At 51.2% G+C, this 71,578-nt stretch overlaps 1 protein-coding gene across 3 annotated transcripts; it reads right to left on the reverse strand.

Annotated features, from left to right (window-relative positions):
- Nucleotides 1-497: 497 nt before the first annotated feature.
- Nucleotides 498-43,387, reverse strand: LOC144141319 (guanine nucleotide exchange factor for Rab-3A-like). Of its 3 annotated transcripts, none has more exons than XM_077672892.1 (11): nucleotides 43,237-43,387; nucleotides 41,957-42,595; nucleotides 24,933-25,061; nucleotides 23,192-23,288; nucleotides 21,068-21,163; nucleotides 14,613-14,690; nucleotides 13,319-13,564; nucleotides 10,297-10,511; nucleotides 6,734-6,836; nucleotides 4,425-4,491; nucleotides 498-1,616 (listed from the first exon to the last, which is right to left on the reverse strand). In XM_077672892.1, the coding sequence occupies exons 1-11, from the start codon at nucleotides 43,350-43,352 to the stop codon at nucleotides 1,543-1,545; spliced, it is 1,860 nt and encodes a 619-aa protein (XP_077529018.1). In that variant the 5' UTR covers nucleotides 43,353-43,387; the 3' UTR covers nucleotides 498-1,542. The 3 variants fall into 3 exon arrangements, 2 of the variants coding, with proteins under 2 accessions (XP_077529018.1, XP_077529017.1); XM_077672891.1 differs by having other exon boundaries at nucleotides 24,933-25,073; XR_013316525.1 differs by lacking the exon at nucleotides 6,734-6,836 and having other exon boundaries at nucleotides 1,566-1,616; nucleotides 24,933-25,073.
- Nucleotides 43,388-71,578: the final 28,191 nt, after the last annotated feature.

Genomic DNA, 71,578 nt, shown 5'->3' on the forward strand with positions numbered 1-71,578 from the left:
TGTTGTATCACGATGAAATTTTGCACAGATGTTCATTATAACACGCAAGTGCACAAATCTTGTTCATTATGCAATTTGTATCCTTAGATATTTCTGACGGTCATAAAACAAAAATATACAGAACAAGAAAAGGCGCCAGTCATTTATTTTTTCGTGGTGAGGAAAATGAATATGAGGCTTTTTCAGGTAGATTTGTGCACTCTGCAGTTCATAAGGAACCACCTAGGCTATTTTAAAAGTTTCAGGAAAGATTTTTACTATAAAAAAAGTGTGCACAAAAAAGACATTTTTCTGCAAGTCCTGCTGCGTAACATTTTATTCGGAGCAGCTATTCGAAATCTGATTGCATATATGACCAGAGGAGCTCAATCTTTACAAGCTGTGAAAATTTCAGCCTCCTAACTTCATTATTAAAAAAAAAATTGTTTCGAGGAGCACGTGCAGTACATTTCTGTACAAGAGGTTCTTACGACGACAAATTCAGCAAAACAACCAAATCACTCGAATAATTTATTACACATTTACACAGTGCGCTAGATGATGTCACGCCATTGTTTGAAAGGTTGCAGCATGGGAGCGCTTAATCCTGGCTGCATGCTCATGATCGTGCACATTCAAAGGCGCACTCATTTGCGTCGCTGCCTCCACCGACAGCTGTGCGAGGCTCACAAATTGTACATTATTCTAACACGGCAGTAAAGCCTGGCGGCAGAATTAACATAAAGTGTTGTAAGTGTAAATATTTGTAACATCTACAGTCGAGTCCACTCATAACTATACCGTTTATAACAATATATAGGTTATAACGATGAACAGCTATGGCACCGTCAAGTTTTGTATTCTTTCTACGGTAAAATAAATTGCTTATTACAATGCTTCAGTGCCACGATATCGGATATAACGACTGAATCCGGTGATATTGTACACCAAAAGTGCAACCGTGACGACTCTAATGACGCGGTTGCGCAGTCTACTCGGGTGGTGTAGGAGGCCCAATGCGTGACACAGTCCCTCGCGTAGTAGTAATACGACTTTGCTGGCATGCGAATAAAATGTTTCGAGCTCTGTTCCATCTTTTTATTTCGCAACCCTCTTATAACAGTCATCGGTTATAACGATGCGATTTCCTTGGCACTTGGATATTGTTATAAGTGGACTAGACTGTACACGGTCGGGCGTAAAGCATTTGGTGGGAAATAAATAAAACCACGCCAGGGCCAGAGCACGACGACAACCACATTGTGGACACAGCCGGTTCCACTCCACTCACTAGTCGACACTAAGAATAGGAAGTCCGCACCACCGAGCTCCGGGACAGGGTGGCCCCAAACACGGTACGTATGCACACACGCTGGCGTCATCAAATACATGCTTCCACATTAAGACGCTAAACAGACACTGTCCTAGCGCACGCACCGAGGCGTGCGCACATGTACACGTCAACTAATACAGGTGAATGCGGCCTCTTGCAAGCTGCCTCCAGGGTCCGTCGAGCGACGGGTGCACACGTGGGGTGGTCCTATGTACAGCGCTGGGGGCCCCTCAGCCAGGCAGGCCCAATCGCGCCAGGGCAATGGAGCGCCGTCGGCGCATCACCTCCCAGTACATCTCCTGCACTGCAGGGCCAGGGCGTTGACTGACGCAGTGCTCCCTCCCCTGGGCCAGCTTGCAGCCAGCAAGACGCACTAGAGTCTGCTTCGCCAAGTACACTGCCTCGTTGCAACACCAAAGATACCCACTTCATTACCGCAAACTTCAAGCAAATGGTCACGGTGCAGAGGGAAAGAGGTGAAACCGCAGCTACACCTTCCGGCAACCTCTCCGTGGCCTCGCAGGAGATTGGCCGCCGCCCACCAAAGCCACCGCCACGTAACAGGAATGGGCAATTGTGTAGCAGGCTTGGTTCCGTTCAATGGCCCCAATTTATTGCTAACATGCGACAGCAATTACGGTTCCAGTGCTGGCCCATACTGGGCCACTCGAGCATGGAGTCTGGAATGTTCTCACACTTTCTTGGGTTTTCTCTTTTCAGTTGCGGACTGTCTTTCATGGCTTTAAAACTGAACCAAGTTGCATTTTGTCTTCATGGGCCCTTCAAAGGAATGCTGGACACAATACTTCTCAGCTGAGGTCCTTTGTACAGTAAAAGCTCGTTAATTCCAACTCGAAGGGAGCCTTAAAATTGCTCGAATTAGTGGGAGGGCCCTAGAACGAGTGGCGCCACAGTGAGCGGGCAGAGCACAAAGAAGCCACCTCTGGACTTGTTATCGTGAACTAGGCACGTTTGTGGCAGGCAATTTCGTAAATAATGTCCATGGAGGTTGAACAGCAAACGAAATTAATGGATCAGTCAGTTATACACCCGAAACAGGCACTGGTGTTGCATTCATGAAAGCAGTGAGTGGTAATGTTGAAATCTAACGCGGTTTATGCGCGGAAACAAGTGTGTTTACTAGGCCGGGTCGCGGCAATCAAAGCTAACCGGTAATATGCATTTGCTTGTGTTTCTTCTGTCACGACTCTATGAGAATCGCTAGTAACTTGCCTCGGAAGAGCTCCAGTGCAGCGTCAGAATTCTCACCTGGTGAGAAATAACAGGCTGCAACATCCAGCCTCCACGCTGCTTTGCATGCATCTCTAGTAAATCTGGTTTGGTTGGGATTTGAAACACATCGCAGTCACTCTGGGCCGACTTCTTCTGCGAGGAGCTATGGAAACCAGGGGATCATAGTTCGAATTAACCGTTCTGGATTCTGACGCATTCGAATTATCGGAAGTTTTCCCCCATTTAAATATACAGGGCTGTGCTGGGACCAGGGCGTCCGTTCAATTTACGAGCTTTTACTGTATATGGAGATAACGGCTACAAATTTTCAACTGTAACCATACAGTATAAGCTATTTGAAACCCACTTCAATCTTTGCATGCCCCTGGAGCCGTGTACCACTTCTCGCTCCAAACTCCCGTGACGCAGCCGAAGTGGTGGAGTCAACATACTAAGCATCTGTTTCGTGTACCGGCTCATATGACGCCATTGTTCACATCACGCAATGTACGATTTAGCGGGAGATTTAAAAGTTTGGCTTAAATTGCCTTATTTCTCAGTGAATAAAGCATCGTTTGCTTCCGGGAAAGCGCTTGGGGTACTATGAAACACCTAATATTTCGAATAAAACAAGCTTTTGTTTTGTCTTAATGGCTCCTTTAAGTGCCATGCAGTATTTACGTCCAGAAACCACCATTGCAGATTTCAGCCCCTCCCTACACTTGAAAATTTCTCCCGTCATTCCTAAGGAACGGGTATTAAAGGAGCCATGAAGAGAAAACACAAGTTTGGTTCATTCAAAAGATTATCTCGTTAGAATCATATTGACACCACTTTTAACGTAAGCTTCGCTCAAATAAGCTACATAATTACGAAAAAAGGGAATGGCCATGCCACCCACAAGTTCATTTCCCGCAACAGAACCTATGATGTCACATGTGACAGCTCTGGGATTGGCCGAGGGCAGCAAAAGCAAACGCAAATTAGGCAGAGCTTATAAGCTTGCCGAACGAGCCATTTGCACTTAAATGTAGGGCACATTCTTTTCGAAGTCGTAAGAATGGTGGGACAAACAGTGGAACTTACGAAAGCACACGAAAGCAGAAGTGCCAATGCGTACTGCTGCTGGTACTGCGTGCACTATGCTTGGTTTAGCTGCACAGGACTGCAGGGCTTTGGGGTTGTCTCAGACTACACTTGCCAATTTACGCGACCACATTTGTCAAGCGAGCACTATGTTTCATGAAACTATTATTCTCTCAATGAACAAAAACAAGCCAGGTTTAAATACGGTCAAAAACAAACCAAAGGCCACAGAGAAAGAAATTCTTGCTCCGTGCCAAAGCCAGAAAACGGCTTGCTATGGTATGGTGGCGCCATCTAGGTTCACTAACGGCAAACAAGGCATCCCAATCGGCTGCAGAGCTATGGTCCCTAGAAATATCTTTCTAGACCAAAGCAGACCAGTCAGTTCCTGTGATGTCATTGCGGACCACGAAAACGCACGAGTTAGCGGGAAAATGAAAATTTTAACTTAAAGTAACTAATTTCTTTGAGAACAAAGCATCGTTTGCATTTGGACAAGCGCTGCGGGCACTATAAAAGAAGAAATCTTTCGAACAACACAAACTTGTATTTTGTCTTCGTGGCTCCTTTAATTAAGCTATTAACTGCCTCGCAGTTAATCTGCAGTTAACTCGGGTGTAGAAACAGTTTGGCTTCAGGGGCACTGTTGGTGAAAGCTCAGCTCGAAAATGGACACCTTGGAAGTTTCCGCAAGTAACCGACATTGTGCCGGGAGAGCACAGATACTATGCTGGGCTGCAAGGCACGCAGCAGCCACTAGCGTGACGCGAAGCAGAGGGGCGGCCCTACTCACAGCTGCTCCGCACCAGTCCCTGCTGGATGTAGCGCAGGTAGCAGAAGAGGTCGCACACCGACGTTATCTGCAGCACGCAAAGGGAAAGGGGCACGCATTCAGAGAACTCGTGCGTAGCATTCTCCCACCGCTTGTCTTGGCTGCGCACTATTTACAGCCAGGTTTGGCTACAAGTAGCCAAACACGTCATTGTTTTGTTGCACTTTTCCTTTACTTCTTTCCAGCAATGAAGTACATTTACACCATTATCTCAATTCAGCGCATTCACTTTGCCAACTATGCATTTTTCCGCCATCGACGGTTGGTCCGTTTTCACTATTTTTTTTATCATGTTTCCATGTTCTTTTTCCAGGCTTCCTTATGAAAGGCAGTGTATAAGACGCATATTTCTGATTTCGTTAGTTCACTTTTGTAACTGCTTTATATTTTTTGTATTTTTTTCTCCTTTCAACGCTTTGTTCGACCAATCATCTCCACTTGTGCTATTATAACGATCAAATGTATCATATATAACGATCAAATACTACCACCAGTAATGCATTTTTGTGGACATGCCCGGGAGGCGCGCCCACTCACCACCGCCTATCAATCCACAGAGGAATGCTGTTCGAAGGCCCTCAGAGATGATGAGACTTCTCAGTCACGACATGCACGTGCTGGTGCCACACAAGCGAAAACTCCTCGGGCCACTCAAGTCTGCTCCCGCACTGTACACGCAAAAGCCTGGCGACAGTTCACTGTAGGCAAACCTGTCGACGTCCGTAGAAGGGCTCGAGCTAACAGAATCCCTCCCTGGACGAAAGACCATCCAATGGGCTGGACTCGACCCACCATGTGTCAGGCCATCCCAAACCTCACGTCCGTTCCCCGAAACATGCAGCCAGCCTCCAACTGGGCCAGACGACCAGCCCGGGCCACACAGCACAACACACCCCACCCACCGTCGGAGCACCCTGCCAAGCAAGCCTTCACTTCCACAGTGGCAGTGCTCACCTCACTTGCGCAAGCACCCCACCTGACAGCCCTCACTCCAGCCCGCACGGAAATCCTCGCACGGCACACCTTGCACAAGCAGCCCCCCACCCGCATGGGCAGCACGGCCCTCCTCCTTTCCACCCAGCCATGGTGTCCCAAGGGCTTCTCGGGATGCGCTTGTGGCACACTGCCACGGCCAGACAGACCCAGCGGCCCACACTCAACACTGGAAGTGAGCAGCCGCTGAGGCAAGACCAAGAGGGAGCAGTGTTCCGGACCAAGCAGCCGACGGTGACAGCGGAATTACGGGCACAAGTTCGCCCTCTAAAAAAACAGTGCTTTTCCCATTGCTATGGACCGCAGCGCTTACTTTCACCATTACAGTGCTATCAAGAAGCTGCTCATCAGCACTACCCCCACAGAGCCCCACTCACACACATGCACCCATTTCTTCTCCCCACCACTGGGAACAGGCCTCGCGTTCAGGAAACTAACTGCCGCACAGACAGTTAGTTTCCGCCCCCGCCCCCCTAAACCCCAGTTGCAAAAATTAAGGGCTTCTCTCTCTCAACAGGTCCTTTGCTGCTCCATCACATTTGCTCCTCTGTCTTCGCCTTGTGGCCCAAATCAGTCGGACCCTGGAACAGGCCCCTTCTTTGCTACACCGTGTCTGCGTGTGCTTTCATCTCTTCGCCTTGCAGTGTAAATTACCCCACCAGGCCTCGCCAGAATCGGGCTTCTGCGTGGCTGGTGTACTACTCGCGTGGCATCACATTCGGGTGTCTCGTGACATGCACTATTCTGAGCCCACTACGTTTCCAATTCACAGTTTTGAAAACTTTGCCAAGTGGACACATTTGCCAATCACATCTCTGCATTGCCGGCAGGGGCTACGAGGAAAAGGACAGCCACGCCTTCTGTCCCACCGCTCACAGCAGAGCACTGATTGGGCTGCTACTGCACAGACCCCGGTGCAAATCCCACCGGACCACAACGGCGCTTTCCCACCTGCGGCCTTGCAAAAAAACAGTGCTGGGCACCCCTCGCAGGCCAGGGAGACCACCCAGCTCCCAGCCATGCCTGCAGTGCACAAGGCACGGAAACGGGGCCCCAGACGGAGGGCACGCACCTCTGGTCTCCCCGTCCCGGCCGACAGAAACACCTCAGCGTGGCGGCACCCGCCGGGCGCTCGTCTACTGCTGCATCGCGTCTGCGTCTCCTTTGTCCCACACACCCTGCATCGTGCTTTCGCCTCTCCGTTGTTTGGCGCAAACCGCTCGGAGAGACGGAACGGTTCCCCAGAACCAGATCGGCCCTGGGGAGGAGGAGCGTACCCGGTTGCGGCAGAGCTGCGAGATGTGGTGCCAGGGGGCGCCCGAGTCCCCCAGCCGCATGCGGTACTGGCAGATGCGGGGAACCTCCAGCAGGGAGCACCTCCTGCGAGAGAAGCTCTGCTGCAGGGGGGCCAACACGGGCTTGCTAAGGCATCGCTCGCACTCCTCGGGAGAAGGGGCCGCACTTTCCCCAGAATCCATGGGGGGAAGGAAACGGCTCCCCCTCCCTTCCCCCTTGCACCTGGCCAGGGACAACAGCTTCCGTCAGGGGCCCATTCACCGACACCCACACTACTCTGCACAGCTTTGATTTTTCCCAATCAGGCCTCGGGAAGGGTGAACAGGTGAACGTTCCCGGTGCACGACAGTCCTCCGGAAGGCATCATCTCTCCTAGTGTGGAGAGAGAACCGACGGAGGCTGGCCTGATGATGGCGTAAGGCCAACCACGGGCAAAGGGCCGCAAGGGGAGTCACTCGACGGCACTGGTGCAAATGCTCTCGGCAAGGGTGACGTGAATTCAGAGGCCACAAACACGGCTGGTGCCGAAGGCCAGGCTGTGACTGTGCACAGGCAAGAAACAAAGGTACAGCTTAATGTCTGTGAACTTATGAGAAGCACTTGTGCTGTGCTGCATCTAGTGCATTGCAGTTATTAATTGGTGCATGACAGCTCCTCTCCACACCTGCTACACAGGGCATGGAGTTTGACGCCAACAGACACCAGAGGGAAATCTGGCACGTGAGCTGCACTTCATACTTCAGCGAGCCTTCCACCGTGTACCAGTTGGGACTGTTCCTTGGCACGGCTCATAAACGGGCTGAAAATTTTATCCGTGGATGCAAAGACAAGAATGTCATTGTAAAACATTCTCTAGGCTGTGTTCCATACACGGACAGCTTGGTAGACAGCTTACAAAGCAGTCTAATTAGACAAGAATTGGAACGCTGCAGTGGTCACCAATGCAGGCAAAAACCTCGTAGCAGACATGTTGACAAGGTTAAGCCATATTTTCGTAAAGAATGGTAGCATTTTTGTTATGCACACTGTTATGTGATTCAAAAAATTACCCCACCTTCCCGCGAGGGGAACCCTGTGGAGATGCGACGCATCTTGGGGGTTCACTTGGTGTTTCCGTTGGGTTGATTCTCTAATTGCGTGAAACGTGTGAGGAATGCGTATGATGTATTCTTTATTTCTTTGGCCGGTGCTGGAACGACCGCGGCTATGACGCAACGTGGCACGGCTATGACGCAACACAATCCAACACAATCCACTTTAACCCAATCCAAATCCAATCCAAGCCAAGCCAATCCAATCAAATCCAATGCCCCTCGCGAGAGAGTGTTCGCTATCGGAGAGGAGAGGGGGTGAGCGGCGGAGAGCGCAGCTCGCGCAGCGAGGAGAATGGGGGAGGGGTGTGGACGGACCACAACAATGCCGTATGGAGGGACAAGGCGAGTGAATGAGATGCAGTCGCATCTAAAAGTGAGCAGCAGCACCTTTGGCAGTAGTAATTAAATGAAAGAACAAGTTTGTGTGTCGCAACATTAATGAGTGAAAGGGTGGGGCGCTGCTACTGTTTTCCAATTTGGACAGGAAGCTGCTGGCTTGGATGCTGTGGCAGCGAAGCAGTCTCCGTTGCTGGCTTCGTTCGAACTGGAATGGGGCTTTTAACAAGGCGGGCTGTCTGCGAGGGCAGCAACGAAGCCGTCCAAAGGATACATTGGCACACGCCTAATGTTGCTCTACCAATAGAAAAGTGGTGCTCCAAGAGATGTATACGTCGAGGATTTGTTAGAGGCGTTGTGCGAGAAGGGCAAGAAGGAGAAGGCTGATGATTCTGGCCTCACGGGTGATGTGGCTAGTGCGGCCAAGTAGAATAGGAACGCTGCCAGTGCTGTAGCAGTTGTTTCCCTAGTATGGAAGTTGAACCTCGATATAATGAACCTCGATTTAACGAAATTAGTGATATAACAAATTTTTTACAAATTTTCTATCAAAATTTTGCTAAATGCATGTATTTTTATCTCGATTTTATGAAGTAATTTTGTGCAGCGCTTTCGATTTAACGAAGTCAAGGCAAGAAAGGAACAACGAAATTCCGGTCGAGGCATGTTTTATTTTGCCTCTCAGAGCCTACATTGAAAACATTCAGTACTCGCATTGACTCTTAAAAGGCTAAAATGAAAGAAAAGAGGTGAAATCTGCGGTTGACAACAATTAAAAGCGATGAAAGAAGCTGCTCAAACCGCTAGCGGTCATGGACGGTTTAATAGTGCAGCCACCATTTTGACGTCTTCATCGTTGCCTATGCCAGCTTAGGCTGCCGAAGCCTACTTCAAGCTTTTTTTCTAAGCGTTCTTGCTCACGGTGCTGCTGCTCTAGGTTGTGCTCGCTGATAACCACATTAATATTTTGTTCGTGCATCATTAGGTGAGCCTTGTAAGCAGAACGAGCACTCCAAAGGAAAGAAAAGTGTACCGAACAAGAGCCTGAGGAAGTGTCGGTGAAACCGACGGAAGTGATGGATGCCATGGACGTTCTGCGGGGGCAGGCAGGCGCACACGAATGTTTAAGAGCAAGCCTTGTCAGCGCTGTGAGCATACGAGTGTCACGTAAAGCCCACCCTAGTCAAGAAACGCCAAGCACTGCTTATGGACTTCTTCACTACGACTTGAACATCGAGTGCTGGTGGCAATAAATTGCTCTCTTTGAACTTCGTTTCACCATCTTCGTTTCACCAGCGTTCATCAGACAGCTGTGGTGCTGAGAAATTGGTTTTCTTTAGGGCTCAGTGGGCATAAAAGTAATTGCTTAATCGAATTTGGCCGGAAGACATTTAATGTAAGCTTTCCGCTTTAGCGGGAGCACATAAGCGCTGCTCCACACAGTGAAGCAGTCTGTGTGTACTCCGCTCAACTCACAATCATGGCTTTATCTCGAGTGTCATGGTTGCATCACGCACCCATACTGCAGAGCCTTTGTGCATGAAAAAAGTATTTCGAAAGTTTCATAGCAGCCTTCCGCTGTAGGCCCGTCGCACCCCTCAAGCTGTGCCTAAGTTTACCACTGAACGGACGAAAAGAGGCATAACTTCGAACGAGCACCTCGCCGAGGTGAAGTTCATGGGGCATGGACGCGGATTCAATTGACTAACGGTGGCGTTTAGTAGTGACCGAAATGAAAAGAAAAAAAACTGAAAACCTAGACTGCTATCATATTTGATGAGGCATTGCGGAAAAAGCACCGGTTTTACAACGACACATGAACTACCGCCGGCTATCTGAATTCCATTGCCCAAGTGTTGATTAATTCACACAATTTCCGCGGCCAGTTTCAGTACAGCAGTTGTTTCCCGGCGACTGGCAAGGTTCTGAAACCTCAATAACTGGTTAAATAAACTGTAAAATCGAAACGTCGATTTTACGAAATGCTCGATTTAACGACATTTGCAGCCCCAAGTACGACTTGGTTATATTGAGGTTCAACTGCACTGGTGTGAGCATGTGTGGCTCGAAGATGTCCGGGGCCCGTTGGAAGCGGCGCACAGAGCCGCACCCACCTGGGGAAGGGATTGGCCGAGTGGACGGCCTCGATGGTGATGCAGTTGTCCTCGATGGCGCGCAGCACCTGGGCGGCCAGCTGGGCGGCCGGGAAGTGCAGGCAGGGCAGCACGTCCTCCCGGTACAGCCGCGCCACGAAGGGCTCCCCCCGGTCGGCCACTGCCCGGCTCCCCTCCTGCCATTGGCCAAACTCCCGCTGGCACACGGGGTCCGCCTGGGGGGAAGGAGAGCAGCCACGACATCACACCACTGGGGCCACTGCAGGGGGACTGTGCCACTGCGGTGGCCAGGGTGGAGCTGCCAAGGGCTAGCTCTTCCAGACTGAGCCCAGAGGCAGGAATGGCTGCTCCCACAGGTGGATGAACACGTGCCGTGTGCCACCAAGAGCACAAAGAGTCCCTTTCCCAGTCCACAGGAGAATTGCAGATCCCCTGTTGAATGGGAAACAACCTGCCCAAGGGAGGGCTCTTTTCACCATTGTGCATGTTTAGGGAACACGTGCGACTTCGTCCCGGAGCCCGACTGAACCCCGCCAGTGAACTGGGCCACCTTTCACCCCTGCACCACGATGGCGCTCCACAGATCCACATGATGCTCAAGCATTAACGACACATCACGCGACCTCAACTGACCCACAAGAGGTAGCAGTGAGAGATGATCTGAATGCCACGAGCCCAGGAGTAAACATAAGGAGTCCCGTGCCATGTCACCGATCACAGGTTCTACAGTTGACACTGCTCCTTTACGTGCTTACTGCTGTGAACAGTGGAGCCCATGTGATGTGACTGGCCACAAGATAACATGGCTAGAGCCTACACATCGGTCGTGACATCATCCGCAGTGACAAGAGGTGGTCCTTTCTTGAGCTCAAGCACGTTGTCGGAAATGCTTTCCCACTCGACCACCAACAGTGGCAGCAGTGGCCCAACTGTGTCCACTGCAGCACAAAGGAGTCTCCCACGTTCCGTTCCTGCCTTGTGATGCCCCAGTCTCAGGCTCCCAATGTCCTGCTTGCCCGCCCTCACTGAGTTGTGGTCTCGCTCCACTTCTATTCCCCTCTCTCGACAGCCGCTCTGCTACCCCAGGGATAGTCCGGCTGCAACAGCTCCGCACCACACACCCAAGGCCACTTCTCCCCCCTAACCTGAGCCATGATGTCCTCCCACTGAGCTTGTTTCCGGTCCCCAAGCGTTGCTCCTGCCATCCTTCATTCCACTGCTTGGTGGCACACGCAAGAGAGAACCCCGAGCAGTGGCTTCTGACAGCCACTGATTGGACAGCGAGTGCTTGGCCCAGCCGCCACCACCCTGTCTGGTCTGTGCGCTGGGCGGGCCTGAAGCAGCGGTCAGCTCCCGTCCCCTGACCTCTGCTTGGCACGGCACTCTGGACAAGCGCAATCTGCAACCAGCCAGCCTTCACTGCCTGACACTGCCGAGACCAGTGCATACCTGCCAGGTTTGCTGAGATGGCATTAGGCAGATCTGACCGGAGGTGGGGAGAGAGAGGGGGGGGGGGGGGGGGGGGGGTTGTAGCAACAACAGAATAGGTAACTTTACACACATTTTCTTTAATTACTTACAACATAGCAGGAAATGAACTGGTTCTTCGTCCAAACTACCAACAAGCTACACCACGTAAATGTTAGAAGTGGCTCACGCCTCCCTTTTCAGAAAGTCCTGGACATAGTACTGCAAAGCGCAATACAGAACAGCAGGAACTGAACTGTTTTGTTTCGTCTAAACTAACAACAAGCTACACCACTGGAGACTTGCTAAATCTTCAGAACGGCCGTGCTCGTGCGTAAATGAAAGCGGTGGCGGCGTTGCATTTCTATAAACAGTAAACTAACAATGGGACGAACAGGTTCACCGTCTGCACATTTTTAAGCACTTTACTGATAACGATGCCAATTGGTGTCGGGTAAGATTGTCAGGTATACCTCCGACGCATTGTGGCCAGCCTGGGAAAAAGATTTGGCCAAAGACGGGTGCGTTTTTGGGAGATTTTTGTTTCGGTCGTGCAATCGTACAAAACCATGCGAATTCGGGAGTCTCCCGGAAAATTCGGGAAACCTGGCAGGTGTGCCAGTGGCACTGACCGTGAAGGCACCTGAATAACTGACATGAATGCTTCTGACAAAGACGCATGAATGAGTTCCTTCCCTTTTCTCAGAGGGAAGACAAAACTAGCCTCACAAAACAGTAATGCAGTCACTGGCCAAGTCAAAGAAGTCCCAAGACGCACTGGTTGCAAAACGTCTTAGTAGCCACTGGTGGCGCTGCAGCGCTCATAAAAAGTTGGACGTCAAGAGCCCGTTAGGAATTAAGCAGGATTGACTAAAGCCTCTCAGGGACGTCACAAATGAGAGTAGAATGATCACCTCTCGCTTGGGTCACATTCTTTCCCCACACCCAGGGAACCAACCATTGGAGAAAGGTACCACATGAAGCCTCTTAAGAGAGGAGCTGTGGTGTTGGGCCAAGGAAGAGGACGGACCATAAGGGCTGCCATAAGCAGAGACGCATTTTGTTGGGATTTGATGTCCACTCGTAGAAGAGGACTCGTGCGAACTCCCCATCTTGCGGCTTCGCACTCGCCGCTTGAACACGAGGGCAGAAAGTGTGCCGAGGGCCCCACAGGGGCCTATCCAGTGGCTTCTCACACCAGAGGAAAACCTGCCGCTGCAATCGCTCGCCCTCGTGGGTGCCACCACGGCAGCTGGCAGACATGGATGCTTTTTGCTCTCCAAAAGGGGGCAGCATTCCTCCCCGCCTGTCGTGCATGGAGCGTTCAAGTAATTCCCGACAGGCACATCTTTTGGAGCAGACATTTCTCTTGGCAAAACAACTGCAGTTCACCTCTGGACAAGCGCAATTACTGCCTCGCTGCAGCCTGTCCATGAGCCCTGCGAAGGAGCCACGGAATCTTCCTGCCCAGTACACGGCAGCACGCCCGCTGCATGGCACCAGATTTCCCTCCCGTGTGCACTGGCATGAAACTCTGCCGCTCGGCACAACTGACCTCCGAGAGGTCGTGGCTGTCGGTGCTGGCGGTGGCCGGCTGCCCCCCGACCCCCAGGGGGCCCCCCAGCGGCTGGGAGCTGGGCGGGGGCGAAGGCGGCCGGCAGGTGGCCAGCTCGTAGTTGGACGGCGAGCGGCGGTGCCGGTGGCGCCCCAGCTGCGGGTGCAGGTGGGCGTTGGGCCGGCTCGGGGTCGAGGTCAGCACCAGGGCCTTGAGGGCGCTCACCTCCGCCTGCAGGACCTCCACCTGGGCACACACACAGGGCGACGGGGCTGCTTCCACAGCCACCCGCTGCTGTCGCACAGAGCACCGAGCGCGCTGCCCCCCCTCCTCCGCCGACCCAAGTAGGGTTCGTACAGGCTTCAAAAGCAAAAATTCAAGGGTTTTCAAAAACTTTCAAGGAGCAGAAAACACATTTTCAAGGTCCACATCTAATGTTTTATATAGTATTATTTATAACTTTTCCAACACAATGCAAAATTTTTTATTGCACAATACCTAAGCACATTAGTGCACATTTAGATAGTTGCTAACGGGTTTGTAAATGCTTCCCCAGCTTTATTTTTTATTTCATGGCTGGTATGTAGAGGTTTTTCTTTTTCCTTTGTGTTTGCTGAGGCTGTTTCATTTCAAAACTTAGTTAATGTTGCCTGCATCTCCTGCTTTGTCAGCAAGAGTATCAGCTGAAATCAACTCAGCAAGTGTTGCTCCAAGGCAGGGCGAACTATGTACACGTCCACCATTTGCACGTAAAAGCAAACGCAGATGGAACGTATGAGGCATAGCAAACATGCAAGAAGCGAGCGTCCACAGACTAGATGGAAGATGCAAGATAGTGAACAGAAGCTGGCTTTCACTGATTGTATCGTGACATGGATTGGATTGACAAGTGCCTGCTCCCAATGTTGCCTTGTAATAATGAAAATCCACCAAACTTGTAATTTCACGCAATACACTGAAACTTGATTGTTACAATGTTTCTTTACATTTGTTAACACCTAAAATCCACGACAAGCACTTCAAATTCTTGTGGAAAGACAGGGCCATTGATTCTCTCCAGAAAAATCAAGGGTTTTCAAGGACCATTTAAAATTCCAGGACTTTCCAGGCCTTGAAATTGATACTTATAAATTCAAGGGTTTTCAAGGTTTTCAAGGACCTGTGCGAACCCTGCCAAGGACGGCTCCCGATCCTCTGGAGGACGGGACTATCACGCCTTCCGTGCTGCCACCGTGTCTTTCGAGGGGGCACACGGAAGGCAGGAAACGGCGCAGCCAGACGAGAGGGGGCCTACCTGGAGGGTGGCCTCCTGGAGCCTCTTCTCGGCCGCTGCCTGCTTCATGTTGGCCTCGCGCACCATGTTGTTCGCCTCCTGCCGGCCGGGGGGGGGGGGGGGGGGGGGGGGGAGCAAGCAGCAGCCATCAATGCCTTGGCTACGCTGCCTCAACAACCACACTCCCAAGCACTGGGCAGCTTGGCCCCAGTGCCTGAGAACAAGCAAATGCAGCCCCAGGGAAGGCTTTCTGCAGACGAGTGAGACACTGCGCTCCGCAATGGGCACACCAGCATTGCTTACTCAATGCTGTCGGCACAGAGATGAGTAGAGCTAAACAGCAGCGGCAGTGATCTAACCTTGTGCAGCCCTACTGCCTATTCTCTGCTGCTTCTTTACTTCTTCGCTTGTTCAGAAGGCTGCTCGCTACAGTTAAATTGCCATCTCTCATTTGTCCCTTGTCTCGAGGCCCAAACAATGTGGATGCTCCTTTTGCAATGCATTTGTGCCACCTCTCACACGAATGGACACAAAACGTATGTGTTGAGTCTGTGGCACAAAGTTTATTCGAACTACATTTCTGCCCCTCACACTGGCATGAAATGCGTGTGCTGAAACCAGTTCCACCCATTTCCTTGAGCAGCTAAGAAATTATGGCAAAGAAACTGAACGGAAGACGAGAAAGAGACAAACACGGGTGCTGACTAACAAGTGAATGAGTTTTGTTGCGTGCATGCAATGTAAGGAAATGCAGAAAGAGCACAAAAAGAAGATGCAGTTGAGATTGTAGGAATGCCATCTCCTTCGACTGACGGTTTGCTGACGCATGTGCCCGTACGCTCGTTCATCGAAAAAGCTTCAACAATCTCGCGTGTTCTCTGGTCACCGTAGCGCTTGAGGATATGACATTCTCAAACAAGGGCTCGCACGAGGGCTCGTTTGTCCGTGACGCAACATGTGTGGCAAGGTTACTATTGGTAGCGGATTTGATGGCATGAGTGTGCTCGCCAAGACGGTCCTTGACACATTGTCCCGTTTGTCCTGAATACGAGCCACCACAGGACAAACAGGACAGGGGGACCTCGTACACTGCTCTGGTTGCGCACTCAGTGTCCCTTGATGCAAACGTTGCGCCCTGGTTCCTCCGAGTTCATCACCTTGCTGCAAAGGCTGCTCAACTTCCTGGGAGCAGAAAACACAGCGCGCACCCCTGAACGTTCCACAATCCTTTTCAGTTTGTGCGAGATTTCGTGAACATATGGGTGGTGAACTCGGAGGAACCAGGGCGCAACGTTTGCAGCAAGGGACACTGAGTGCGCGACCAGAGCAGTGTGCGAGGTCCCCCTGTCCTGTGGTGGCTCGTATGCAGGACAAACGGGACGATGTGTGAACGACCTGTTAAATCTCCTGCTGGGCATGCGTCATTAGTGACAATGATCATCATCGTTAAGACCCCTGTCAGTAAAGTAATGAGCCCCACTAAGGGCAGCCATGGCCCAGGTCTGCCTTGCGTCGTTCTTCCGCTATAGTAGAACCGTCTTGGCGAGCATGCTCGTGCCATCAAATCTGCTACCAGTAGTAACCTTGCCACATATGTTGCGTCATGCGCAAACGAGCCCTAGAGCGAGCCCTTGTTTGAGCAATGTCATATTCTCAAGCGCTACGGTGACCAGAGAACACGTGAGATCTTTGAAGCTTTATCGATAAACGAGCGTACGGGCGCATGCGTCAACAAACTGTCAGTTGAAGGAGATGGCATTCCTACAATCTCAACTGCATCTTCTTGTTGTGTTCTTTCTGCATTTCCTTACATTACCTGCATGCAACAAAACTCATTCCCTTGTTAGTCAGCACCCGTGTTTGTCTCATTCTCGTCTTCCGTTCACTTTTTTTGCGCTGTTTTTTGCCATCAGTATGAACCAACTGCCCGTCTTTGCAGGCTAAGAAGTGTGGCGAGTGACCTACTCTCTAAGCCATGAAAACATTCTGCCACAGAAAAACACCTAAAGCAATTACGGCACTCTTTGTTCGGAGTCAACTAAAAGCATCAAGAGCGACTAACAATGAACTGGCTAAATTTTAAGTGGTTGATGGGGTCACCAACTTTACCGATCATCAAATAAATGGCAGTGGTGGTTATCTTTAATTCACAAGCTATGCACATATCTTACAAGACTCCAATGACTCCCCTCACCCCGACAATCAGCAATTCCGCAATGCCCCACAAGAAAACGGAAAAAAAAAAATCCTGATGACTGTGCTCGAGGCATTTCTCAGTCCCGGTTGCCGTACTTACACAACTGCAGGTCGACCCTTGTTTTGAAATTTGACAATCCAATGTTGGGGGGTCGACTTTGAATCGAAATCGAACCGTTTACCGCCAGTAACGGCAACAGAAACGAGAAATCAGGGGTGCTACGAGGTGGGGACAGCTTTGCACCCTCGTTCCCATGGTTATGCTCTAAGTGTGAACCACACGGGGCCTTATCTGCTCGCAAACACCGCACTGATGCTGCCGTGAATACCACCCGCATGCTGCGCACTACGCGATCGGCGGTGGCAACATGGCGGCGTCACCAGCCGCGAAGAGGTGCGCGTAGCTCCAGCGACCGCTTCTAACCGCTCTTTGAGATATCACTGAAGGCACAAACGAAGACGTTTGTGCAGGAAAGGAGCTGATAATGTGGTCGAAAACGACACTATCAAGCATCATCCGCGCCGCTAGGGAAAGCGCCAATCAAATATCTGCCACCGTGGTAAGCCTAAACATCTTTGGCAGCGTCAGCCGGCTGTCCCGAGCGCTTTCAAACTGCCGCCATGAAGAGCGCGCCTCTCCACTGGGGCAAGTCGCCAGGCTCCTCTCTCCGCCGCGCTCGTCACGCGTCATTCCGAGGTAGAACTTAAAACGCTTAAAAGCATAGAAGCAAAAGTCGCCCGCACAACGCCGACGCGCACAAGTCGCGTGCAAAAACGCGTCAACAAGCGTTCTATTAGTCTCTAATAAACAAAATGAGTATTAGCGAATCCCTTGATTCAATGCGCGGTGCTAACGTAGCCAAAATCATATCACATTGTTCAGTACCCTTCCGAACGCGATGGTGGGAGGTTAGTCGCTCAAAAGTAAATCGCGCGTGGCCGCTTCTGTCACCCGTCATGTTGTTTGTATTGGTATCGTGGGGCAGTGGCCTCTGCCGGTTGCTTCAATGGTTGTCATCTCACAGCGAATAGAGAATTTTAGTATAGCGGAAAGCACCACTTTAGCGGGCACGCTAACCGTCGCGTAACGAGGCGCTATTCGTTTGGGATTGCGGCGCGCAAACGTTAACGCCACAGCTAAAACGCTATACTAAAACTCCCTAATGTGTTCTTCCCGCTCAACCCACGGTGCATGGTTATTCCGGATGCTTATAGAAAAACTTTCTTTTTTAACATCTACCGCGCATACCGCGAGTGCACGGCTCTTGTGGGAGCATTGATCATTAGAGAGTTATAGCAGATCAGAAAAACGGTTCCAGTACGGTAACGTCTACCGTCTGGACGCCACCGCGCATGCGCAAAACCCTATTGTAAACCGGAGCGACTTAGCTGGATGGTACCGAGACGTACCATGTCCATCGTTCCAAAATGGACGGCCGCTTTGGAAGAGTTTGGTAAATGTACGCTTCGCTCACGCCTAGTCGAACGGATTGTAAATATGAGATCGTTTAAAAAAAAATGAGGCTGCAACAAGTGAAATCCGCACGATTCTGACAGCTCAAGCAGCAAGCGAAACACGGTTCTGACCCAACTGCCGTGGCTTGTGCCGTCAAGCGACGCATGTACGATAGCTTCTTTTAGGCTAAATAAAGGCTACATAACTAGTATTAACAGCAACGTGGGGCCCGTCTACAAATCGGCGAGTGAGGAACAGGCGGTATCAAAAACAAAGAAAAACTAGAAGCAGCCAGCTGCATGTACTGAGAGCCCAGCTTGACCTGCTGGAGCCATCTGTTGAGGTGGAGTAGAGGTAAAATGCCCGCTTCATGTTCACGCAGTCGCTAGTTCGAATCTCCGTAGGGGCGTTGGATACGCAATTTTTTAATACTGCCTTTGGCGCTTTTGAGAACTGAAAACTACATTTCAGCACAGGAAATGCCCCGGACTCACGAAGAATTGCCAAACGATGTACAACCCAAGTCGCTCCCAGTCACAGTAGCATGTCCGGTAGTTATGGTCTGCTACAACTCTTAAAACGAGCCTTCCTGGTACAGTCCGGTAACAGGTACCACGTCCCGTACCGGAACCGTTTTTCCGATCTGCTATAACTCTCTATTGATGGTAGAGCCGCCGTGTGGCTTGACGGAAGCGCTTCTCTTAGTGATACGATTTTCTAGGTGGCGCTTGCATATTTTTAATTTTTTTTTTGAGAGAGATGCAATTTTTGGGGGTCGACCCACATTCGAGTCGACTTACAATCGTGTAAATACGGTAGTTCCTTCTTTGCCAGCTGTCTTGCACTGGGTTATGAGCAGGAATCTCTCTCCAGGGTAGCTGTCCGTTTAATGCGGGCACCCTGGGAACAATCGTACTGCAATCGGCCACAACAAAGACCACCATTAGGCCGAGTGTCATTCACTCGCCACAATCAACCGGTCCACAGTGAAGTGGCCAGCGTCGCAGCATTCCCATCTGCTGTCAATACGTGGCTAGAGAAAATCTCGAAAGGAATCATACGGAAAAAAAAAGAATGCGCCGTACTCCCTCGTGGGAAATCTGTGTGCAGCGTGAACAGCAGTCTTCTCGGCCATGCCACACATCTGCTGATCAGCAAACCCACAGCAGCGCGCGCTGCTGCGCCGTTATCGGCAAGTGTGTTGTTGCAAACGGTGTTTGAGCCTCTAGCAAAACGTCACGCTCCTTGGAGAGAGTGTGGGGGGCAGGCCGTGAGAGCGATGGCCTCCGCTGTTTCCTTTTGCCTTCGCTCGCTCCGTTACAACACCAAGGCCACTGCCATCGCCAAACCACAGTAGCGGCCGCCAGAGTGCTTGCGCACCAAAATGTAGAGTCAATTCTAAAGAACTCATGTACATGCAAGGCTGAAACACGGGCTAGTTGGTGTTGACCTAGAACCGCACTGGGACCAAAAAAGAAGCAACGGAAGAATCGCCTGCTTCTTTCTTGGCTCCTGTCTCTCTATTTGCTGTCAATATGGTTTTATGTACATGCGTTCTTCTTTGATCAGTACGGTAAGTCCTTATACATAACAATCCACCAACAAAATCCGACCACTACACACGAGACACCAAACTGCCTGCTTGGCTTTTCTAAAATATCTCACTAGCTGCATTATCACCCTCACGTTAGACACGAGGAAAACAACATACACACAGCCATATTTTATCCCCATACTTTTCCCGAACTGATACTTTTCATACTTTCCACGTGCAATACGACTGGAACAATTAACAGAATGCATTTTTAGTGGAACCTTACCGGAACATTTTAGTAACTTTCAGTGACTGAGCATTACGATTTTCACGATGCTTCTCTATGTTTTACCGCGCCTTTTTTTGCGGCGGATCGGAAACCCTGTTATGCGTGCATTTAAATGTGAATTTAACCTTGGCTCGTTTATTGAGTATGTCCCCCCCAGTGAATTGTGAGTTGATGTTGCTACTGTCTCCATTCCACGGTGTGTTGTATATTGCGTGTGCATGTATATTTTTTACATGTTTTGCCCGTCCTGCTTGGACCATCCACTTGGTCTGCAGTAATAGGTATGCAAACAAAAGCTTTTGCCATCTTCACAGTAGTGGAACTGGCCTTCGACTTTGCTCCCCCTTTCCATGCTCTTTGCACATGCACTGCACTGCGCGGTGATGCACAGCCCCAGTCAAGATGCACTGAGTGACTTCTGGGCCATTTCAAAGTTTTAACTAAAGTTTGGTTTTGGGCTAGTTGGTTCATAATTAAACTGTGAAATAGCGCTTTAAACGAGGACAGCGAGAGAAGAAGACACGGACACTAGCGCTGTCTGTCTGTGTCTTCTTCTCTCGCTGTCCTCATTTAAAGCACTGTTTCACAGTTTAATTTCAAAGTTTACTATTCCATTTGAATTGCAAGCATCCATGCACACTTCAGTTTCTTTCCTCTGTCACAGAATGGGACCCCTCAACAAAGCGCAATCTTTGTTCAGCCCTGCGCTCACTTTCACCACATTCTCCAATGCGGAAGTGCTGCTTGCTGGGTAGGTGCATTCACACAGAAGCTCGGGGGGAAGGACAACCGATCAAAACTGGGGCACAAAGCCCGAGGACAGGAGAGATAAAAACACTGCTCCTCTGCTTCGCCCCATCTTCCTCTCTCTCCAAGCGCAGTCGCCCTTTCCCCCTCGGAGGCGGCCGTCAGAGCGGTGGGAAGAAGGGTCCCCGCTTATCCTCGTGGCACCTGGTCGTCCGCTGAAAAGTCAACACGGACGGTCCCGTGACCAGACCCACCTCGAAGAGGCTGGCCGTGAGCTCCTCCAGCTCAGCACCGACCTGGTCCCGGATCTGGCTCAGCCGCGCCACCTCTTCGTCACGCAGCCGCAGCTCCTGGGGAGGGGGAGAGGCACAAGCAGCGGGTCACAAGCCGAACCAGGGCTAATACGCCTCCCCGGCCAGGCCAAGGCTCAGCCGGGAACATCGCATCTGTCGCAGAGTTTCATGCGAACACACGTTACAGGGAAATCAGGTGCCAGTGTCTAAGTGAGCTGTGCTTCAATCAGCAAGTGAGCTGCCATGTGCTACAGGAAAGCGTTCCATCGTTACTCGGCTTGGATCGTTAACAATCCCAAGAGTTGCCAGTGGCTGCAAAAAAGCAACGCGATTGTTAAAAGATTACTATAAGTTGTTTTGTCAATGGGAAAGTGGAGATCCAAAAGATGTATTCGGCAGGGGTTATTTAGAAGCTTCACGAGAGACAAAAAAGTAAAAAGAAATGCTACCCTGTTTCTTTGGTTTTGGCTTATTAAAGAGTGAAAGCAAGCCATATAGCTAGCCAAGCCAAGTTGGAGAGGAACACTTTTGCTTGCTATGGCAGAGCCCACGATGGCACATGATTGAGTGACAGACCCCCCTCTCGTATATATTGGTATGGTATCGCTATGCCCTAACAGTAGGTTTTAAAAAAGATCTCTAGCTTGAACCAGTATGCTGATTCAAATGAAAGTCGTAGCATTAAAAAACAATACAAAATCTTGTGAATGGTCGTCATAGGACTTCCAAGTTAGGCCACCACAAAATCCAAGTATGAAATAAAAGCCACAAAATGTGGAAGAAAACTTTAGTTTTACAACACTGCAGCTCATCAACTACACCATTTGTTGCGCTCAAACCTTATGATGAATGAATTTACTGGTGTGCACTCAAACCGAAGGCCCTACTGTATGCAAAAGGGGGAGAAACTGTACCAACCTGCTGATGGAACGCCGACATTTTTACAGTGGCTGCTATTCTACCAGGACATATTTCCCTTCATTGTCCTAAAGAAATTGCACAGCTTTCTTTTGATAGTTTGTGGGAATCGTGGAGAACCGCAGCCCGCGATCCAGAGCTGGTGCGTGCTGCGAGAGACATGATGCACTGAAGCTGGTCCGCCGCTCCGCTGGTTCGTCGCCGCCCCGAGAGATGGCACCCCCGGTCGGTGCGTGGGATAGGCGCACACTGGTTGCGTGGACTTGGGCACGCGGAAGACAGAGAGAGAGTCTGGCCGATCACCGGAGGTCCAATCCAGGTAGAACAGCGTGGCGGTGGCAGCGACCATGCATCTCAGGTGGGAACTGTTGTTTGTCGTGTGCCGTGAGTGCCTGCCTCCGGTTCGTGATCACGACAAGGACGGCGTGATTCGTGAATGCCGTCGAGCTTTGTGCTCGCATGCTTTGGGAGTCCCCAAATAAACGGCTGTGCTTCAGCACTACCGTGTTCTCGTAGCAGGGCCGCCGTTGGTGCGGGAGCCCCTGTGGTTGGCACGCCGGGAGCTGGCGTGGGGGCCTCGGCCAGGTCGCCCCCAAGAACCCCACGATGCTGCAGGTGGGCGGCACACTTTCCCTTGCAGAGGCACGGGGTATTTTCCCGGTCCCGCTGTCTCAAGTGAAGCAGTAGGATGCTGCCCATGCATCTTGTCAACAGTGCAAACACGCAAGGACTGAAAAAAGGGCCTCCCTGCCTCTGCTCAGTTCTCGCGTGTGCGCAAGATGCGGCTCCACCTACCGCCATGCTGGCACCGTCGCTGGAATGCAGGCTGCCCCTGCTCTGCTGGCAGTTGACACGGAGGCCAGCACACCACACTGGGAAGGGCTCGGCAAAAATCACCAGTCTGGCCACCGACACAGCGGAATAAGCGTGCCGACGCCGAGAGGGGCGGCCTCTATCGGCAGGGGGGGGGGGGGCAGTGCTCACAGTGGGGAAGACCCGTCACGAGTCAAGCGGCAAAGAAAGGTGGAGGCGAGCTCGCCGAGAGCTGAGCGCAGAGTTGCAACGCGCAATCTAAATAAATGCGCCTGTTTTCCGTCATCGACCACCACCGACAGCAGGCACGTTGCACCCACTTGGTGCGTGCAGGAAGAACCGACGAGAACTGACCTGCTGGGCACGGGACAGCTCCGCCTGGAGCCGCGCATAGGCCAGCTCCTTGACCTCGGACACACTGCGGCCACCACCGCTCCACCGAACACCAGAGCTGCAAGGGGGCCACCCAAGCACTGCTTCAGGAAAGCCCCTGGTTTGCACACTTTACATTGACGTATTGCGCGCAAACACTCCGATCCGTTGCAAATAACGTCTGCTTTTGCAGTGTGGGTTTGCTGTTTGCTGTTCACAGCGTTTGAAGACAGAGTTTAGGAGTGATAAAACACTGCCGCACGGCATGCTCGACACTTCACTGCAGAGCACACATTGTCCTGGGGCCGAATTCCACAGGGTGCCGGAAGGCATCCAGAAGAGCGTCGGAAGATATCCGGAGGGGTCTACGTGAAGTTGCCGAATTATCATCATCATCACCAGCCTGTCTACGCTTACTGCAGGGCCTCCCCCGTAGACCTCCAGTCACCGCGATACTGTGCCAAGTGCCACCAATTTGTCCCAGCAAATTTCTTGATCGTGCTTTCTGCCGCCCCCTGCCACGCTCGCCTACTCTAGGGACTGAATTATAGCCAAAACTTGTGTGCGCAACGCAGGCTGGGCTCTGCACTGATTGCGTGAGATGCCGCAGGAAATTAACCGGGCCGGACACCTTCCAGTGCCCTTCCCGATGCCGTCCAGTAGAATTGGGCCCGTGGGCTTCCCCAGCCTGCGCAGGGAAGCCTCACTTGCACAAACCTGGCATTAAAACGTAAGTGTGCCAACAAAGCCACATTTATAATGGGGGAAAAATAATGTTGACTGCCTGTTAGCTGCCATGTTTGCAATAACAGTGTGCCTAGCGGGCCCCTATTTTCACCCCCTGGAGAGACTGTATCTGATCCAAGAGTCCTCCCGTACTAAGAACAAATGTCTGGAGTGATGGCAATAAAACTGAGGGCCCTCAGTCTGGATTAAGAATAAATGTTGAACAACCCCAGAACAATGCCCAAGCCCAACGTTTCACAACATCCCATGTGGCTGACGCCATGTGTGCGGTAGACCAACCCGAATGAAACCCTGAACCGTGACTACCTGATATGCTCAGCACTCATTGGTCGCCAACCACTAACCCAGGCATGCCACAACAGCATTGACCCTCAGGAGTATTGACATTTCTCATTAGTGAAGCTCATAAAGAAACTACAGAGACTGTGGAACCACAGTTGCAAGCATACTGACCCTTCCACGAGTGCTCGAAGCACCTGCATTCTGCTCAGCAGAGCCACAGCACCTCGGAAAAGAAGTGCCTTGTTGCCTCACAACACACCCTCGGATATACCCTGCTTGACCACAATGTTCGTCCAGCGGGCTCGCTTTGGCTTTGGAGGCAGGCCAGCCACAGGGACTAGGCGTAGATTTGCTGCTCCCCTCTTGACACAGCTTCACCAGTCGAGAACACCCGAGAGCAGAACGTCACCATTGTGCAGCACAGTTTTCAGCACTGCTCCCTTTCTGTCTGTGCCAAAGGACACATGGCCACACTGTGCCTAGGCACTGCACTGCCCCTTGGATGGCAACCCGCAAGTTCTGCGCTTCACCAGGGCACAGTCCCAGGCTCCTCGGCAGGTGCCACTGTGTGGGATAATTCCCATGTTCGGCAATAGGGGGTGGAACCAGCGCTGCTGCAGTGCATGCAAAGCAGCGCTTCCCCCTCGATAAACGCGGCCCAACCGAGTCCCCCCGCACAGACAAGCCTGCTCACCCGAGCAGCCCCTCGCCCTCTTCCGCCACAGGACTGTCCGGTCCCTCGGTCGAGCCGCTGCTGCTGCTGCTGCTGCCCGCACTGCCCGGAATGGCCACTCGCCGGTCGAGGCCGTTGCACTCGGAGTGGCTGGAGCGGCCCCTGCGGGGACAGGGGGACACCAGTGGCAGCCCAGCAGTGCTCTGAGGAGGCAGCCTCCGCTTTACCCATCCCTGTACGGGCGTCAAGCACCCCGACTGAACCAGCCCTTTTCTGCGACACTTATTCCAGGGTGCCAAACCAATAGGCCCCTCCCAATCCTGTTGCACTGCCGCACCCTGCACACAAAATCAGTGCGCAACAAACAGGGCACAAAAGGGAGCACCCGACAGGACACTGCTGCACTGTCGACCAATTTATTTTTGAAGAAACACAGCTTACAGTCACACTTCACTCCCACGTGGTGCAAAAAGTGGCACGTCTAGGTAGGCGTAGTGTACTTATCGGCACGGTGCCACGCTGTGGAGGGCATGGCAATGCAGTAGTCGGCATATCGCCGTCTAGGGTATGCCTCGATTACCTTCCCACAATTTGCACTGTGCTTCAATTTCGAAACACGGGGGTAATCGTCAAAAACTAGCACACAGCCGCACATGCTACAGTGTTGTGTTAAGCAGCTGTGCAGATTTCCATGCACCAATCACCAGTGCTCTGATAGCCCAGTGTTTATGCACTTCCCACATTGTCCTACGTATATGTCCTACGTACGTACACAACAGCAACACATGCTGCTGCACAGCTGGCAAATGGTGTGGAACATTGCAGACTGCTGGTTTGCGCCTGTTGGTGGGTCATGGCAGAGAATGGAGGCGCTAACACTACAAGGCCACGTGAGTAGACACACACAAGTGCTCGCCTGTCCTTCTCGTGTTAGCGCCTCCACTCTTCGGAACGTTTGATCGAGCATGCATTTTTTGAGCTCACAGTTGGAGAAGCTATTCTTCTGTTGGCCTTCCTGCGTCATTGTCCTCATTTATCGGGGGCCAAGAAAACCAGATCAACGGAGTACCTTTTTGCCTCGTCCTTTAGGGCCCATGCAGAGAAAACACGGGTCTGTTTTATTCGAGAGATCTTGTGCTTTATAGTGCCCCCGCCATTTCTCTGGGAGCAAACGATGCTTTACTCACTGAGAAAATCAATTTAAGTTAAAACTTTGATTCTCCCGCTAAACCGTGTGCTTTCATGATGGCTGCAATGACGCCACAAGAACAAGTCTTCAAGTGAAACCTAGTGTCCCACTAGGCTCTGCAGCCGACTGCTGAGCCGTGTTTCCCATTGGTCAACCTAGATGGTTGACTGACCTAGACACCTAGATGCCATACTGCACCGGCAAGTTTTCTGCCTTCGTTTTGTTTGTGAGCGTATTTGCACCTGGATTGTTTTTGTCAAGGTAGAAAATAATCATTTCGTGAAACGTGGCGTTTGCTCTACCAATAGGGTCACGTAAGGCACTGTCGCTCGTGCCAATCGGTCAGTGTCGTCCGAGACAACCCCAAAGCTACAACAAGCATAGTGCGCGCAGTATCAACAGCAGTACGCACGAATAATTCTACATTTACGTGTACCTTCATAACTTTCACCGTTTGCCTCACCATTCTTACTTCTTTAAAAAGAACGTGCCCTAAATTTAAGCGCAAATAGCTCGTTTGGCAAGCCCTGCCTCATTTGGGTTTGCTTTTGCCGGCCTCAGCCCATTGCACAGCTGAGCACATGACATCGTAGGTTCCGTTGCGGGAAATGACCCAGCGGCTTGCCCGGCCATTCCCTTTTTTTCCTCATTAGTAGCTTACTTGAGCAAAGTTTACGTTGAAAGTGGTGTCAGTTCGCATCCAACGAGGCAATCTTTCGAATGAACCAAACCTGTGCTTTGTATGCATGGCCCCCTTAATGAAGTTATGGGGGACCCAGTGCTTGTACAGAATGACAACAGGATGTTTTCTTTGCAGCGGCGACTGCACCACAGAATCTGTCGACTGTTTGCTTTCCACCCACCCTACTAATCATCCAGCGGAGTCCCTCACTGATATCCTTCAGCAGGTCAAATAATCGCCTGCCTAGCTGCCATTATTGTCGTTTCACTTGAGCTGAGATAGGACAACGCAAAATTCGTGCTCAGTCCTATTTCCCCAGCCTTCATGAGCAGCTCCTGAGCATTACTTTATCTGTCACTGTGGGGGAAGAAAACGCCGTATGATGTTGGCAAACGCCCCGTCACCTACTGCAATGTGTTTGCCCACTGCTTTCGAAGTTCTCGTTTTCCTTCACTTCATCGTCAAAATACCAGCCTCGTTGATGCGCAGCTGGCACAGGATAAACACGCTAGCAACGCCATAGTCGCCATTACTGGAAAAGCCACGAGGATTGCGCAGAAGGGAGAGACAACAGGGCGTCCTGTTGTCACCCTCCTGCGCAATCCTCGTGGCTTTTCCAGTATCACGGCTTTCCAACAGATCTTGCTCAAGTCGACATTACCACACTGCTGGGGAGGGACAGTGGCACTTTCATTGGACAATGCGACTACATCGGTTAGAGACAAACTCGGAACGTGGCCTAGGGGTCTGGCAAGGTTGTTGAGAACTCCCCTCGGTGCACATTCATACGTATCCACCCAAAGAAATGCCCACCATCACCCGTCCACTCCCACCGACTGATGCGCCCAAATTTTCTTGCGAACCAGCTTCACTGCAGTTTATGAAATGAAGCGGTCACATGTCAGCCCCGTCAAAGACAAGCCCTGTGGGGGGCAAGTTTCCGTTTCGGAAGTCTGAACTGTGCCATCACTCCTCAAATAGTGCAGAGCTTGCCTTTACAGTAGATTTTTCGGACTTGGAGGGGAACCAAAAATAGTCCGCATAAAAGAGCAGTCCCAAAAATCCACGAGTCATTACTCCTATGAGACAACTGGCGGTTCGTTAAGTCCGAAATATCCAGCAAGACCGAACTTTCAGAGTCCGGAAAAACGGTCGGCCACTGTATGCACGTCCAGTGTTTTCTGTTGCACCACATCCTCAGAATCTTAGTGATGAAATTATGGACTAGCCTACCACACACAATAAAGCATCCGACACAAAATGAACAGTCAGTAAAAACCTACATAATGTCTGACACGTACAGTTCATCCAGTCGAAACAATTTGTTCTGTTGCACAAAATATGTATCACTTCCTGATTCCTTGTACAGTTAGAACGTGTTTGTGCCTCTCTCTCATTCAAATCCTGTCTTTTTTTGCTTCCCATTTTTGAAACACGCATTTTTCTAGTTACTCGGGTTGTACCCCCTGAAATGTGCCCCGTGTTTTTGGAGAGTTCTTGACCCGGATAGGAAAAAAATGGGGAATTTTTGTGCGGATCCAGAACTAGCCTTGCAGCTATGGATCCACATGCTATTCACAGCATTTTCATATATGAAAATTTGTGACCTTCTTTGAAGCCGCAGCTGCGTCAAGTACAGCCTTTGGCCAGACGGTTCTCTGCCTCCATTTATGCGCTCGTAGAATCAATCGCTTGCATCCCAACCACCCCGACTGCTGGTCTGGGACAATGCTATCTGCTTCCCATGCGAGAGATTAGCCGTGCTTATCTCCCATTGTTCCCGCAGGCATCCTGTGTACAGCACAAGGCCAGGAGGAGAAAGCGGCCAATGCAACGGCAAAAACAACGGGGGCAAGGCCTCCCCAAGGGGCCACTGTGCTCAACTTGAAATGACTCGCTCAGCTCCAGTACAGCGGGGAAAGACCAATTTTAAAATGGACAAAATATCTGCCTCAAGTTTAAGGCAAAGCTGGCACCATTTTCATCGGGACAAAGCAGTGCTTTCAATAAACAGACCTTGTATCCATTGCCCCTTTAAGAAACCCCCATTCCTAGCGGGGTTAAAAAAACCAGCGGACCAAGGGTAACAATGCAACCGACTCACATGGCCAGCGTGAGCACAAATGAAGCACGCCCCTTGATGCAAGCTGGACACTGGGATTTTCAAGGCTCACGTTAAAGTGATGCCCTCGAAATACCAGCAGTTTGCCATTAAGCTGTGGTGCCACTGGCTTAGGCCACTTTCGAGCAGCTTTTGGAGCAGGCAAAAATGGGTTTCGGAGAAGCAAAACTGGCTTTCAGAGCAGGTGTTGATAGAAGCAATTTTAACCAGGGTGTCAACCCGGAACCGAGTCCTAATTCTTGCCCGGAAACGGAACTGAACAGGAACCGTATTTTTTCTGCCTTTTTGGAACTGAACCCGAAACGGAACGAATCCAAGGAAATGTTCCAAACTGGTTCCGGGGTCTCAAAACTGTGATTTCTAGTTTCCGTTTCGGTACCGTACTTTGCGTCTCAAAATATTTTCACCACTCGCCTGACAGCCCCACGAAACAATTTGCAAGGTCTGCAGTTCCCAAAGCCCATCGGGTTCTCTTCTTATTATTACCCTCAATTCAATGTAAAGTTGTCGTATGTACTATCAGCTTGCGTTACGTACTGCCCATTTCCCTTAGTTATCTTCTACATTTAGTTAATTAAGTTAGAAAGCATATTCCAAGGCTTATTCATATCATGGTTTCTATCTGAATGGTGTTTAAAATCGTGTAAAGTTTTCAATATGTTGTTACTTTGAATGGTTCCCTGTCCACTTGTGAAGGCCTTCAGGGACACCATTAACAATAAATCCATATCTTCCACCTATTTTAGTTTGAATTGGCAAACATATACAAACAGCTCCGAGACACAAACACCCAAAGTTCTCCACATCACCGTACTTTTTCCTGTACAGTGCCGTTGTGTCCTTTGGTTACTGCTTTAACAGAACACGAGGATTGAAAAAAAAATTTGGGGCCTTCTAAGCATCTTTATGTTATTTCAAATCAGCTCAAGCTTAAAATGAAGGGGCGCATGGATTAAATTCGATTAATGCGGATTAGCGGGTAGACTGAGTCAATTAGCGAGATAAGCTAATGAGAATTAATGAGGCTGGTGTGTTCATTTCTTTGGATTAGACGAATTAGCGGGTCGCTAAGGTGGATTACAGGCTCTGACCAAACGATATCTTTGGGGTCCTCGGCATTTGTAAATTTTGCAGCGTTCTCCTTCTCGACCAATCTGACAACACAAAATAGCCGGAAAGTTATGAGACGACCACCTTGAATGCTATAAAAGCTCTTTCTTTATGCACGCATTACGCTGCTACGTTGTTTCTAGCGCAAGATTGACGTCTCGCTCTGAAGTGAACACGTAACTGATTGCCTCATGCATATTTTACATTCATCAAAGGGCTGTCAAAATGCACATACCGTAATTACCCGATTCTAACGCGCCCCCGATTCTAACGCGCACCCTATTTTTCAGGCAAAAAACCAAAAAAACTTCCACCTCCGATTGTAACGCGCAAGGAACTTTGCGAGCAAGAAAAACAAATGCGAGAGAAACGGGCGATTTATTTCCCAAAGTAATCTCATCTCACTCTTCGTCGCTGTCCGAGAGCTCCTTGTCACCTTCCGCTGACCGCAACATCTCGTCATCGGTGTCGTCAAGCGCGTTCGCGATGCCACACTTCTGAACGAACGTTCAAACATGTTCGATGGGATCGTGGCCCACGCCTCCCACGCCCATCCCGCGAGCTTCTCCAGAGGCGTACGCTTCAGCCAACCGCTCGTTGTGAACGAGTGTGAGCCGCTCGTAAGCCGCGGAAGCGGCGCAACTTCGTTGCCGCAGCTGCCATTGCTGTTAACAAGCGCGCAAGTGGAATAATTTGACGATTTGTGTTACCGCCGATAGAAAAGCCTAGGCACCTAGATCCGAAAAATTTTTGCTGAACGCTTTGGCGCCATCTTGAGATGGAGATGGCGATGGGTGGAACGAAATTTCAGCTGTTTCGGCAGTTTCGGTTTTGTATCCGATTCTAACGCACATGCGATTTTTCGGCCTATTTTTGCGGAAAAAAGGCGCGCGTTAGAATCGGGTAAGTACGGTATATAGGTATGATGTAAGACTGTAGGAAGCAATTAAAATGAAAGAAAAAAATGAGGAACGATCAACTGGTTTGATGCGAAAGACATCCGACGGCATTCTTCAATACCTTCTTTGTGCAACCGTTGTTCACAGCACCCTCCAAGCTGAGGAAGCGGCGATAGCACATGCGCTTAGCCAAAGCCGCGCCAAAGCCCTGATAACAGACTCTTGGCAGGCGTGGCGCAACTTTGCCAACACTCGGAACGGTCAATCAGAGACCAGCCAGGACTGCATGGGCCCCGGCCACCTCATGGCTCGAGACCATGAGGCCGAGCCAGAGCGCATGCAGCATCCTGCAGTTGCACCCCGCGCAAATCGCTGCTGGTCAACCAGGAAAGATCATTCCGCGCCCTGCAGACTTCACCTCTCCTTCGACCGGACGACACAATCCTCTCCATCTCGCCTCTTCTGTGGAGAGCCTGGGAAGCTGCCACAAGTCTACCCTATGCCCACCCAACCTCCACGTTTTCACAGAGATTTGGGAGAGAGCCTTGCCACAGCTCCGGCCCGGGAGATATCAGCTGCTCTTGATGGAAACGGCTGTCGATTTGGCCCGCTTGAATGAGGACGCCACTCTGAGCTTTTCCTCAATTTATATACACTTCATCTTCTCTCTCTCTACCAGTGCTGCGTTCCCAGAGCCCCATCGCTGTCACCTGTCGCTGAAGGGCCATCAGCAAGTTGCCATCTCCAGTGGGTCCTTATCCGATGCCATCCTATACGCCCCGTCCAATGAGCCGTTACAGCTGTTCTTTCCAACCGGTCTGTTAGCAGGCACAGGGTGAGAAGACGGAAATCGCTCTAGCTGCCGCGCTTGACAGTCGGAGGTTGACACCGACGCCATACTATTCTCGACTTCTAGCAATGCTAATGATTTCATGTCAAAGCTAAAGCGCCGTTGAAACTAGGGGTACATGGAAAGAGTAGCATACCAACCAATTTATTTACTATGCAAATTTTTTTGTCTTACTGTGCGAAAATATGGGTGTGTGCGCGCATGCGTGCGTAGACATTTGATGGATCCACAAAAAAGATGCTGGGCGCACAGCTCTCCTGCCCGCGAAAGAGACTGCAGTGCGCACTCCATGAACGGCAGCGTCGGGCATTCGGTCTGCCTGCCTGCCAGGCAGAAGAGTTAGGGACGGGGGGCGGCCCGTCACGAGCCGCCTGGGAGGAGACGCAAAATGCCGCACCACTCGAGGGCACCAAAAGACGGCTGTGGACAGACGGGGCAATAGGCAGCCTGCAGGGAAACTGCCCATCGCCCGAATATTCTTGCGGGCATGCACCCATGGGGGAGGCGTCAGAGGCACTGGGGCACTGCCCACTGGCCAGGAGGCGTGCAGTCGTGGTCATGCCATCTGAGTTAGTGCCATGGCGGAACGGCGAAGAGAAAGAAGAGACACCACTTGTATTGTGCCGGGATGCAACCGTGGATGCAGCCGCTCCTGCAAGGAGACACCCTCCCTTTTCTGCGTTCCGAGCCTGACCGTCGCTAGATTTGGTCGCGGAACATCAAGAGAGGAGATAGAGTTCTAAAAGAAGGCAGTGATCGTTATTTTGAGCCTTTCTCCACTGAGCGTACGTTTAAAACGACGATCAAGGGTGAGTTTGTCGAGATCCCTCGGGAACGACTGCATTTCTCCGGTGAAGCCACTGCGACCATCATATTCCCGGACGCACCGCATATGTCAAAGACGCACCAAAGTATGTTTCAAATACGGCAGCTGAACGGAAACAATGGCCACTCCACCCCCGCTCAGTTTTTAGCCGCAGTGAATGCGCTCGCTTTCTACAACCTTGCAAAGCAACTTCAGTCCCGAAGTAGTTGACTCATTGCTTGGTCATAACAAAACGACACCCGAGCAACGCTGCCCAGGCCCCACCGACGCATTAGATGGGCAAAGAAAGCCTTAGGAGGACGCAGAAACTGCCCCGAAACACAAATTTACTGCCCACAAACCAAGCTGCAGCTATGTTGCTGAGAGCAGCTCAAGCCGCCTTGATAACTATGGTGCAGCGTATGTCGCCCGTAAAATGCTGCAAAGAATGAGCTGCATCCTTTGCGCCGAACGCTTAACGAAAAAAGGGCACCTGCAAGCCTCAACGAGCACAGCGACTTCATTGGTCAGTTTGACTATGGGGGCCTCATCTATCCTTCCGGGTCCCTCGCAAACCTAATAACCACTTCGGAAAACTCTTTCACTACGTTTTTTCCACAAGATTAGTTCTGCAGCAATGTCTCATTTGGCAGTGTTTGTGCAAGGTGCCAACAAGCTTCCCAGCATCGGCTGCACTGCTCACGAGGACGCGCTTTTTTCAAGTCCTGCTCAGGTTCCGCGTTTACGCGAAATCCCTCTACAAAGACAAAAGTTGTCAACAAGGAAGACTGAAACACCCAAAACTAAGAAGGTGCAAATGAATGTGAGACAAAGATGACAAAGCCCCGACAAGTTTAGATTGAAATGTCATTTGTTTAGATTCTTTGCAAGATCACGCGCTATATGCTAAAGTGTGTAACAGATATTCCCTTTTGTGGTGCCTGGAGCTTCGCTTTCGTCTCTGTTTGGAGACCACGAGCATTCATGCCATAATTCCACACAACAGATCGTGTAGCCTGTTTTAAGGGGACCCTGCCATACTCTTTGAGCAGTGCAAGTAAACCTGCGCGACACTTAGCTTACACTACCAGAAATACCCGAGCCAAATAATACACGTGCATGTGAAGCGGTGAGCGCGCAAATCGCTGTGAAAGACGCGGAAAAACCAACTGCGCTTTCTTCAGTTCTGCTCATTATGCACCCCTGGCATGGCCTAAACGACGTCATTGAGGCCATGGCTGTCCGGTCGGCTGTCACTGGTCAACTTCACGGCTAATTTCTCGCGCTTCCCGTGACGGTCCGCCGTCATCGGCGCTGTGTACAAACCTCTTCTATGCCTGAACCTGTACGCATAGTTTCGCCGTTTCTTTTATGTTCTGAGTGAGCGCGGAGTTTGAGTGATGAGCTCAATAGTTCCCTTTCTACCAGACCACTTGGCAACAAACGTTTATTGCTTCAAAAACGCCCTACCAGCCCGAGCGCTTGATTGCGAGCAGGCAGCCATGCCTGCTTTTTTGTAGCACCAGACCGGAAATAGACCCCTCCACATTGCGGAGAAAAGGAGAAAACTCCGTGGCCTGTGATATATCGAAGGCCGCGGAAGAGAACGCCGCAAGCCGCTCCCCTCTCCAAGAGAGAGCGCGCAGCTTTCGTCGCGTTGTCCGCGGTCGAGTTGAAAGGGAACGACTATGCGCGATTTCTCATTGCACGTAGTTTCGGTGATGGTGAACGGATTTTCATAATTCTTGCAGGAGGAGATTGCTGGGACTTTACCCCAAAATACATTCCTAGTAGTCGATGGTAAGTGCTGCAGGGCCCCTTTAATGTAAACTACGGAAAAGTTTGGCTGACCCGCTACAGTCAAATCCCGCTACAACGAAATTGACGGGACGCGCGAAAAATTTCGTTGAAGCGAAAATTCGTTGAGGCGAAATCCGCCCCAACACACCACGTACAGTGAACTAGAATGTCTTGATCCAGTGGCGCGAACGGGAGCGCTCTGCCGCGTTCGGCTGAAGCAAAGCGCGTCTACCGCCGCCAGGGGCGCCACTGCGCCTTCTCCGAAAACGGTACCGCGGTTGAACGGGCCGTTGCTTGGGGCGCTCGCCAGCTATTGCCGCTGCCGTTTTTTAGTGTGGTACAGTAATTAACCTTTACGGAAGAAAGATGCTCACTTTTGTTGTCCCTGTACCTTTCTAGGAACGTTTTGTTGCTTATCAGACCCGTTTGAGCCATCGGGCAACGGCTACAAACGAAGTAGCGCTGTGTCGTCTGCTAGCGGTGCAGACGACACGAGGGGATGTGCGATGCGTTGGCGGCGCTCGGTCGGGCAGACTCTCCGTCTGTTTATGGTCGAGGCCGGCCTTTCATTTTCTGCGTGTTTTACGTTTCCGTGATGTTCCCCTACAGAAGCAAGGGGTATCTAATCGTCAAAAAAATAGTTATTGCGAGTGCTGTCGAATAGAGGTTTGACAGGCGCCGGGTAGCCGCGATGTCAAAACGAAGGACGGACACCTATTCCTTTGCTCCGGGTTGTCACAGTGGTTACCCAGGTGCTCCCAAGGCGTCTTTGTTCGCCGCTCCAATGGACGATGAACTGCGCAAAAAGTGGGAACAAAATTGGGGAAGACTGGACAAACTCTTGACCATAAATTTAGCCGTCGGTGAGCGCCACTTTGGGCCCGAGTGCATATATATTGCGGGAATAAATCCACGTAATAAACGTCTGTGAAGTGCGACTTGCACGCGGGAAGCTGTCACTGGCTCCAGGTGCTGTACCTACCATCCTGCCTACTGTGCGTCGAATTCTGTACGGAGCATGCAGGCGGAAGCCGCAAAGAAAAAGGCGGGCAAAAAAAGAGTTCCAGTTTCGGCAGTCAGCAAGAAGCGACAAAGCTGAAGAGCCGAAAAAGATGAGGTGCGCCAGCCACCGAGATTTCTCTCTCTCCGCAGGGCTCATCAAATGAAGGCGCAAGTTCTGTGGAATGGGATGCTTTCACAATTAGCCATCTTCAAGAAGTCAAGCTTCCTTCAAAACTCTGGTGCCGGCAAAATTTTGCCGGCGATCAAAACGTTCTTGGTGAAATAGATTCCCCAGCTGTTGCAAACAGTGTGCTGCAAGAAGCTGACAGCAGTTCGGCCTGCAAAGGGCCCGGCCATGACGGCTACGGCGTTTAGTGATGTATTGCACGTGCTAACGCCGCATTCAGCCCTAAGTGCCTGGGGAAAGCTTCCTCTAAAGGTAATTTGTTCATTGCAAACTTTGCTGCTGAAAAAATCAGCCGGGTGCTACTGGACGCGTGAATACTGGGTATATATGTAGAGGCAAATTCACGAGTAGGTTCATGCCGGGACTTTATTACAGTAAATACAATAAAAGTAAATCCATTCGTAAAGAATTAAACATACCAGTTGTCCGCCGGCAGCACATCGAACGCGTACGCTCGTATCGATCATCTGCGCAGGTAGCAGACGACACCAAACAACACGATTTATAGCCGTTTCCCTACCGCTCAAACGGGCAGATTTGCAATAAAACGTTCCTAGCAAGGTACGGGGATGCCAGACGCGAGCAGCTTTTTTTTTGTAAAGGTTAATTACTACCCAACATCGGAACAACGACAGCCACAACAACTGCAGATCGCCTGAAGTACAGCGACTGCCGCGGCGGCGCCTTTCGAAGAGAGCGCAGCAGCGCCACCTGGTGTTTTCTACACAGAAGAGCACACCCCTTCCTCGCCGTTCGCGCCACTAGATCATTCTAGTTCACTATAACACCACGGAAAGGCCCAAAAAATAGCCCCGTATGTTTCCGCATCATTGGCAGCAAAAAAAAACAATGTTTAGAAAAAGGAATGACGCGCAATAACGTCATGTTTATTCGGATAACAAACATACCAATGGTTATCTGTGTTCACTGCACGCAAAGAATGCGTGGAAGGGGGTGAACGTATTGCTGTACAACAAGGCGTGCCCACCGAGCTGATTACTTGCAGATAGCTGCTAGACCGTCGGAAGCCCCCCTCTCCCTTGTGGCAGGAGCAGTGCTGTTATCTTATCCTCTGACGGGGCACAGCAGCTACTGACCTTGGCAGGCAAGACGCGCGCACTTGCATTAAACATGACCGCGCGCTCGCAACTAAGATAGGATGACTTGGCTTCAAGACGAAACACGCAAACATGATTTTTGCTCTTGCCTATGAAGAATGGTAGAAGGAAAACGGCAAGGACAGCTACTGACGAGTCACAACGCATACATGACGGCACCACGCCAGCAGCGGAGCACATTCGTGCGATTTCAATTGGATACAGATTGGCTGTAGCTCCGGCTTGGCGAACCGGGCCTGTGCCTCATGTAAAGACGGCCAGCCACATCATTATCACCATCAAACAATGGCGTCCGCCCTCAATTTTTTTTTTTTGTTGTTGTTTTGGGTGGCGGTGTGGGCGCACCACGCATGTTTTCGGTGAAACTAAGCGTCCTGAATGTTTAAAAAGGTACAAATAGCTGGCGCTATTCTTATTTTATTGTAAAATAATTATTCGAACCCAGCCTAATTCATCGAAAATTTCGTTGAAGCGAAAGCAAGCCAGACAAATGGTTCGTTGTGGCGAGGACTTTGTTGCATTGACTTCTATGGCTAGCTGACGGGGAATTGGAAATATTTCGTTGAAGCGGACTTCGTTGTAGCGGAATTAGACTGTAGTACACTTGCAGTGAATTCTTGTTATTCCTGTCGCTTCATTTGCACAAGTTGCTGCACACTCAAAATGAAGCTTTTATACAAGAGGAAAATTCTGTGTGTTTTGCAGAATAGTTAAGCGGCTCTATTAATACAAGCCTGCCGATTTCGATTTCTACAGTGCGACACACTGCACGGTTACATGTACAACCTACATGCTGGGCGGCGGGCTGGCGGCACCGCCGTGGCAGCACTCTTCCAACGTGTAGCGCCTGCTCACACCCGCCAGATTCATCATTGCGAAACAGGCCCGCGCTCCCTCTCAATACTGCTTCTCCTTCTAGAACAACGCAGCACTACTCTACAGCCGGTGCCGCCGCCATGTTGCCGGTGCCTGCCGCTCGGCACGCACCGTGCGGGTGGTTTCCGCGGCGGCATCAGCATGCCTCTGGCGTGCACGGCGCGTTTTCGCTTGCAGAAAAAACAGAAAACATTTCATGCGGTTCACGCTTTTGTTACGGGCGAACGTGTTGCGTTCGGTAACTTCTTGGGGGCCTCCGACGCTGGTTTCCCCTATTCTAAAACTGTGTGGGCAGGCCCTGAAGTGATTTTCCCTGACTGGCACTACTTGACTGAAAAATTCCCTGGCAATTTTCCGACTTTTCCCAGTGGCTCGAAATTCTGACTTCTCTCGGTTTTCCTGGTCGCTAGACACCTCGTGTAGGCTGCCTTCCATGAGCCTTTGTGTGCTTCTGTGTAACGGGTACTTTATGGTTACTCTTACTACCGTATTTTCCTGTCTATAAGTCGCACCTTTGTATAAGTCGCACCCCCCTCAAAACGTCAGTTTTTCCGAAAAAAAACGTATAAAGTCGCACCGGTGTATAAGACACACCGGTATATAAGACGCACTTGTTAATTAGGTAAACTCACAGTGAATTAGATGGTTAGAAAGTGCGGCGAAAGTACATGGTTGCGGCAGCCGCCGCCTATGAACGCATCCCCCGGTAAGGAGGTCTAGACACGGGCATATAACACCCAAAGTCTACACAGAACCAACTTCTCAAAAATGGTTTATTGATACACACAGATGGCATGTACTTAAAGGGACCCCGAAAAGCTTTGTGAAGGTGGCAATCAAATGCATTCAGGTGGTAGAACACATAGGGGGGGATTTTTGAGCCAAGTGTGAGCCCCATACGTTGTACAGATAATTTGTAAACAATTTTTGAAGATCGCCTTTCTCAACCGATGAGCGCGACGCCGCAGCGAGCCGACCGCGGGTGACGCAACGGCGACCGCGGGTGACGCAACGGCGATCGCTGCTGACGCAACGGCGAAGGCGCCCCCTGATTCGCCCAATGGCCGGCAAGGTCGGCCGCCGGCGGCGTCACTGCCATTGGCTTCCGCCTGCTCTTCCTCCTCCCTGCGTGATCCCGAGGCAAAGGCGGCAAAGGCGGGTCCGCAGTGATTGACGCGAGCCTAGGCGGAGGAATGTAGCTAGCTGCTTTGAAGGAGGCAGAGAGGGAGGAGGAGTCGATCGGCAAGTGGGGAGAGGTGCATTTAATTGCTTCTGGCGCAGCTAATACTGAATGTAGATCAATTATTCCAACGGCATTGCATCGCTATATTGGTGCTACGTGACAATACAGGCCTTTTGTAACTTTTACAGAAGGCTTTTCTGGGTCCCTTTAAGGACAGCGTTTAGGCAAAACCATCGAAGTCTTTTTCCTCAAACTCACTAACAAATAATTCAGTATGTCTTCAGTGGGAGTTCCGCGGGCACATCACTGTCGTCCTCCGGCTATCTGATGTCTTCTTCGCCAACATTGTTACCACTCGCGGACTGGATTACTCCGGCCTTTATCAACGCGGCAACAACTGTTTTTGTAGAAATGGAGTCCCAAGAGTCGGAGACCCATTTGGCCACCTCTCCAAACATTGCACGTCTCATGCGTGCTGTCATAAATCAGCACAATAAAGGTGTCATGGCGGACGGAAGTGACGCGACCGGAAGCGGCCCAAATATCGAAACTTATCAGTCAGCTGTCATTTTAAAAATTAGCAGCACATTTACGTCTTTCAGAGTAACTCTCTGTAATAATTCATAAGCTGCATTTTGTTTTTGCAACCCAGTGTGATGTTACTTTGAATTTATTCTGAACTGTAGTTACTGTGCATGGCATGAAGTGGCGCGTGGTTGTCGCAGGCCATTATCATTGTTTTTGACTAGATAAAGCTGCAAATTCTTAGGTGTAACGTCCCGAAGCGACATATGGGCTATGAGAAACGCCGTAGCAGTGGACTTGGGATTAATTCACACCATAGAGCTGTGTCTCAACGTGCGCTGGCCACGCGCGGCCGCCGCGAACTGGAATTATTCCATACATAAGTCGCACCGGTGGATAAGACGCACCAACGAAAATTTTTGAAAAAAACCGCGACTTATACACCGGAAAATACGGTACTTCATTGGAGGGCTTCTTTTGTTTAGCTGCAGGTGATACGCCGTTTGCTGGTCTTTCAGAAGACAGCAGTGGATGCTCCAGTTTCGGCTAGGACTGACCACTTAATTCCTCGCTCCATTTGCACTCACATGCCCCGCGCCAGGCCTTGTCCACCTCTGGGGGATTTCACTGCTACTCTAAATGGGATTCCCTTTCCAACTCCCCCTGGGTTGCTGCCCCTCGTCCCACCACTGACAGTGACTCCAGACACCGCACCAGCATAGAAGTGATGCAACGCAGCCATGAACTTGCGCTTGAATTGCGCGCACAGGTGACGAATCACGCAATTCCACACATGCAAAAAAGGAACGGCACGCAATTTGCGCTGCCTGATCCCGTTCAGGACCATTGCTGGGATGCCAGAGTGTGGCTGCTGTCTATCCCCGCACGAGTGAACAGAGCGCAGTCAATCAAAGCATGCGTGAATTAGGCAGGGCGCTCTTGGCTGCTCTCTCTTATTTGATGGTCAAAATTAGTTCCAAGCAGTTCACAAACTGAAATTATCCGGGCAAAAGCACTGTAAAGAGGTGCTGTGCAATAGTTTTGAACACTTCTCAAACGACAAATCAAAGAGGCCTAATGATTAAATTTCTGCAGATGCTGGTTGTAGGCAAAGCGGACGACCCCAAAAATTGGAAGCAAAACAAGGGGACGACGGAACTGAAAAAAGGAGCCACAGATGACACAAGCCCTCATGCTGTCTGCCTGTCTTTTTTTTGTTGCCCTGGCTCTTCCAACAAGAGAGTGCTGCGTGTGATGAACCATGCCCCACTCGACTGTAAAGCACCACAAGTTAGTGTTCCCTCTGTACATCCCACAAAGAAGGGTCGGGCACAAGCTCTGAGGAGATTGTACAAAATGCAGTAGGATCTGCCCCTCGGTGCAGTCTGCCAAAGCTGGCAGAACAATGCCATCACCAGGGATGCATTGACAGAACTGAACCCTCACACACGACCAACATCACCGCCCCTGATTTCTTCACACTGGTGCAACAGCGCAAACACACAGGACACCAAGGAGGAACATAAAGGGTTAACAGCTCACAAACACGATGACACACAAGGAAGAGAAGCCAGAGCGGAGTGGCAAGAGAGAAGCCGCTTCTTCAAAGAGTGCCTGTTCCAGCGCCTCCACAGAGGAGTGGAGGGTCACCGCGCCTCGGCTCGGTGGCGAGAATGTGTGCATATCCTGGACACAACAACTGAGTGCTGGTTCAGCGCTTGTCCTGTCTTCTCTTCCTTGTGTGTCGTCGTGTTTGTGCGCTGTTAACCCTTTATGATGCTACACCAACTAGCCCACCAAGCCATCCTCGTGAACCAAGGAGGAAACAGGCACTGCCTTCCCCTCCCCCTTGGCCCTGTGGCCTCCTCCTCATGCACCCTTACCCGCTGGTATTGTATTCATTCGTTCATACGAGCTGGTACGAGTGCATCGTGAAAAGCTGCGAAGAAAATAAAAAGCGGTTTCTAGTGAGGTTTTTCACAATGAGCTCCTGCTTTGTACCGGAAGTGCAACTGCCGCCGGAGTCTTCGCAACTAGGCAACTGCGTGAGCTATAGTGTTTGCCATTCCATGCATTTGTTTTGATGTACCGGTCCAAACGAATGAGCGAGCCACTCCAGCTGCAACAACTTGCGTTGGAAGATGTCGCCCACACTAGGCATTCCACAAATGGTCTCGTTCTGCCAAGCGCTGTTGTCAGGGGGACGGGAAAGCACGCAGCATGACAAATGACGCTGGCATTCACAATGAGGCCAGCCACGGCTTGCGACATCGCCCTAAATGGTTCCCGTGGAATCCACATCCAGTGACGAACACCTGCGGGCCCAATGGGTTGAAGCATGCCTGCCTCAATGGCCCAGAGCTAGTCTGGGCTTTCAGCGCAGGCCGACCAAAAGTTGCCACGCCGGCACCTGCGTTAAGAACGCTCTCCCTTCATGCACATCCGCCTGGCCCCAAATAGCCGCGCATCAAGTCGGACACACAGTGTTGCTAATTTCAACCCTGCATAGGGAACAGAGTGGCTACTAGTGCACTTCTGATCAGTGCCCGCCTCACTGTCGCCATGCGTTTTCCCGACCAGATGCATTTCCCGTCCAACCCTCCATTTCAAGCACTCGATACGTGCTGCAGTGGCTAGTGCCCCGTGCTGCAGCTCATGTGCCAACGAGGCCCTGAGCGGGGGTCCCCATCCACTCACCTGTGCGCCCAGCCATTCTCCTGGACTGCTCCATCCGACGCGCTGCGCCGCCTGGCTGCCGGAACGCCCTCCGATGCTGCCGGGCCACAACCCCGGCTCACATCACCATTGGGCAGCACACTGTGCTTGCCACCAGAGCCACTGGGCCCGTTCGCACTGGCCACGGGGTCACACTCTGGGCTGCCACACCCTTTCCGCAGCTGGACCTCCTGCGGACCGTCGGGAGACCCCCGGTCCGGCTCGCCCCCCGAGCGCTCCGCAGGGACCTCTGCACAGCTCGTCGTCTGCTGGGCCAGCCCTGCGGGCTGCAAACCAGCCAGACGCTCCGAAGGCCCGACTGGGGTTTCCGCCGAGGCACTGGCAGCCCCCGAAGTGTTTGCGTCGCATCCGGAGCCGAGAGCGTGCTCCGCTCCACAAGCCAGAGCCGCACTGCTTCCCTCCGGCAGAAGGCCGTTGCTGACCACTTGCGAGGGGGGCCTCGGGAGAGGGGCCTGGCACACTCCCCCGTCGGGCACTGCCAGAGGTGTGGGCGAGGCGGGGCCGCTGCTGGCAGGCTTCCCGCAGTCACTCGAAGAACGGGCCGTCTGCTCAGCCGCACCTGTGCCGTTGGGGCTGGACCCGGGGAGTCCACAGCCAAGCCTGCACGGGGGTTGCCTATCAGGGTTGCATCAGCCAGCTCAACAGTGCATGGGGGCAGAATTAGACCAGGGGAGAGAGAGCACCCCAAGATAGAATTTAAGACATTAAAAAATTTTGTATTTCAATCTCTTCTGGTTCAGTAAAAACCCTATGCTGTAAAGAACGTGCTCCTCATGTAATGCTCCTCATGTAAAGCAACAAATCAGTTTTATTCAAGCTTTTGCAAGTCCTAAGCAACTGATTTTTTGTCAGTCAAGTTCTCAAATGGAAGAAGTGAAAGCATACTTAAATAGGTGGGGGAATTTTGAATTGTTCAGAGTGTGTGAAGTTGGTACTATCCCCCTTCCCTCGTTACGTCAACACACTTTTTTTTTTTAAACCCCAGGTGGTCAAAATTATGGAGCCCCCACTACACTGCACCTCATAGCCCACGTGCAACTTCTTCATGTAAAACCTCAAAAACATGAAAATGCTTGGCGTGCCGAAGAGGTGCAGTCCATCAATAGCTGGGCCACATGATTTCGCCTGGTTTCACAGCTCAATCCAGAGTCCTGATGACAAGTGGGCTTTCCGGTACGGCCGATCCGGTTTTCCAGCAGCGAAGCCGAGCCTGGAGTGGATAGCATTCCGACTAAACTCACCCTGCCGAGTCGAGAGAAGCGTCTTGGCTGCCGCCTTCGCAGCTGCTGGACTCCTCTGCATGCTGTGGCTCCAACATGAGCAGTCCGTCGGAGGACGCATCAGCCATGGTTGCCATGGGCGGGCGCGGGGGGGGGGGGCCTCACTCTGCCTGCAACCATGCAGAGGTAGCGCATGAAACTGCACCAGGTCGCAGTCTACGCAGGGACGGCTGTGACAGCCAACAAGGACACCCTGTCACGCACGTCGACGTGGGGAAAGGTCGAGCAACTTAAAAGACAACTAAAGCGAGTTGGTTACTAACTAAGGAATCCATCGTACTGGCAAACATTATGACAGGGGCAAAGCTAAATGGGAGAGAAAACACACGCTCGGACTTCAACTCAGTTTACGCCACAGAAACGGGGAATGCACACCAAAATGAAGGCCTTCACACCGTGTGATAGCGGCCGGCACTGTAGTGTGGCCTGTGATACGAGCGATACTGATTTTGCTGCGTTTGCACGGTAACCCTTTCAAATATTGTGTACATATTGGTGTTTCCCCGCTTCTGTGGCATAGACTGAGTTGAAGTCCTAGCGTGTGTTTTCTCTCCCATTTAGCAAGTCTTAATGTTTGCCAGTATGATGAATTCCTTGGTTAACTTTCAGGGGCCATGAAGACAAATACAGGCTGTTGCGACGATAATTGGAACACTTTAAAAATTTTTCCGCCAATCAGCTGCCATTTTCCGATAGGCGAAGATCGTTTTTATTTATTTTCAGGAAAAACAGGTAAGCACTGTTGTTGTTCCCGGTGTCAAACAAAATAGACCACAAAATGCGACCTCGTGTGAAGTTTGAGCGCAAACAGAGTGGCGGTTCGCTCAGGAAAATTTTTTAAAGTGTTCCAATTATTGCCGCAACACCCTGTGCAACACTAGCAGCCTTGAAAACTCGCTCAGTTCCATTCCAGTCACCAAACAGGTTGTCTGACCCAAAAAACGCAAAAAATGAGGAAAGACAAAAGGCCAACAAGAGTGGAGCCCTCAACAAATGAGGCGTATTTTCTTTTCTACAAACAAGCCAGATCCACCTAACGCGAAGTTGCGAGACAAGCCGAAGTTTGTTACCGGGCCTAAATGCAACGCTGTCAAAGCAATTATATGATATATTTTACAAGTTGGCTAGGGGAAGCTTATGGCCACAAGTAATTAAAAACTTGAGCAAAAAAATTTGAGCAATATTGGGGTGATAAGTCTGGACATGGCTCATTTTGAGTTGAAACACTCAAGTTGATGTGGCATTCTTTTAAAAACTTGATTTGAATTGACTTTCAAGAATGGGGCGATTGAGTTTTGGGGGGAAAGGCATTAAACATACGCGAAAGGGCTTCAAGAAGAGTACAGCTACACATGGAGAGCGGGTGAGTCCTTGTGGCACAATTAGAAGCTCTTTTCGAATACTTCCCCAGGATAATTTTCTTGAGCACGCCTGAAGGCACGCACTAAGCAGGGAAGCTTTTTGCCTTGCCATGAATTTCCGAAACGCTTCTTCTTCACGTTAATGAAGTGGTTCGTACTCTCAAAGAGGGTGTGCACCCCTGTGTGTGTGTGTGTGTGTGGGGGGGGGGGAAGTAGATTTGCCAAAGCTAGTTAAGTATTGAAATGTGAAATATAGGAGTAAAAACATATATATAACCCCAGTTACTCCAAAGGGACGGGAGAGAAGAGATGAAATCATTGTTTCATTTCATTCCGTCCTTCTGTTCACTTCGTCGTTGACTTCTGGGGACAAATATTTTGCCAATCTCCTTATTGACGTCTGAATTCGTGATAAGCCAGCTCTGAAAAGCAAAAAAAAAAAACCTTCCGAAAACACCCACAAAACAGTCTGAACAGTCGAGCCGATTTTGATCTGTGAAACAGCAGGACCTGGCTCATTTTCGATACGAGCAACGACCTGCGTACACGTTTACGAGGGTTATTTTGTCTAATGTTCTGCCACCCCTTTTTTTGTTGCCGAGTTTTTCTTGTGAGTGCAGCTATATCTGACTCAGTTTCAGTTTCTGGATCTGGCTCGTGTCGTGAAAAAACGCCTCAGATGTCTCAGCCAGAGGGAGAGCCAAAGGGGCCAGCTTCGTCAGTGGAGCCCTGCTTTACGCAAAACCCGTGCATGGTGGGAGTCGATGCAACCCCACCCCACCCACTCGGTCCATCAGGGGAAGGCAGCCCGCAGGAACCACGACGTTGGTCACACATTTCAACGTGCCCCTGACACGAGGCCCACGCATGTGTCAATATTACTATAGTGCACTGGCGCCACACGAAGAAAAAAAACTTCAAAATGTCGACGCCTGTACAGACAGTGCTTTCGTGACACAAAGAACAAAGGCTTGTTTAGCCAATCTGAAATAGTATATTACCATGCAGCCACAAGTTCAGTCAATCACTTTTTAAGGAATATCATCGCCCCTTGCAGACCGTAAATTGGCAAAAGCCTCCCTAACACAAAGCTACAACTTCTTAACATCCTGTTGGCACAAACCAAACTCCAGAGGCTTGACCCAAGAAGGCGTTCACTCTCCCGCACTACAGCCATCGAAGTTGAAATGCCACAACGCAGCGCCTCATTTGCGTGATCCCCGCAGCAACTGCACACTTAAGTTAGCGTGCACTTCCCATCTTTCCCATGCATGTTGCCCGACCCAGTCAGAATCGTGAAACAATGAGCGTACAGTACTTGGATTTGCTACGACGAAACAAAGAGCAGAAAAAATTGAAAATGTAATGGTCGAGATATTTTTGCGCTGCTCCATTAAAATGTGTTTATGCCGAAGCAGTCTTAAAGTTTTCAGTTCGGAAACGTTCAAAAGGCCGCACACATTACCAAAGGCAGCCTGCTGCAATGAAACAGTAACCAGGCAGAGATTGAGGCTTCCCGCAAACATCTAGTGACTCAAGGTCTAAAGGTATCCCCAAAAATCTGCATCAAGAGCGCCTCCAAACAAGAAACAATAGGAACTGGTGGTCTTTGTTCTATGGTTCAAACAGCTGAGCAAAAGAATGTGCAAAATGCCAGAGATGCCCAGCAATTTTTTCACACATGCCACAGATGTCATGCACTGCAAAAAAAGGAGAAAGTTTTTCATACAGTTGAAAATAAAATAATGGAGCATTCTTTCAACTAAGCAACGCTAATGGTCTGTGAAGGAGCTGCGCTCTTAAACGTTAAACTTTGAAAAATTAAAACTTTCTTTTTTGAATTTTCACGCTATTTGAGAATAAAAGAAACTGAAATAGGAACTACCAAAAAAAATATCCAAAGGGGACATGAAGGCAAAATACGGGTTTGGTTTGTTAAGAAGGCAGCTGTGTCCCCATAGCAGTGATGCAACTTTCATCGTCACAAACTTCCAACAAATCATCATGACACTGATCGAGAAAGCATTTGAGGCGGCAGTGATGGCTCCTCCCTGGCAACTTTCCAGCGATTTCTATACAACACCAGGGAACAAGGCGCAAAAAGACAACGATGAAAATACAGGCAGGGCGCCCGTTTGCGTTTACATCCGTCTTTTCATGTGTGCCTTTAGGCGGCTTGCGGACATGAACGTAAACCAACTCGCCCAGCTACCTGTCTTGATAGAGAAAACCTTGTGTGTGCGACTGACTGCCACCGACTCCAGGCGCCACCTGGAAACACGACTGGACGATTGTAGTTTCGTTTGGTGGTGGCACCACTGGGATGGCAATGTTCTCAGTGCTGGCTTGTATCACTACATCATTCCGGACCACATTGCGCCATGTGGCATGAAATGTGAAAAACTTTCCAGATTTCTTGCAGTTTTTTGTCCAGTTATAAAAGCAGCACCTCTGTGGCTGGAACGAAGGTGAGCACAGCCAGTTCTTCCAAACTGAACAAAGCTGCAACTTTCCCCCTTAACCAGGGCCCAGGGGCACTAGCACCCCGGTCCCAGCACCCCGACAGAGCGTTCCGTAAAAGCCCCATGGCAGCAGCCTTTCGCAGAATGCGCGAGTAAGTGCTGCGCACCCCAGCAGCGCAACACGTGCTTGCGTGGCTGCAGCTGGCCACAACAGCTGCCGGCATGCCCGAAATGAGCAGGAAGTAAGGCAGTGCAGCAGCCTGACTCACGAGCAGCCACGCAATGCCCCAGGCATTCGGGAAGCACAGCTGGCTTTGGAGGGGGAGAGAAAATCCGGGGGGAGCCCCTCTGCACAGAGACCCACAGCTGCTGGTGGAGAGCACCCTCAGCCAGCCGTGGCGAACGCAGGGGGCAAACGAGTGTGGCTGTTTACGAAGGAATGACCGGAGCCCAATCACAGCCCCCGTGAGGCTCGTGGTTGAAGCGGAATGGACTGTTCCTGCACACCCTGACGAGTGTGCATGCACGGCCCTCCTCCCGTCCTGCTAGCCAATGCGTGCGTGGGTGTGTCTAGGCCGGGACGCTTGACACGCAGCTTCAAGATTATCCAGTAGCAACCCTGTATTCTGCGGGTTTCTGGTATTGGTTGAGGCCAATTATACATAACACTGCGAATTATTCTTTCGCCTCGTGGACTTCCCCATGACATAAAAAGTTGCCCCCCGAAAGGCACAAAAAATGTAATTCGTACCAGCGAAGTAACACTGGCTCAGGGGTTCATCACTGCTGCTTACAAACAAAGCATCTGTGTTTGACCTGCAGCGTTTTCCTTCCCAAGAAATCCGGGATTCACACAAACGCACAAATGTGGGGCTGGCACGGCTGAAAGCAGCGTATGCCTGAAAATCTCAGGGACTATTCTTTACTGCCAACCTTATGCCCAATGCTGGGGTGAAAACTTTGAAGATGCAAGACAGTTCTTGAACTGGCTCTCTATGCAGGCGCCATCAAACTGGAAAGACGAGCCGACACTTGATGCGGGGACATAATTCGGCTGCCGCAGTCTGCCCCGTCGACCTTCTCAAAGACTGCGCCGTGGGGGGTAGAACGTGGGAAGGAGCAGGACACACGAGTGGAGAGGCACTCGGAAATTCCACCCGAACGGGGAGACGGAAGGGTAGACCTTAGCTGGCAGCATGCAATTCAGGGGCGAACGGTGACCACTGCGTGCAGCGTGGCAAGTTCCAGCGGGGCTTTTTGGGCCCAGGGCATAGAGACTCCACAGAGAAATATGGTTGTTGAGCCAAAGAATGTTTGACTCATTAGAGGTAGGTAAAACTAGTTCATTTGGGGAGTTCAATGCGTTGAAGCTACAACTGCGCAATGAGCTGCACCGCAGTGGAGGGGGGCTCCAGATTCATCTTGACCCCCTGGTGCACCAAAATATCGACACACATTTGCCTCCATCTGAAGAGCATTTACTGTGGCTAAGGCCGAACCCGTGTCCTTGGGCTCAGCCGCCGCTGTGGTGGGTAGAAGCAGCAGAAGTACATACAGCCATTCAATGCACTGCTTCCTCAGCTGAGGCAAAGGTGTGAGTGACAACAGGCCCACTATTCGCAACTCGAGCCAGCGGAACATGTGCCAATGCGCTAATTGTTGACAAGCAGTTAACCTTCAGGCCCAACAGCAAAAGCTGACTCATTACCAAGAAGAAAGGTTAAGGATATCTTTACACGAAACTCCATCGGTGACGCCTTCGCAACTTTCTCCTTTCGTTGGTATACGAGCTGCGGCATAATAAATCGAATACCACAGGAGGAAAAAAAAAGAGTTAAAACGCTTGCAGCCCTTTTCCTCGAATCGGCCACGATCGGAGATATCGCGAAAGCTCGCGAGGTCGTGGGGAAATACGTGCGCGCTTGTGCGGCATTGCGGAAGCCCCTGGGCAGGCATCGTTCCGGGAATCCTGTTTACGCCGTGCGGATCGCGCGCGCTAGGATGCTCGCGAGGGACTTCGGCCCTTGTAGGCGCGTCGATTGCGAAAGCGGCCCCCGACAGAATACATCAATGCTGGCTGGTCCCAACATTTGCTCCGCTGGCCAACAGCCAAATGCGCTCCGCGCCACCAATATCCCTCCCTCCTCCATCTAGTCACCCGCCGCCGCGTTGGTTTCACTTTGTGAGAGCATATGGAGGCGACGGCAGACACCTCAAGGCTATGCAATGCGCGCGCAATCGACGCGAGGCATGAACAGCGCTGCTGCCGTGTATGTAAACAGTGCTCGCAGCGGAGACGTGCGTCGCGAGGGGGCAAAGGAACGCGTCATCTTCGGATCGAGTTTTCTGCATCCTTCGCCGTCTGCATGCAGACAACGCAGCTCCAAGAATTAAAAAAAAAAATCGTGGAAGCACGTTGGATCGCAGGGAATTGCGTGTCCGCACCGTTTTTGCATCGACGTTTCGCTGCCTTAGTCACGGGCGCAGGTGTTTCGACAAGGAAAGGCAAGAGGTTACCTCTCTCCGGAATGTAAGCACCCTCCGATCAGCTGCACTACAGATCGCACGACTGTCCGAAACCCATTTCGACGCTCACAGCGCAATGCGAGCCCTCGGCGTTTTTAAAAAATCTGTCGAAACTGCGCTGCGCGGCTCACTTCGATAGAATAATTGGTCGCGTCATTCCGACCCGGCCATCCTGGGGCGCGGGGGACGAAGCTCGAGGCACTCGCAGCAGCAGCAGCAAAGTTCAAGGCAATTGGGCAGCCTCCGTGTCTCTGCGGACCCAACGAGAAATAGGAAATTCCGATCGGGCAAGCCGGCCGGATTACGCACGTCGCTTACGCGGATAGACGCGATCAACGGCGAACTTTCGCGGAAGCAGCGACCGTCTCCCGGCCGCAATCGGCCGTGTCCGCCGCAGCATCGCGACAGCGGAGAGGGCATTGCACGATCGCGGCCTCTTTTCGTCGCGCACAGCTGATGCGGTCCGGGAGGAGAGCACTCACCGATGGCGCCGAGCTCACGCTGCTGCCGGCTGCTCGTTAGGCGCGATTATAGCGGCAGCTCGCCGACGAAGAGTTGCAGCAACACGCTGGCTGCGCCATCAGCACCGTCGGGCTGCCGCCGCTGTTGCTGCATGGCCGATGCGCGCTTCTTGCCTCCATGCGCAGGCTACACCTGCTACACCCCTCGGCAGGACGACGCCAACGACTCCAAGCTGCTGGGCTGGCCGAGCCAACCTGCCGAGCGAGGCCTGGAGCAGGGAGGAGGATAGGCGGCAGAGCGCATGCGCCGATATACCGCGTGGACGAATAATGGTCTACGTTTTACCCCATGAGTATGGCAGGCGCCGTGCAGTGAACAGAGGGCGACACTGAGCCGCGACACCCAGCGCCGCCATCGGGGCATAAGAAAAATACTGGGTCGGCCACCGCTCGCCAGGGTGCTCGGGTTTCGCTTGCGCTCCTGCTTGGCGGCACCGGATGAAATGTATTATACGCAATTTTTAAGTTCTAGATTAATTAAAACATACTACAGTAATTCTACAGCACCGGGCTAGGAATAGACTGAAGGATTGAACTGTTGATTACGCGTACGGTGGAGGGGGGCAGGCGATATTGACTTCCCAGTGCCACGCATAGCCAGAACGCAGGTGGAGCCTTTCGTGCGTGCGTTCTCACGTTTCCACATAGTTTTTTTTTTTCAGTGAATTTGTGTTTCCGCTAGAAAGCACAAATTAATTAGCTGTTCACAGCACTGGAAGCCGTTTTGTTCGCATACTTGAAATCGGACCGCTGTGGTTTCGCGAGTACGGTGCTCCGTCTCGCTGGATCGACTGTTTGGGTGTAGTGCGGTCTGTACGCTGCATTACGTGCTAGTAGCATTGACTTCAAAGCAAGTGTAATTACCTTAAATACGCGGGCTCTAATGTGGATCACGCGAGTGGGAAGCATTGAGAACTGCGCACCAACTGGCGCCGATTTTCGATTGATTGATTGTGGGGTTCGACGCGCCGACGCGAGACAGGCCATGTGGCGCGCCGTAGTGGGGAGATCGGGATTAATCCCGAACACGCCGGCGTTTTCGCCTCTATCGGAAAAGCGGCCGCCGCGGCCGGGAAACGAAACTGACGACGATTTTCAATTTCACGGCTTTAATTATCACCAAACATTCCCAGAATGCGCCCTGCTCCTCGCCCATGACAGTTCGTTTCCGCTGGTGCCAGTTCGTCCCACCCGGAGATCATGGAGCGAGCACGTTTTCTTGCTCCGTGCACGCGTCTGTGCCTTCTGTCTTCTTTTCCGGGAATACAGTCACAGCGTACACGGGTTTCGCTGCAAGCCCTCCAGGAAATGCCAGTGAACGATTTAAAGGGCCCCTGAGATGGGGGTTTTTGGGGGGTCGATGGTATCGGAGCGCAACGGCTATTTCTTGAACTAATCGTGACGTGTTTGTGCGCTCTTGATTTAATCAATTTTTTACGAGCGTAAAAACATCAGAAAGCTACAAAAAACATCTTTTGTGTGTGGGTGCTTTTACACAGTCACACATATTTGTTTTATACCGGAGTGTAAAGCACTCACACACCGGGCCAAACCGGGCTTGACGCTCCTCCGTTCTCGGCGGAAGGATACAGTGAGCGCAGGAGCAACGACGCTTGCAGCCAGCGTGATCGCCCAGCGCTCCGTGTCAGTTTTCTTTGCATTTGCTTTCTTGGACGCTATACCCGAAAGGATTCTTTGCACCATCTGTGTTTCGAGCGTAGCCTCGACGTTGTTTCAGAGGTGGTAACGAACGGCACGCCAAGGGAGCGCCGCGCCGACGACGAAGGCGGAGCTCCGCACGCAGCGCTTGGACGACGCCGGGCACTGCTCGTGATCACGAGGCGCACGCTCAAGTGTGCTCACGCGGGTTGAATAAATCATTTCAAGCCCAAACGCTGTCGCAGCTGATTCTCTGCGGCGGTCGCGACAAGGGCAAGAGCATGCTCATCCCGTAACGACAACTGACAAAGTTTCATTTCATTGCTTCCCATCAAGTCATGATCGCAGGAAAGTGTGGTTTGCTGCACCGGCCTTCTGAATGAACCTGTTGCCTAGTGTCCTTAGCGCGCTTTACCGTTTACCGTGTTAAATGAAGCAAGAGTAGCCGTTTGCCGCTGAAAACGAAAGAATTGCACTCTGCGGTTTCTGCATTCCGGCTTACCGGCTCTGCCGAGTAGCGACATCTGGCGAATTTGTCTCAGAGCAAATGACAAAAACGTTTGTTGCCCAGAACACTTCGCTTATGCTTGAAATGGCTTGAATCTTGGACGTCTTAGATTGAACTCTCACAATACAATATTTTTTTTTAAAGAGCCGTATACTTCTACTGTAGAGCTTAAAAAATCGAAAACATGACGTTGACGCCGCCATCTAGTGGGAACAATTAACACCAAGTATTGCATTAACCAGAATTCACGCCACCGCTAAATATTTCGATATAAAATGAGTAAGATATATTTTAATGATTCCGCAGTTACCTATATTACCTTGCCCAAGACGATTTTGAAAACATAAAAGAGCTTTGCTAGTTCATAAAGGCATCTGAACCATTGGAAGCGTGGGAAGCTGGAGTAGGGGCGGAAATTTTGCTCGCTCATTCTAAAAAAAATTGTCATTTATCGTGCTCCTGATCATCATTTAGCAAGAATGTAGTAAACAACATCAACTAAGATTGCTTGCATGAAGCGCAGAGCACAGCGCATTTGCTGTGCCGTAAAGTTCCGGAAGAACGCCCACCCAAATTTAAGTACAGTGATATCAAGTGAAAAATACGAGATGGGCGAAATTTCGGGTCAAGCGCGGAAAGGACGAATAAGTGACCGCATCTACACATGAACAGATGATTCGGGTTTGTTTTGTTCACTCATCGGCGCTAAAGCCATGGATTTTACGGGGTGGGCGCGCGTCTTTCAGTAAATTGAATATTTCACCCGTAAAAGGGGGTGGGCGATGTTTCGGGGGAGGGCGTTCACTCGGAACTTTCCGGTAATCTAATCAAAACGCGAGCGTACATTTTGCCGGCGCAGGGGGCTCGCTACTACAGTCGGTAGAAATTCTAGCCTCTGTATCGCTATGTAGCGACGGTAAAAATAAGTTACCGTTCACGGAAACTCTCGCGCATGCACGGTCGACTTCCGCAATCACCAGTATCTCCTGCTCAAAGTCTGTAAAGACTGAAAACGTAGCTTAAAAAAAAAAAAGAAAAGGACGTCGTCGTCTCATGTGCGACCCACTCGCTGAAGTAACCATGGTAACGACGACGCTCTAAACCAAACCGCCGCCGTCAAATATCGCGGACATTCCGGCGGCCAACCATGAAATCAGTGCTTCGCCTCGGACGAGGTCGGACTATGTCGTCATCGCAAGCCGCCGAGCCAACAAATAGTTCTGTCTCGTCGGGGTAATAACTTTTGTTAGCGTGAGCGAATATGCTTACTATTTTTGGACTTGTTTCTACAAGAACTATAGAGTAGTTTTCTGACACAAACAAAAACACTTTGAAATCCATCTCAGGCCCCCTTTAAGACTATCCCTTCCTTTTTAAGGGGTAAGCAGGGCCTTCAAATATTAGAATCATCATTAACTCCGTTTATTTTTTTTTTATTGTTTTCGTTGCTGTTGTGAACCCCGTTAAAACGACTTCATTTTATTGAGCAGCATTTATTTCCAGCCCGAAAATCTCACATGCTTTGCTTTTATACCTTGTGCTGACGTAGGTATTTCGACTTTTTGACGGCTTTTTTTTTTTTCAAACAAATAGCCCAAGGCATCCCGGACTAAGGAAGCCTCCCACCGGGCGGGTGCCCTAACATCAGCACCTGGTCTCTAATAAAGTTTATTCATCATCATCAAACAAATGACCCTACTTTGTTTAAGAACAGTCATATTTTTCCAAAAGAGGGTGAGATGTTGCAGCCATCAATTAGTTCTCTTACAATTAAAATACGGCTGAGTGTTACGTGCCGCATAAATTTTCATTATAAACGCCGCGGAAGACGCATTCATGATGCAAGAGAAACCAACCTTCGTGCAAATACTGCCAATGCGCGCGGTATTCGCTAGAGGGAAAATTTACTGTAAGCTCACGAGTATTAACAGCTGGCATACCGATATACTTTACTTTGACAGCAGCATGTAATCTGCTTCGTAGTCATCGCCACGGTATTTTCTAAAAAATTCACGGAAACATGTGCCGCCTGTGATGCTGTGACCAGCCTTCCCAACTCGGACGATTCAGGGCCGCGAAGGGGGTAGCTTTCTTTCTGCGCTTTGTTTCTTTTAAAGCCTCTCGGTCGATAATACTCCATCCTGTCACCGTTGCAGCGTATCCCGCAAACTTAAAGGGGCACTGACACAAAATTTTGAAGGCGAGATAACTTCGGAGATAGATTGGTGGGAACACATATACATCATCTGCAAAATATCAGCGGCGAATACAGCCTAGAACATATTTAAAATCAATTTTAAAGTGTGCGAAACGCAACCGAGCAGCCAGCAGAGGACCACGCGCAACCGACATCCCGAGGATATTGTGTAAATAAACAACATCAAAACACGTCACGAGTTTGTGTTTGCCGTTTCCGCACTGCCGGCGTTTTTCGCCGGCTCGCCCGGCTCGCCGCTCCAATCGGAGGGCCGGAGGGCGGAGCTTCTGCTCTCGAGAACGAACGACCCGATCGTTGGCGGCGGAGGCGCCGTGATTTCGTCAGCTGATCGGGCAGCTGGCCGCGACCAAAGTTCTACAGCGATTCCAGGCACTCTGTTTCTATTACTTTTTATTACCATTGGATGCGAAAACACGCCGGAGGCACGAAAAGCCCACTGAGCTAGCCGCACGGACGCTGTGCAGGCGGCGGCCACGGCCGCGAAGTGGCCCAGGCCGGCGCAGGTAGCTCGAGTGATAGCTTGTTACCGCTGCACGAAATTGTCCCCAAGTCCCGGCCATGGTGGCTTACATGAGAAAGGAGTTAATGATGCGATGGCGGGTTGCATTAAAAATTGTCATCTGCACCGCTTACGAGAGAGCGGCACTCGAATATCCGTCGCTTAGCCGAACACATCTGTAGGCGGACCTGTAGGCAGACTGGCCGGCTGCTCCCGGCGCGCGTCTTGCCACCCACCGTCTCGAGCGTCGCGCGTCGTTCTTTAGCCGCGGTAGCATTTGCACTCGCAGCGCCTGCGTCACATCCACGGCCGCTTTTTAATTAAGCTCCTCACGAGATCAGTACGTGGGGGCATTCGCAGAAACCGCCGTCGATGCGGATTCGACAGTGCTACGGCGGCTCTGCTCTGTGATATCCCTCCGACGGTCACGTGGTCAGCTTTGTTCACACAAAATCCACAAAATCCATCGTTTCGCGGCACTCGCTGAAACCGAAACTGCGACTGGCCGCATTGAAAATGCCTCTAATTAAACAACCGTCGCACGCTGAAGCAAATGAGGTTTCTACAGGTTATAAGTAGATCACTAGCTACTTATCGCAACAAAATAAACAAGATGTAAAATTTTTGTGTCAGTGCCCCTTTAAAGGGACACTGAAGTGAATTTGTCAAGCTCCCGTTTTTGCTTGCACTGTGTAGACTGGCTCAAATTAGCACACTTTTCATCGTTTTTACGATTGACAAATCGGTAATTATTTTACAAAGCGCGAAAGAAGAAAAACTACCATGCGCGGTTTGCGGCGGCCGCACCAACTAAAGCTGTGACGTTAGGAGGAGCGGGCACCGTGACTGGACGATGCCCAAGATGAGCAACCAAACAAGTTTCGGTTTCGGTTTCGGTTCTGTAAAACACAACCGGTGGCGTTGTTGGATGGGCATTCTCAATGACTCAGTAATCATCGTACCGCGCTTCTGCCATGTTGTCAGCTGTAAAAATGCATAAAGATAAGCCTCCTAGGACGGCTTGGAATCGTAGCATTCACTAGCCGAAACCTACGCAGTGCATGAACGCCCTCCGCGTACCCGTAGACGCCCAAATGTCATGCGCTTTTCCTCCATAATTGGAGCTTGCCTCCCTCATGCCTGTATCGTAAAAAGCGTGTTCGCAGGAGGCCAAGGGTCTGTTCATTCTGGCCTGTGCCCACTGCCTGCAAGCAGTCGGTGCTTATGGCAACAGCACGCCAACGAGAACTCGCTAGCGCGCCATGCATGTGCCAGCCTGCGCGTGTTTTGTGAACTAGTTCGTGTAGCCATGAACGTTGCGGCCCAAAAAAAGGTGAACTCAATATAGAAAACATCGGCGGAAAACAAAAAAGTTAACTTACAAAAAAAAAAAAAAAAGCACGTACCCGCGGGGATTCGAACTCGTGATTTGCAAAACATTTGCGGTGACGTACCCAGCGCCCCAGACTACTGAGCCACGGAGCGGAACGCGAAGGCCTTGCTAATATAGGGTATATATTGTACAACCGGTTTACACTTTTATTTAGTTTTGGCATTTCAAGCAGCTTAGGTGACTATTTCTTGTACTGCGATCGTGCAGTAAGCGTCGCCCGAGTTTCCACAGTAGCTCACGTCTAGCAATTGCATTTCTTAGACGGAAAAGCGTTCGCAGATGCGTAGTCGTGCTGCTGACCGCTGTGCTTGTTCGCCCAGCGCAAAAAAGTGCTTCCCGCGCCCTAGTTTTACGCTGTACGGTAAAAATATCAGTTGATTTTATTTCCTTAGTACCTATATTGACTTCGCTGACTCTTCTCCCGCCTTCAAGAGGCCTTATATTTTTCTACTGGCGTACCAGTCAGCGAAGCGTCGCATGTGCGCTTGTGCAGCACTTGTGTGAAGCGAACTTGACTTGGAGCTAGATACAGTGTACAAACAAACCAAGTAAAGAAAGGCACATTCTTCCATTCACAAACGTGTCCTGGCTTCGTTTCAACTTAGCGAACGAATTGCGACCAAGCAATTTTTTTTAACCTCCTTGATTGCGACGACCTGCCGGCGGCCGGCCCGGCGGACGAAACGCTGGGCCGACTGACTCTGTCGGCCGGGGAGCCGTGCAGTAGCGCAGCCGTGGCGCAGCCAATTGCCAGCTCATCCCCTCCTGACGTCACACGAAAACGCCACAGAAAATGGGCGAGCGTAAAGAGAGGAGGACAGCATTTTCGAATTAGTTTTTCTACTAAATAAAATCGCGTAAACGCGCCTAGAGTGGTCGAAACATGGCCTGGGGACTCCGGACTAGTAATCCCGCAATGTTTACATATCACTTCAGTGTCCCTTTAAGCCACTTAAGCGCACCTAACCACTTAATTGATAGACGCCTTTGCAAGGGCGCATGTATAGTGCCTAAAGCAGGTGGCAGGCCAGGCCGGTGCGGCTCGGCCTACCCATAGAGTTTCTCACTAGCTTGGCCTACCCAGTGTTGCGCGGAGGCGCGATAGATGGCACTGCGCTCGCTCGGCAAACTTGGTACTGCACGGAGCAAGAAAGCAGGAAAATATTCCGCAGGAAAATATTCCGCGTTTTGATTGGCTCCTAGAGCCACTGCCAGTTGGAGACAAAAGTTGGGGACAGCGAGCACGCTTATTGTGGCCTCGCGCGTCGCCTCCTCGGGAATTCCCTGTAAGAAGCTGAATGCCGGCGACTAGCACCAGACGGCGCAAGAAACGGCTGGAACTGCAGCTGGGCCCCGGTCGATGAGTTTAAAAGAGAAAAGAGGGAGAAATGGGATGGAGGAAGCAAATCTATAGGTTAGCTGGGAGAGAGAGAGAGAGAGCGATCTTTAATGAAGTCTGGCGATGTTAGCTGGGCTAAAATGCCTAGCTTGCTATCAGTTGATGACGTGATGAAGATGATGGCAATGATGTCCAAGAAGTTGATGCGTACAGATACGGCGAGTTATTCACAGCGACTGGTCTAGACCTGTGTGTTGCAGGTACTCTATCAGAGCTTTGCTAGCCCGTAAAGCACGTTTGGGACAAGCCCATGGTCCTAAAACGTCCTTTAGCAGCATGTCCACGGAAAGCGGCAGTCCCAAAGTCACTGCGAGGGATACTCTTGAGTAGGGCAAGTAAACGTAATAAAACAGGCAGTCGGTTGCTGACAACCAACGCCCCGATTCAAAGGGAAAGCCACTAATCATCATCATCATCTGCAGCTTCCTTTTGCAATTATTTCAGTTTTGATGGGTGTCTTGCTTGACGATATCTTTTTACATGCGGTATGGCCATAGATGCGGCGCATCTCTTGCTCTGAGGCATGTCCCTCCTGCGTCGTCGGCGTCCGTCCGCACGCCACCTGCGCATGCGCGACTCTCCTCCGTTCGTCTCTCCCACAGCTGTGCGCATCACTCTCACTCCGGCGTATTAGCATAACGACAGCTGGCGCGCTTGGTTGGCGCGCGCTTCGCTGCGTTAACGCTGCGTTAACAGCTGCTCCGGTGCGCATGTGCGCGCATGCGCGACTCTCTCCCGCGGTCTCCTCTCCTTCAAGCGCTGTGAATATAAAGTGGGTATCGCTCCGCGGCGGTTCAGTCAGCGCTCGTTCTCGTTCTTCTCGAACGTCGAGATGAAACCAAGATTCGATCACTGCTGCGGCAACCGCTCACTGTGCACTTTACTGACCATAAAGTCATCATTCTTAAATGTAATAAAGAGCTGGGTGGTGGTCGCTAAAACACGTGTACTCTCTCATTTCGCGTATGCATGCGCCGCATCACACCAGGGTTCCCTCGCGGGGAGATGGGAGCAATTTTTATGGATGCGGAGCGTGCCTGCCTCACCGTGTCCATGGTATCGCCCCGAGTTTGCCCTGCGCTGGTTCCTTTGTTACAGAGTTTTAGCATAGCGGCTATACTCGGTGACAACTTAAGAACGGTACCGATGATGATGATGATGATGATGATTTCTATTGGTTTCCCTTTGTATCGGGGTGATGACATGTCATCTTACCAAAAAGGACTAATATACCTATGTTTTACACTTTTGGTTCAATACTAGCGCTGCTTAGGGCAGGCACAAAAAGCTTATTAGGCACAAAATACTTTTTTTTTCTGTTACAGGTGTTAACTGTCCTAGGCAATATTCCCCTCTCTGCTTTTCGTCCACTAGCATTCTAATCTTCTTTTCGTCCCCTCGACAGCCTTGAAGGTAACCCTTAAGCCCAATATTCCCTTCATGTAGATTTGGATGGATACCCTCACATTCTAACACGATGTGCCGCATAGTTTCTGTTTCTTTTCCGCAGACCACGCATACCCCATCATTTTGTGAATACTTCCCCACAAAACTCTTAGTTCGCAGGCAACCTGCTCTAGCATCAAAAAGCAAAGCACTGCCCTGGGAATTATCGTAGAAATTTTCCTTTCTGATGTTCATCTTCTCAGCCCTGTACATCTCTAACGACGTTTTAGCTTCCATTTTTTCCCTCCATTTATTCGTTTCAATCTGCCTTGCCTCTTTTTTGGTTACCTTGGCTGTTTTGGATTCCCCACTGTTCTTCCCGTATTTCATCGTTAGCCTTCTAGTCTTTCTTAACCACTGCGTGTCCACGCTTTTCAAGTATAGGTACCTAAAAACCTTAGCTGCCCACCTTCGTTGATCCATTGCCCTCAACCTCATCTCAAAGCATATTTTACTCTGAGCTTCTCTAACTTCAAACGACGCCCAGCCCATATCTCCCTCAACTGCTTCGTTTGTTGTTTTTCCATGCGCGCCTAAGGCCAAACGTCCTACCGTTCTCTGGTTTACTTCAAGGCCTGATAGAACGTCTGATTTTAAGCAGAGTACAGCATTCGCAAACGTGAGACCCGGAACCATTACTCCTTTCCACATTCCTCTTACTACTTCATATTTGTTATACCCCCACAGAGCTCTATGCTTCATTATAGCTGCGTTTCGCTTTCCCTTAACCTTAAGTTGCTCCTCGTGAGTACTTAAGTAGTTATCCCCTTCGTTTATCCACACTCCCAAATATTTATATTCCTTCACTCTAGGTAATTCGCCTTGCTGGATAGACACTACGTCGGTGATAGCGTCATTGAAAACCGGAAGTTGCCGCTGTGCCTTATCACCGTAGCCGAATGTTTCTCCGCACGGCGCAAGTAGGGCGTTACTGGGAATGTTTTGAACATGGCGTGAGCCGTTCCCGTAATTCTTTGTACTTACTATGCTTATAAACGACTCCAGGGACGACAAACAAACTGCGTGAGAAAAGCTAGACGATATCACGCATTCATAGCAAACTCCTTTCAAAACGCGCGCACACTGACCTCACGGGTCCGGCGCTTTGGCGGAGTGATACACTACATGCGGTGGTGCCGTTCTTGAGTTGTAACGAGGCTCACGCTACGGTAGTGGGTTACCGGGACCCGACCGCGTATGTGCGCGCGGGGAGGGCGAGGAGGTTGGCCCTCAGTGGAGAGAAGGCGCGGGCATGGCAAAGGCCGGCCGGCGGAACTAATCCCCCCCCCGGAACGAATTTTTCACCTTCCCATTTGGGCCCCGCTACCCACCGCCGTAGCGTTAGCGGACGGTACCCGGTATGCTAAAACTCTCTATTGTTACTTTAACGTGTTTTTCCCATCCGCTCCGTGTTGCCCTATAGGTGACCGGTAAAAAGCGCCAAGGCTCATGGGGGCATTGTTTTCTCCCGCGGAGGGCCGCCACTTCCGGTTCGAAAGCTCTCCTGGCCTCCCGTATGCCGTCGGCTTTCACCAACACGGTGTTGCTTTCACGCGCGTGTGTGCTTGTTGTTTATCTGTTTCCACCGAAAAAAAACCGCTCATGCATCGGGAAATCCATAAATACCAACGATTGACCCTACTTGGGGTTTATCTGACAGGTAAGTACCCTGTGACAAATAAACAACACGCACACACGCGCCTGACAGCTGTAGTGTGTCACGTCTCGACTAGATGGCGCCACGGCGACCATCATCATCAGTGGATTCTAGGTGCGCTTATATAGCGAGCTCCCCGCCGGGGCGGGTTATGTTCCTGCTGGTAGCATCGTGTCTGTACGTGTCTCTCAGGGCTGTGTGCTCGCTCTGCCGGGGCGGTCCGTCGGCGTACCCGCTCGGCCACCCTCAACATGGTGTCAGAAGTGGCTTTAGTTCTTCGGTTCAACGCTCGTCCGTAGTTCAACGGTTCAACCAGTTCAACCCCGTACGCCCGTCACGAGACAACCGCCGCCGCCCCCGCCATGACTACCCCTGCCATCGCCGCCGCCGCCGCGCCGCAGCTGACTCAGCTACGCCCACCACCGCCCTTCGACTTCGACAACCCCGGCTCTTGGACTACGTGGCTGCTCCAATATGAGGATTACACTTTCGCCACGGGCCACTACACAGCACCGCCGGAGGTTCAGGTCCGTTCTATGCTCTACTGTATGGGCCCGCAAGCCCGCGTCGTACTCGCAACCACGCCGCTGGGTGACTCCGAGCTCAAAGACGTTGCCGCCGTCAAAAAAGCGTTTACCGACCATTTCATTCATCCGCCCAACGAGCTGTACGAAACGGCCCGCTTTCACCGCCGTGCTCAAGAACCGGGCGAAACTGCCGATGCCTTCTACACGGCTCTCCACTCGATGGTAAAGCGCTGCAACTACGCGTCGCCGGAAGTCGAGGAAAGGCTCGTCCGCGACCGCTTCGTGGTCGGTTTGCTCGACCGTAACCTCTCGGATAAACTGTGCCGAAGTCCGAAGCTCACCTTGCAAGAGGCACTTACGCATGTCCGTCAACACGAAGACGCAGAAAACGAGCGCCGGGCACGCGACTCGGCCGACTCGTCACCGCTTGCCGTCGACGCCGCCGCGCGTGTTCGTAACGCAATAGGAAAGCCTGGGTCACCAGACAGGCCCAACCAGAGAGGGTGCTTTTTCTGCGGACGTTCTTCGCACGAGCGTGCAGACTGTCCGGCTCGACAAGCAACTTGCAATTTCTGCAGCAAGAAAGGGCATTTCGAAACTGTCTGCATGAAGAAAAGAAGATGCAACTCCAAGCGCACTCGGTCTTCAGCAAGCTCCGTTGAGCTTCACGCGGTGGCAGAGAACCGCCCCAACGCCAAGTTCATCGAAGTACTCGTGAATGGCTCCCCACTGTCGTTCAAGGTGGACTCGGGAGCCGAAGTTTCGGTCGTACCAAGCTCATTTTCCCGAGTTCCGCCAAAACTTCAAGTTCCAGAAGGCGAGCTCAAAGGTCCCGGTAATCACACGTTGCCTGTCCTGGGTACATACCAAGCCACACTCACGTGGAAAGGCAAGTCCGTGGAGCAGAAACTGTATGTTCTGGAATCCAAAACAGTTCCCTTGTTAGGCTTCCCTGCAATTCAGGCCCTGGGGGTATGCAAGTTCCTTGACCATGTCTCAGGCTCACAGGAGTCGTCCGGAGAGCTGCTCTTAGACCCTGGCCTTTTCGAGGGACTGGGGACATTGCCTGACGCCTACACAATCCGTTCGAAACCCGGGGCGACGCCCTTCTCACTAAGAGCCCCGAGACGTCTTCCTTTACCTCTCCATGAGCCCATCAAGAAAAAACTGGACAAGATGGAATCGGAAGGAGTGATCCGCCGCGTCGATGCTCCGACAGAGTGGTGTGCTGGACTGGTAGCTGTGCCAAAAGGTGATGGTGATTACAGGATCTGCGTAGATCTCTCTCAGCTTAACAAAGCCGTCCTTCGCGAACGCCACATGCTACCGACGGTGGAACAATGCCTAGGCTTGCTTGGAGAGGCCAAGTTTTTTTCTAAGCTGGATGCTAAGTCAAGTTTTCATCAAGTCATGCTGTCTCCACAGTCACAGCTGTACACAACGTTCATTACCCCGTTTGGTCGCTATTGCTTTCTGCGGCTGCCATTCGGCATCACATCGGCACCAGAGTATTTCCAGAAGCAAATGTCTCGGATACTAGAAGGCCAGACCGGCGTAGTGAACATGATTGATGACATCCTTGTCTTTGGCAAGACTCGTAAAGAGCATGACCAGCGCCTCCAGCAGGTCCTCGCACGGCTCTCCAAGGCAGGCATCACGCTCAAGCGAGACAAATGTTACTTCGGCACCAACAGTGTCAAGTTTCTAGGAGTCGTAGTGAGTGCCCACGGTATTTCACCCGACCCTGACAAGGTGGCAGCCATCAAGCGTCTGCCTGCTCCCGAAGACCTCTCTGGCGTTCGTCGTCTACTGGGACTCGTGAATCATGTGGGACGTTTCTTGCCGAATGTTTCGGACGTCACCGCACCTATTCGTGCCCTGCTTCAGAAGAACTCTGAATGGACATGGGGCCCATCGCAGCAGTCTGCTTTCGGGAAGCTAAAAGAACTGCTGTGCTCTGAACGGTGCGTTGCAACTTACAACACCCAGTACAAGACAACGGTTTCAGCAGATGCAAGCTCCTTTGGCCTGGGGGCCGTGCTTCTGCAAGAGCAACCATCCGGAGAGCGTCGAGCAGTTGCCTTCGCTTCAAGGTCTCTCACGTCGGCAGAAACAAGATACAGCCAAACCGAAAAAGAAGCATTGGCAGCCAGCTGGGCTGTGCAGAGGTTCGACCAGTATGTCCGTGGTCTGGACTTCATCCTGCAGACCGACCATCAGCCTCTCGTTGCACTTTTAGGCAACATGGAAATCGACCTCTTGCCACCTAGAATCCAGCGCTTCCGTCTGAAGCTCATGAGCTACCAGTACAAGGTACTCTATGTACCCGGCAAACTCTTGGCTACAGCTGATACGCTCTCTCGAGCTCATGTGGATGCTCCTTCGTCGCAGCAGGCCGACCAGGTCGAACTCTACGTGCAAGAACTCGTCCGCTCCCTTCCAGGTCTTGTCTCCACACGGTGGGACGACCTGCGCCAAGCCCAAGCATCTGACGGCGAGTGTGACCTTCTCGTGGAGTACTGTACTAAGGGTTGGCCCAGACAGTCTCGGTTGCCACTTCATCTGAAAAAGTATTGGCAACACAGGGGAGACCTCACTGTGTGTGATGGTTTGCTCCTGAAGAACACTCGCATTGTCATCCCCACCTCTCTTCAGCGGTACATGCTGGAACTGCTCCATGAAGGCCATCAAGGGATCAACCGCTGCAAGGCAGTGGCACGAGAGTCGGTATGGTGGCCTGACATCAACAGCCAAATTGAGAACACCGTCTCCAGCTGCCCCAAGTGTGCTGAGACTCGGGTCCAACGTCCAGAACCCATGATGGCTACAATCACACCAAGTCTTCCTTGGGAGGAGGTGGGCGCCGACCTCTTCCACCTGAATGGCAGGGACTACATTCTTCTGGTTGACTACAGGTCCAGATTCCCTGAGGTCATCAGCCTTGGGTCAACATCAGCAGCAGCAGTAATCACAGCAATCAAGAGCATTTTCGCCCGCCATGGTATCCCCAAGTTACTGCGCACAGACAATGGTCCTCAGTTTGCAGCCAGGGAATTCGGGGACTTTGCACTGGCCTACGGCTTCCATCACGTCACGAGCAGTCCTCGGTTCCCGCAGTCAAATGGGGAGGTGGAGCGAATGGTCCGCACTGTCAAAGACCTCCTAGGCAAGTCGGAAGACCCGTACCTGGCCCTGCTGGCCTACCGAGACACACCGGGCGTCAATGGACATAGCCCTGCACAGCTGTTAATGGGCAGACGCCTGCAAACTCGCATACCCAAATCGGGTAACCAGCTGAAGCCAGGCTGGCCGTCTTCGGTAGAAGTGGACCAGCGGGATCGTGCTAACAGGCAAAGAGAGGCAAAGGACTTCAACAGAAGACACGCTACTCGTGAACTTCGTCTGCTTCAGCCAGGTGAACATGTTTGGTTCCGGGATATCAAGAGTCCAGCTGTCGTCTTGAGCCCAGCGCAGCGTCCGCGCTCGTACGTGGTAGAGACACCCAAAGGGGTGCTGCAGCGCAACCGCAGTCACCTTGTTCCTACTTCACCCTCACCAGCAGTGGCCACCGGGAGTGAGCAAGCGTCCCCTTCTGCGTCACATGGTGCGACACCACCAACTGTGCGGGAGCCCACTGCGCAGGTGTCACGGTTCGGTCGAACCATTCGCCAGCCAAGGAGGCTGGACTTGTGAGGGCTTCTGAAGCTGGACTTCTGAAGGGGGGATGTAGTGTGTCGCGTCTCGACTAGATGACGCCACGGCGACCATCATCATCAGTGGATTCTAGGTGCGCTAATAAAGCGAGCTCCCCGCCGGGGCGGGTTATGTTCCTGCTGGTAGCATCGTGTCTGTACGTGTCTCTCAGGGCTGCGTGCTCTGCCGGGGCGGTCCGTCGGCGTACCCGCTCGGCCACCCTCAACAACAGCCGCCGGCTCACGCAGACGTACGGGAGGGCAGGAGAGTTCTCGAACCGGAAGTGGCGGTAGCAGACGACGTAACCATGAGCCTTTGCGCTTTTTACCGGTCACCTATTATTACTGGTGCCGCGCCAACCAATCATCAGACTTGGAGGACGTCTTCTTCATTATTTCTCCGACATTGCATTACCTCTGCGTTTAAGTTTCTTGCTTCTTTCAAAAACGATGAGAAAATCAAAGGAAAATTCCCTGCAGAGCTGCGACATTTCCTAGAAGCGCGCGCGTGTACCGGGATCGAAGAACAGTAATCTCAACAGCAGTTTTCACTAGTGCAGTGTGCAACTTTTAAACTAAAAAAAAAAAATCCTAGGATGAGATATTGCCCCTTCAAGACAGTTTCCCGATCTGGTCATTGCAAAATGCACATTTATTGGCGATAGATGGTAGCGTAGCAAGTTTGTGTTATTGTAGGATGCTTGATTATTGCTATGACACTAGCCAAGCTTTCTAGTAATCGATTGTAGCAAGCATTAGATTGCTTCCAACTTACAGGCCAAGAAGGCCAGTAATTTAATATGCAAATTTTTTTTAGAACCTAGCTGTTCTTCTAAGTGAGCCTGCAGTGCTGCATCTCAATCTTTATCATGTCCTCTTGTCTAGACCTTTAAAATGTTCCTTGTACAAATGAATTATAACTTAACAGATTGACTTTACAGCTTGACTACAGCTATAACTTTACAACTTGAAATGGTTGTGAATGTTAGCTACCTGGCAATTTTTTAAACTGCAGCACAAATACCAGATAAGTGAACAGGGGACGATGACGAGCAAGTGCTCCTGTATTGTCCTCCATATTATTCCCGCGTCCCTGGCGAAAGGAACGGCTTGTAAACATCCCAGACAATCCGATAACGCTTTCGCGGCGTTTTAGAGAGGTCTTAAATCACGTCTAATGTCCAGCGGGTATTACTATTTCCATAGCTCGGCAAAACTGGATGCCGCTCACTCACAATCACTCAAAAAATATATTATCCTGACGCACTCACTCGCACTCACGCTCGCCACTCCGCCCTTGCTACTACCACTAACTCCCGCTCACCCTGGCCACTCGTCCCCACCACTCGCACTCACTCACGTTCACGCTCACCCCTCTGCCCCACAACTCGCACTCACGCTCGCCACTCGGGCCTCAATACTCGCACTCACTCCCGTTCACGCTCACCACTCGTCGTCCCAACTCTCACTCACTCACGCTCATGCTCACCACTCATCCCCACCACTCACACTCACTCGCGCTCACGCTCACCACATCATCATCACTACTCGCACTCTTCCGCGTTCACGCTCACCACTCGCATTCGCCGCTTACATTCCCTCGCAGGAGTTTGGCCTCGGTCGTCGTGGGGTGCGGACGTGTTTTTCGTTCGCTCCTGCGCGGCCGGGGCGGTATCGCGATTATGCCGGCCACGCGTCGCGAGCCATGGGTGTTTTGTTTGGGCGGCGCGCGCTCTGCTGCGTGGGGCCGTCGAGCGCCTGCTCCCGCTCGCCAGTAACCGCTCGCCTGCTTCGAACTTCACCCAGCAAGCTCCCCACACTTCGGACCTCCGCGCACGACTCTTCGCAGCACAGCCTCGCCTCTACGCTCCACCGCTCCCGTCGAGAACTTCTCCCGGACGCAGCATGACGCCAGGACCTGTGTTTCTGATGTGTACTGTGCTCGGTGGCCCCCAGTGACTGTGGCAACGCTTCTTTTCCTCGCGGCGCCTCAACTTTTCTCTTTACCTATCTCCTTTTTCGCTACCCTATTCTATTCATCCCCTTCTATATTCCCTACCCCCCGGACTGGGTTGTATGCCGGTGAGCCCCCAGATGGGCTCAATAATATCCCCATTCCATTTCTTTTCCTTTTTCATCGAACCACTTAGTAGTAGTACATTCCCTCGCACTCGCACTCATCACTTGCAACTCACACCCACTCGCCATCACCACTCGCTTCCTCCACTCACACGCACTCTCCACTCCCATCACCCACTCAAGCTCACTCACAACCACCGCTAATTCACATTCCAACTGACTTCGTTTTTTTACACCACGGGAGTTTAAACTTCGCCTTCATTGTAAACCACATGAATCGTTCCATTTTGCGGAGACCTTCATGCGGCCCTATTGACACCGACACCACTATGTTACGTGAAGCGAGAAAAAAAAAAAAAAAAAACTCCCACCTCCCCTCGCGGGAACCCCTGTGTAGATGCGACGCATAGGCAGAGCGGCGAAGGGACCGCGTTTTATAGCGCGCATAACGTTGAGGGGACTGCGTAAGCCGGTCCCAGTCGATGACGACGTTGGCGTACTTGTAAATCGGCGTGGACTCTAGGTGTTTAAGCCAAGCGTGGATGTTGCTTCGCCGGAAAACGGCACACCGGTTATATGCGCAGCGCGCCCGAAGGAGAGGAAACCGCGGAAGAGAGAGTACTGCACATGCGCCGGTCCCAGCGTGTCTGCCGCGGCTATGGCGCAACGTGCCGCAGCTATGACGCAACGTGTCGCGGCTATGACGCAACGCAATCCAACACAATCCACTTTAATCCAATCCAATCCAAATCCAATCCAATGCCTCTCGCGAGAGAGTGTTCGCTATCGGAGAGGAGAGGGGGTGAGCGGCGGAGAGCGCAGCTGGCGCGGCGAGGACAATGGGGGAGGGGTGGACAACGCCGCCGCCGACGACGACGACGCCGGAGGGACAAGGCGAGTGAATCAGATGCTCTGCATCTAAAATTGGGTGTTTTAAGAGATAAGCTTCACATTGGCTATGAGGCATGCCCCAAAACAATCCTCCTACCAACTTGATCCAACTGACAAACAAACAAAAAAAAAACCTGTATTACGAGAATTAAAGCGCGAAGCTTTCTCCCGTGCAATCCGAGTCAAAGTCACAGTTTAAAATCGAAACTGATTCAACAGTGTTAGGATGGCGCAATTGGATGGACGTCAGCTTCATATCGCGGGAAACCCAGGTTCAATCCTCACCAAGGAAAAGCTTTTTCTTGGGGCGCTTGATGTGCCTTCGCTTAACATCATCATCGTTTTCTGAAACCTACTGTGTAAAGTTGACTTTCCTACACGTATTTTACTCAGGCTCCCACGCCATCAGCGAGGAATAAAGGCTTCAATTAAAAAGTGGCGAAGTTTGCACTAAGTTGCGCAAGGCTTACACCACAACGACGCTGAATGATTTCTTCCTCTGTAGGCACTCTCTTTCGACGTAAGCACCACGACGCATTGCATTAGGTTTCAAATTTTTTATTTACGTGTTGCATAGTCGTTTTTCACTGCGGCAGTAGCAGCCATTGTCATATCCAGCTATACCGTTGTTCATGCATGACTGGCGGGTCCGTGTCGTTTTGTCCGCAGGTGAAACCAACGGTGAAACCGACTTCGCGAACCGGGCGTCTGTAGCGCGAGCTGCCTGTGCTCCCCCCTTGAGGCGCAGACATACGTGAACTGTTGTCTTGGTATTTTTTTTTTTTGCGAGCGCCACGCGCAAGCCAGGACGACCCCGGGCGCTCCTCGTAAGACGCTTGCTCATGCGCTCGGTAAACATCCGGAGTAACTATGACGATGTTTTTTTGATGACGCCGCACACCGCACACATTACGGCCAGCAACAACAGCCTCAGTGTTAAAAGCACACGCTGAATAAGGAGTAACACGTAACCTCCCAAAGCGGCAATGCAGCTGCTAAGCGCAACACCTAAAAAATATTTCTCTATGGCGACAGTCTTTCAGCTTTAACGGCAGACTCCAGGCAGCGGCGTCTGCTACTTTGCTAGGCCGATTATTGTGCCCTGAATACATAAAAATGAATTTAACCTCCGTTTTGTAGAGCGCGCTTTGGGTTACATGGTGAAGAGAAATTAAGACACACGAAGTGGACAGTGTGAGCGCTACTGTAAATTGATTTATTACAAGTACATTATTTCATTGGAGACCAAACACGTCGGAAGTGTTACAAGATACAAATAGAAGGGGGCAGGCACGTACCCAGGATTTTTTTTCGGGGGGGGGGGGGGGGGCCCAACCCAAGGTAACTTTTCTATGCAAATTATGGGAGAGGGCGAGTATACCCGCCGTTACTAGTTAAACACGTTGAACGCCAAGCGTTTACCATAAATGCGCCTAAACGTGCATACAGAAATGAAATTAAGTGTATCCGCCCTTGTGATGCAGGCGAAAAGCGAAAACACTCGTGCATGTTAAAGATCCCTACGCGAAGTTTGCAAAATTAAAAAAAAGAACGGCAGTAATTAAAATATTTACGGGAATAAATACGCGTACTGAACAGTAACTATACATTTCTGGAGCACCCCACACGTTATCCGCAATCGAAGTCGGCAGAAACGAAAGTGCATTAGGCACTCGAGAGTTCAGATCTCCGTGGAAAACCTCTTGCGCTTCCATATTTTTCTCCAAACAAAATCTGTGGCTACTAGTTATGAAGGAAGGAAACAAAATGCTAGGTAAATCAGAGATGTCATACGCCTAATTCCGTGTGTGATTACCCTAAACAGCCTCCGAGTTCGACGTTTAACCGTCTGCCATTCAAAGCACCAATGATTCAGGCTTGGGAAATTGCAGCATCGAGACGCACTGGACTGCAGTAAATGTAGATAAAAAAACGGTGGCAAGCGCCAGCGCGTCAGCGCTTACCTCTGGCTGTTTTGTAAAGAACCTTAATTGTTATATCCAGGGATGCGCCTTGTCGCTACCTCGGCGTCGCAGCGTGGCTTGTCCTGCAAAGCGGGAATGAGCTTCTCCTCTGTCCTCTCGTTCGGCCCGTTGGTGAAGTAAACTCGATGCTCTCTGCCGACACCTTGACGATACTCCGACATCGCGAGACTAAGCTATCATATGTACCCGGGGTTTTATAACCTCTCTAATACAAAGACACAGTTCGCAGTCCAATTTTAAAGCCGAAATTGCTCTCGGCCAAAAGTCTGGTTGGTGTCCGTCGAGATGTCCGGCCCGAGTTCATTTTCACCGATCGCCCGCTGCACATCCGTCTCTCTCATGTTGATAAATGGCCACCTTGACTCCGTGCCCTTCCCCGCTGAAGCCCGGTGGTCTCGAGGTCTGTTCATAGGAATGCAGCTCGGGGTCCGTAAACCCACCAGTAAAGTTTGGTTCGTTATTGAGGTGGGTAGTGTCGTCGTGGAGGATGGTGAAGAACCCGATGATGAGACGAGCCAAGTAGATGATGAAGAAAAAGTCTGTTTACACTTATTTACAAGAGACGACGAAGCATGAACATAAGCTAACACAAGACAATGAAAACTGCATTACAATTAAAAGGTGCCGCAGCGCACAAAAAGGGTATCGGGGCATGATCCCTGATTGTTGCCCGGGGGCCAAAACGGGTGCCGAATCGCCGCGTGGTTGGCGAGAAATTCGCGGGGCTCTGGCGCCCAAAAACTGCAACGAGAGCAAGTCTTGATGCGACCGCTCTTGGCCGCAGCTCCGGACAAAAGCAAAATTGCGCATGCAGTCGCAAACGAAGCAGCCTCCACACAGCAACACACGTACCAATTAGGATTTTGACCCCCGCTCCCCCCTGTCCGTCGCCCCAGAAAGTCGGGAGAAAACGAGCCTTCCCAAAAGCCGCGTAGAAGTGGTAGAAGGTCGCCGGCAAGGCCGTCTCAAAGGGCTGCCACTCCACCGACGGCTTGGGGGACACGGCAAAGCGACGAGAAGGGAGGAGGGTCATCGCCCCGACGGGGTCCACCGGCGCTGGCATCACTACACCGCCGTCGTGCATAGCAGCCATTAACCACAATGGCTGTCAATCAACAGTGCCGCTGTCACTGCCTTTAGCTGTCCAAAGCAAAGCCGCCCGTGTGGTGTCTCTTGCCGCCGTACAATTGCGATGCGCGCCTTCACTTTGTCACCCTGCCGTCGCCGGGCTTGGTAACGCTGTTGCGCTTCCTTTATGAGCGATCCTTCTTGTCCAGATGGGCGCGCCGACTGTGGCACAAGGCTTTTGTACTCCCACGGTAGCTTTCCCTAAGCGGGCGTAATGTTAGAGGCGCCGGACGGTGGGGTCAAGCATCCCCTCGCGCCACTCCGCTCATCGCCATCCGGTTCCAAGCCCTTCTGTCTCCTTGGCTTGTTCGGCGGCCGCGGACGCTGCACACGTGCGCGAGCCGGACGTTGG

The sequence above is a fragment of the Haemaphysalis longicornis genome, unplaced genomic scaffold (genome assembly GCF_048455015.1).
Source record: "Haemaphysalis longicornis isolate Haplotype H1 unplaced genomic scaffold, Haemaphysalis longicornis Haplotype H1 scaffold_6, whole genome shotgun sequence".
NCBI lineage: Eukaryota > Metazoa > Arthropoda > Arachnida > Ixodida > Ixodidae > Haemaphysalis > Haemaphysalis longicornis.

Coding starts and splice junctions, on each gene's coding strand:
- LOC144141319 (XM_077672891.1), bottom strand. CDS start 43,352: ATGGCAACCATGGCTGATGCGTCCTCCGACGGACTGCTCATGTTGGAG. Junction 23,289..24,932: donor GAGGGCGAGGGGCTGCTCGG/GTGAGCAGGCTT, acceptor GCCCCCTTGCAG/CTCTGGTGTTCGGTGGAGCG. Junction 10,512..13,318: donor ACAGCCACGACCTCTCGGAG/GTCAGTTGTGCC, acceptor CCTTCCCCCCAG/GCGGACCCCGTGTGCCAGCG.